This window comes from Tetrao urogallus (assembly GCF_951394365.1).
Source record: "Tetrao urogallus genome assembly, chromosome: 2".
In the NCBI taxonomy this organism is placed as follows: Eukaryota; Metazoa; Chordata; class Aves; order Galliformes; family Phasianidae; genus Tetrao; species Tetrao urogallus.
In genome coordinates this window covers 92,548,977-92,621,065 of record NC_136814.1, presented here as the reverse complement: position 1 = coordinate 92,621,065, position 72,089 = coordinate 92,548,977, and the positions used below count along the sequence as shown (strand labels likewise).

Below are 72,089 nucleotides of genomic sequence, written 5' to 3'. Positions count from 1 at the left end.
CAATAATAAAACTGTAACAACTTTATTTCATTAAATTGAAAGGGCTAACATTTATTCTGTTGAAAGGTTATTGAGGAAACGTTTTAAAGACAAAGGCCACAAGAATGCTAATTTTCAATCTGGTTAAAATTTGTCAAAATTTATGCACTGTCTTCGATTTGGAAACATACATAAGATTTTCTGCAGCTTTTTAAACATTTTAACTATATTAATTGTGTCTTCTTGCTCCTCTCTTGGCACACACATACTAAATAAGCAGGATCACAACTAATTCATATTTTTAATATGCCATTGCCGTAATTTCACAGAGACTGGCAAAGAACAATAAGCATCAGGTTTGGGTCCACTGTCCAGATACCAAATTTTTTTAACATATAATAAATTCTTATCCATAAAAATGCAGAAGTTTTACTTTTCAAAAACAAATGCATGTGTGTTGTATTTTAACAGAAGGATTTACAAACACACATTTGTGGACACATGGTGTAAAAAAGGATAAAAGGAGAAGAAAAAACTAAGAATGCTTTGCTTGAGAAGAATACTGCACTACTTACAGAAAATTACAGCAATCTTACTAGATAAAGCAAAAAGATGTGAGAACTACTCAACTAAACACTTTCCAAGGAAAGTATTATTAAAAGCAATGATGTAACACCCCAGCAATGCAAAATAGCTCTTCTGGAAGATTGATCTTATGTATATTGGTTCTCCAAACAAAGAAAAATATTGATATAAATGCACAGCTGTTTACCTTGTAATGAAGAGAAATGAGTATTGTATACTCAAAAAATGAACACATTTTTACATAAATATTTATTGTACCCTCTTATGCATGCTTAACATTCTTTTTTCATATTATACATATTACTTTTTTTTTTATACTATTTTTATATTGGTTTTGTTTTAATCTCCAAATTCTCTTAATCTCTCCAGTTCTTTTTCCATTTTTTTTTTTTTTGTATTTTTTTTTTCCTCTATCCCTTGCTTTCACAAGAGAACAACTCACTATGTCTTCCTTCTTCCTTATTTTCCTCCTCATTTTATGTTCCCATTGTTTCCTGGTATTTCTGCCATGTCTTTTCTAACTATACTATCAAATGCATATACTGCTGCACGGCCTTGAAGTTGTTTGGGCACAAATTACTGTAATAAAGATCATATTAAAGAAGAACCAGAGGTAAATTAGGTGCATGTAAAATAGCAAAACAACCTCAATTGATCTTACACAACGAGTAGTCAAGTGAAAAAATAAGCAGATGACTGCAAACAAATTCTTACAAGCAAAATAATAAAGTAGGAAACTGAAGTATAAAATATAATAAAGCTGGTGCTGTTACTAGATAGCAGACAACTACCTTTTAGGTGTTGCAGTATTTTTCACATTTAACTCACAATTAGTTTTCGACTCTTCAGTGCCAATGATGTTTCATGACCATTATCTGTCCTACAGATAAACAGATGAATTCACCTTTCTCTACTGTTAATCCGGCACCTTTCACAGCTTTCATTCAAAGCTCTGAATTACTTTAAAATACAAAAATAAAGATTTCACTGTCAGAACCATTTTGACCAAGCAGATGAAAGAAGTGAGAGATTTCAAACAAGGCAATAGGTCCTTGCCTTTCAGCAATCCCTGCCTCATTTTTCCTTAAATTGAGTGATACTACATATTTAATCAGATATATGTAAAAAGAAACATAAAAGCCCTCTTTTATTTTAATATATTCTGTATGTAAAAAGGTATAAAATACCATGGAAACCTGATTAGTACATTTACTTCTTCACATCCCTGTTTTTGAGGTATCTGCTGGGCTTTGTGCTCAAGTTCAAATCAAGTATAGTATCAATAAGATATTTAAAGCACAAAATATGTTTTCATATTGGAATACAATACTACAGAATTATAAAAAGTGACTTCTCTATTGCAACTATATAAAAGTATATATACATATAAAAGTCCCAGGAAAAAGGTAAATGTCACATTAAATTTGATAGAAGAATGAATTTAATAGATTAATTATTTAATTACTTAATGACTATGAGTTAAAAATAGATTAGATAAAAAATTGTCATATGTAACCTTTTTTTTTTATTTAAGCTGTGTGTATGTGAAATACACCTGTTATTGTTTTTAATGAGGAAACCTATATGCTTGGCACTCACTGATACTTGTCATTTTCCTGGGTTCACCTTTTCCTAATCCATGGCCGTAACTGCCTGTACTAAATGTGTGTACATCCATCTAAACTAACCTCTGGTTAAAGTAAGCGACCCTCTAACCCTTCAGGAAAAGCTGCACAGGAACACCCAGGTGTTCTCTTGTGCTCACTTCTGAATAGCAGTTCAGTGAACACCACCCTGCTCCTTCCCTACCAATACATTACCAGTGCTTTAAACCGAACAAAAAATTATGAGCTGATGGATGTGGATTGTTGTTTTGATCCCAGTATTTTGTCAGAGTACAAAGCACTAGTAGAATCATAAACCCCTCTGACAGAGACTCAATTACTGAAAGAAAACGCCTTAATTTTAATTTATTTTTTTTTTTAAATCATGGATTCATTAGATTAGTTTAAACTGTCTAGCTTATTTTCCTCACATTCTAGCAAAATAACTTCAAGGACTTCAAGGAAAAGCAGTAAGAAGTTCCACCTTATGGCTCTGGCCAACTCACAGTCACACTACACAGAGCAAATTTGCCTCGACTTCAACTGGTCATTTAGCATCTCTACTGGCATGTACTCATGATTTTGTATTTCATCTCCTTGAGTTTCACTTGCCATAAAGACACTTGAATGCCGAAATGTAACAAAAAGTTTTGTTTTGAAATTTCAAATAAAGGTTTCTATATTCACTTCATTTCTGCATGCTTGTCAAATCCTTTAATCAAACTTCATATTTTTTATTCTTAACTTCTACAAACTGAAGTAACATTTGAAAGTACCATATACCAAAGTAGTCTGCTTTAATGTCTTTACTTTGAATTATTTTCTGTGAATAGCTTCACCAATTGACAGAGCACTTTATTGCACCTTATCCCCAGAAAAGTTCAGAATTTAGATATTCTTATAAGATCAGGTGGGTAGCTGGATCCCCCTGCTTTGCATAGTACCATGTCTAAGATAATTATATAGAGGGAGATTTTTGAATTTTGTGTTAGGTTGACCTTGGCTGGCTGGCAGATCCCACCCATTACTTCTCTCACTCCCACTCATCAGAAATAAGATGAGATAATGAAATAAGAGAGAAATAAGATGGAAAGGCTTGTATGTTTAGTTAAAGGCACTTCATGCAAAAAAAGCTTTTTATTGCCAAGCACGACATCACATAGTGTGGAAGATTCCTCCAATTATTTTGAGTCAGCTATCACAGTCTTGACCTATGCCAGTGTCTTACACATCTCCAAGCCTACTGGCCTTTGGAAGGGAGCACTGTGGAGAAAACCTTGGGGCTACTCAGCAATAAACAAAATTTTGATGTGTTATTAACAGTGTTTTAGCAAAAAAAAAAAAAAAAAAAGCAAAGCATACATATGAGCTATTATAAAAAAAACTTAACTTCATCATAGCCAGATGTGCTACAGAGTCAGCCCAGATTCAATACTATTTGTGTCCTGTTCAAGTCCTACTTTGTCTGATAGATCTAAAGACCTCTGGTGTTAATCAGCTGAAAGGCTCCTGCTAAATTTACATCCCAGGTCTTCCATGTCTTGGCACTCAATGCTCTCAGCACAGTCTTAAACAGTTCATTATATCACTCAGTCTTTCTGGAGGCTCACAGGTGTGAGATGCAATATGTGATATTGAATACTACAAATACAAGTCTTAGAACTTATTTATATTGCCATAATTCATTGTTCCTATGTTATCTTTAGAAAATGCTGGATATTAAGTCTTTTCAGAACTGACTTTTCTTTTTCATCTCATATTTCCGCATTTTAAAGTTCCTAGAGGTCTACTGGAGTATTCTCTAGTATTTGGCTTTATTAGTGAAATAGAAACTGAAAATTCCAAGACAGAGACTAAACGTTTTTGATACTGATAATTATGCCAAAATAATTTGTTTCCAGTTGTGAGCCTTTGGGTAATCAACAACAAATTTCAGATTTATTCATCCATAATCTGTCTTACTTTAGCTTCTTAGCAAGTTCTTTTGATTTTGCAAGAGTGAGAAAGCAACTGTAGCTCTCCTGCATATATTCCTGTGTTTCTATTATACTTTAAAATTGGCAGCTGCAACAAAAAGTATGGATTTCATTAGTAGGCTATTTCAGCACTAGAACAGAAGGGATCTTTGTACAAAACTGCAATGCATTGTGTGACTATAGAAGTTCCTACCATTTGAATGTAAGCCCTTAAGTCTTCCATCACTCCTCTTACAATACAGGTAATATACTGATAAAGTTTTTTATATACCGGTCAGTTGGATGTAATCTACTTTACAAGGGCATCATGGACAGTATGTTCCCAAATTCTCATTGCTGTTTTGTTTTCCTCACCAGCAAGGATTACTCCCGTTGTGGATTCCCATTCCCACCTCTTGAATGACTGCAGCCCTTGCACACATTATATAAACAATCCAGAATCCTTACCTTTTCCTTCTACTGCTAAACTAGCTGTGATAAACTAGACTTTAACTGATTCCTTCCTAGGAATTCAGGAGTTGTATAAGGCCAGAATTTAGATTTAATGTCCCAAAGGATTACAAAAAGCCAAAACTTGTGACACAATTCCAGCGTTATTTCTAATATTATCACTAATGCATATGGGGTTGTCATATATAATAACATATCTGCTGCATTACTTGCAGAAAGCAAGATAAAAAAATGAAGAAAAAGCCAGCTGCACAATGTAAAACTGGTGGATATAAAAACCCTATTGAAGGTTATATATATAAACTAATTTTATTATGAAAATAAAAATGTATTTTCATAACTATGACCTTTCACACTAAGATTTAAAAGAATGAAATTTAAGTTCATGAAAGGCAAAAAAGGGGAACAGAGTAAAAAACCCATAAGATAAGAAGTTGAGCACAAGACTGGAGCTGCGTTCTCTAGATAGATGAAATGTATCTAGTTTATCTAGATCAGACTTTCTAATTTTCCTTTTTTTTTTTTTTTTAGAAGAGAAAGTAATAATCATTCAGTCTTCACTTCAAGATATGTTCACATATTCCCCTGTTACCAAATGCCTGGTCTTACAACACAAAGAGAATCTAGAAGATACAGCCATTGAGGTGGCCTCCATTACCTTTGCCAAATGTATCTGCTTTGGAAAACACAGAAAGACTCAGCTGTTCAGTAAATTGTTTTATTCATTTTCAATATCAGATGCTTCACTTAAAATACCAGATTCTTATTCTAATTTAAATAAAAGAGTTTTGCATCTATAAGGTCCGGCAGTTGTTAATGAAAACACACAGTAATGACTTAATGAGAATCACATAAGAATTACAAAGGATCATATAATTAATTAAATTGTGTTTTTCACAAGACTATTTCCCTACAAAGGCCTTTTCTACATGACCTCTCCTCCTGTCAAGTGGAATGAGTAGTGGAATGTAAGATACTATGTCTATATCTCTAGAGACAGAGGCATCAGAAAAAGCCAGAGATACTACATACTCAATCCTAGCACAAGTCACTTTCTATATTCACATATGAATTGGAACTATACACCACAAGCAAACACTTCTGCAAAATATGAAAAAACATCATATGCCAGCAGGTCATCTTTAGAAAGATGTGAAAAGTTCTAATATATGTATCTATCACATCAGAAATCCTGAAGGAATATCTGGGCAGGACTTTAAGCTCATGAACATCAACTCACTGTCAACATGGAATTAAGGATAATTTTAGAAGATAGCTCCAAAGGTCATCTAGTCTGATCACAAGATCAAAGAGCTAACAAAAATGCTCAGAATCCTCCCCAAATGAGTATTTATCATTGCCAAAGCTGAAAATTCCCTGCCCTTTCTGCAGAACCTACTCTAAGGCCTGGCTACTCTAATGGTAAAACATAAATGAATAAATAATATCTAAGCAGAATTTCCTACATTGAAAACTGTGTATGCTGCTGCTTCTCCTCTTACTGTGCCTCTGTTAAGAATCAGGAACCATTGTCTCATCCCTTAATTAAGCAGTTAAAAGTAACAGTGATATGACACCAAGGGTTTCTTCTTTTAAGGTTGAACAAAACCACTTCTCAGCCTCATTATGAGCGTATTGACCTACAGCTCTCAAAACACAACATGATAATATAAACTATTTAACTAGCTTTCAGAAATAGTAATTTGAGATAAATCAGAGTAAGGTGGAATACATGTGCTTACTCATTTCTAGAAACACTATTTGTTAGTCAACTGCTCTTGGCTTTAATCCAAGAACTAAAATACTATCAAGGAGATTTGTGAGAATCATGCTTCTTGTCAGTGTAAAAGATCACTGCTTATGACAAACATTCACCCTAAAAAATTAGACTAAGTATTGAACATTGCAGAGGGACACCTTTTTCTTCAAACAAAATTAATGTACTAAGACAGTAAATTAGGAGATTGATACAACATCACCTCTGAAGACCAAGTCTTTGGTTCCTTATCTTGCTAGTGTAATCCCTCACAAAATAATATGAATTGCAAATGAAATGCATTATTGCTTGCGCATTTTAATTCATATCAAAGAACATCTAAGGAAGTCCCTAAAGGTAATCTCAGAAGTTACAAAATCAATTGTAAACTTGAAATGTCATGATGGATGTATTCTTCAGCTTGGCAATATTGTTGTATGATAAATGTGAAAAATATATAATATTCTCACAAGCACTTTTGGATACAAGCAGATTAATGAAATTCTGGAGCAGAGCAAGAAGCAACACACTGTTCTTAAAATGAATTTGATCAAAGGGATCCCATTACGTGATCTCCTCAGCTACCAAACATATGAATACAGAAACATTTGGTATCACTGAAATTGTCCATCATTGAGACCCAAATAGTGTCTGAAATGTAAATTCATTCTGATTGTATTGTTCTTATTTTAATCAGTTGAAGTTATCACCTCACTAATTTTGTTACAGCTAAAACCATGCTTGCACTATTAATTATGGAATTTCCCTCTGAGGAAATAACCAGAGCCTTCATCAGCAAATGAAATACATACATACTGTTCACAAACTCAATGTCATAAACCAGTGACATAATCCTTTTAACTTCTAATACTGTAAGACAGCTTGAGCATTTTATAGAAAAACTGAACATTTAACTACTGAAGACTTCAAATCAGAATGTCATATGGTGACAAAACAGTATCTCAAACAACCGCCAAAATATAAACTATTATCAAGACAGTGAAAGTAAAATACAAAGGAAAAAAAGACCGAAGACATCTTCAATATTTCCCAATGAGCATTCAACTAATTACCATAATATGAGAACATTATAACAGAAAAAGGAATTAAATGTGATGTTTAACATGTGACCTAGATAATACTCCTCAAACATGGGTGCTTACTGATATATTTAGTAAAATCTGCAGCATACACTTGTGTTTCTCATGTTAACAACTAATGAATTTCAATTACAGAATATACAAACAGATAATATTGATTTTTCTGACATCTGTTTTGAACCTTTATTTTTTTCAAATAAAGAATAACACAATATCAAATGTTTTCCTAGAACTTCTATTAAAATAATATATATATAACTAAAAATACTAGAAATAGATTAGTTGCCTATGCATTGCTGAGAGAAAGTTCAATAACAGCAGGGCAACCACACCATCTTTTCCTGGATAAAATCTACATGAAATCTTTCATGCTCATTACATAATTTAAATGAGCAATCAGAAGTCATGCACTGTCAGTTCATTAGCCATTAAAAATAATAATTGAGGAACAGTGTGTGAAGTATGAAAGTAAAAATGAAGCTGCAAGACTAAGAAAAGCTTAAAGTAAAAGTGGCATTTTGCTCAGTGTAGCTTAAGCAGTTCTGCCACAAGGGTAAACATTGTTGATACTTTTTACTTCATACCTTGAGCAAAATCTCAACATGGAAATAGCAATGGTAAAGGCCTTTTGAAAATGTACTGATGCTATCAATCCAGTACATCAGATATACTTTGAGAAAGTAATCTGTTCATACTAGGCAACAATACAGTTTCCTCATCATAAGTGATAAGTTTTAAGACATTAAAATAATTGTTCACCACAAATTGGAAAAATGAATGTTCACAAATGGTAAAAAAAGAAGGAACATCATGTATATCAAAAGTTAAATGATAACCAAGGACAGGATCTGAAAGAGCTAAATGTTACAGTTGCATTACTGAAGCTGAAAAACACAAGACAGTGTTACAATGCTAGAGCAACACAAATTGCAGGATGACTAAGACAAGAATCACAGTCTGTACATCAGGCAGACTGCACAGCATACCACACTGTAACAGTCAGAAAGACCAATGCAATGGAATGGTGATACACGAGGTGTAACGACAAAGAGATTAGCATAATAAAATGGTGCTAGAAAGAAAAAGTACTCACCCCTCTCAAGAGCTAGGCTTACAGGGAAAACTCCACAAAGGGAGGGTTCTCCAAGCAAAGAACCTTCCCCAGTGCCAGTCAGTCCTTAAATAAGGTCTAAGAGAGGTGCAGCCAGGCTCCACCCCTTCTGGTCACACGGGTGAATTGCCTTCACCTGTGCTCCCAGGGCTGACCGGTTCTTTCCCCAGGTGCTCTATCAGTGGTTTAGGCCGTGACTCAACATCTCCCATACTTATATCCTGCAGTCCCAGTGAAATATACACTTCAAAGATCTTTTATGAATGTTAACCAACTTCTATAACCACTGGAAAGAGGTTCAGACCATATCCAGAATGGAATCTCACTTTAATATCCTTTTTGGTAGGCGACAATCTATGAAGCAACACTGAATATACGCATGTCTAGCATAAAGACTAACCTAGATACAAAGGAGCGTGAGTTTCAGAGCTGATAGACAAGCACTCACTCTAAGGAGAAACAAATAAAGGAACTGATACCATAAGGAGTTGGGATAGTTTTTAGAAAGATAAACTTGGACAAAGACTATGACCAGTTTACCCCAGTGAATTCTGAGAAGTGACTTCTATAAATTAGTACCAATGGATTGAAGATTTTCAAAGCTGTCCAGAGTACTTGAGGCCTGATCACAGTAATTACTTTCACTGATCAAATCCCTGTATATGGGAAAAGTATAACTTTTGCCATCTGGAGGTATCCAAAAACAGATGCTATGACCTTCATAAGTATTCTTAATATTATTTAATGAGCTCAAAACATAATCTTCATCTGTTATCAGAAACTCAGAATACATAAGTGCAGAGTGGGTGAATGACAGCATGAAAATAAATGTCTTCCCTTTGCAGCAATTATGAATGTATTTCCTTCCATAACAAGAGAAGTCTGGCTCTATGGCCCAGAGGGTTAAAATAAAAATCAGCTGTTGTCTCAATAGGCTACCTTCTCACTTGTTGCCTTCTCCCTTTTCACATTAAAATCTAATTAGAATTAGAGGACAAAAGGAAAGTGACTGTAACTGGAAGACTGAAATAAGAGCAGATTAACGTCCCTAGTGCTTTAGGGTGCTTAGCATAAACCTAGAGCGTTAGTTGGATAGTAAATCCAGGGAGTGAAATATTTCTTTCAAATCCTTAAAGGACGATCTTCCACAGTGCACTGCATTTCTCTGAAAATTCTAAGAGACAGAAGACAACTGGTTTGATTCAGCACTGTGCCATGGAACAGGTCACTTATATCTGCTTCATCCAGGCCTGTTTTAAGCAGCATTCTTGATTTAAGTAATCCATTTTTAATAGAAGTTTTCTAATTGATAGAACTGCATGCATAGTGCTATGCAGCCTGAAAGCCTGTTTGGCATCCTAAGCTGACAAAACAAAGAGAGACATAGACCTTTTTGAATATGTCCCAACTTTCATATTTCCTGACAGCAAGGTTTCAACTACTGGTATCTTTTTGAAATTGCTGCCACTGCAAGAAAGTTCAGGGACAGGTGTAAAAGTAAGAAAACAGACCCTGATGGATCTGGGAGTGGCTACCCGCTGTTAGGCTGAAGCTTTAGGAAGAAACATTCATTCTACAAAAGCTAGATAAGTGAGCAAATTTATCCAGCATGTGGAAGGCAAGCACATAACAGGAAAAATGCTATAGGAGACCAATGCATTTTTAAACAGAGTGCTAATTAATGTGCCCTAATTCCCAACTGCAGAAAGCAATAAAGTACCTGCTGAAATTGTCCAGCAAGAAAAGTTAAAAGAAAGAACACAGAATCACTGAATGGCTGAGATTAGAAGAGACTTCTGAAGGTCCTTTCATCCCACCTCTGCTTAAGTAGGGCCACCCAGAACTGCCTCCCCAGACAACATCCATGTGGCTTTTGGAGATCTCCAGGGAGAAGACTGTACCAACCCTGGGAAACCTGTGCCATTGCACAATGTTTCTTTATGTTCAGATGAAGCCTCCTGTGTCTCTGTGCCCACTGCTCCATGTTCTGTCACTGGGCACTACTGAAAAGAACTTGGCTCCATACTCTTTATATTTTCCCTTCATGTAAACATTTTCTACTACCTTGTACTTAATACCCTTGTAGTATTCATATTGTCATCAAAAGTTCAGTCTTATATCCCAGCTGTCACTCATAACAATCATGACATTAAGACCCTGATCCAACTTACAACAAAGCATGGAGAAATAAACTGATCTTTAACTGATATGACAAAAAAAGAAATTGCACAAAAGTCATCGCTGACAAATTTACAGCTTCAAAAAATACTGTTTTAAAATTGATTTTGCAACCTAGACTTGAATCACCCACTCCACACTGACAATGGTGCAATCCCAATCTAAAATGCTTTAGAAAGTATCTTCCATACATTTTTACAGCTCTGTACTTCTTCCAAAAATATTAACTTCTAATGGATCATCAGTGTACATCAAACAGTAATCTGAAGCTGCTTATATTTAACATAAGACATCTAGCACAATTTTTTTTTTACAATAATTAATTTAGTAGTATTTTATCCACTTAAGATTTAAGTGGCTCAGAATGGAACAGCTGTCTTCTCTTCTTTATTTTTTTAACTCCTAATAATATATTTTATTGTTGTTAATACATTTCATATTTGAATTACCCATTTAACTTGCAAGTGGCATAATGCACCATTTGATATAGGTAAGAAAACTGTGGCAAGCAAAAAGCTTTTGAGGAACGTCTACAATTGGTTTTTTTGTTTTTTTTTTTTTTTTTTCTAAGCAAAAATAATAAATAAATAACTAAAAGCCAGGAGGGAGTATGAGCACAGAATGTCAAGTTTCAGCCAAGCGCAAATATTTATGTCTGCATGCCACTTTTAAACATCTTGAAGTAATAAAGGTTGCATTCAGAAGAAGTTTGGAGCCATCTAGTGGAACTTGTTATAATAAGATAAAGTTTGGGGATCATGTAGTGGAAACATTATTTGTCTGAGAAAAATATATTTTTTATTATTATTATTTTTAGGTATTATTTTCTCAAATATATCATATAAGTCAATTCAATTTTTGTAGAACAATTATAAGAAGAAAAGTAATACCTATCCAAAGGTCTTGCTGTCATAGAAAAATACAAGACTGCAGAATGATCCTCTGAGGAACAGCTTAGAAACTTCATCTTTAGAAACATATAAATCCAGGCTACACAAGGAAAATATATTGGACAGCATTAGGCATGACAGACATGGGAATGAGTTGCACAACCCCAAGTATTTTCTTCATCTCTAAATTTTGTTTTTTTAATTTGCACGTGGAAGACCTAGTATTCAAGAATTATTCAATGAAAAAGGACGCAGTTCCTTTTCTTGAAGGTGAAATTCAGAACCTACATCAGAGGGACTCTTAAATTTACATGGTTCTTTATTTTCACTTTGGAATTGTGTGGTTGCTTCACTATCAGAAAACTAAGTATTTTAGCATTAGTCTGAAGATAATGTTTCCTACATCACATCTGCACTCTGAGAATTACCTTCACTTTATGTTTATTTCGGGGAGCAATGTAAAGATTTTAGGGATTTTTTTAATGATTTTTTCATTTTACTTGCATACACTTTCATAAGATTTACCATGATTATTTCAGAAATATCCACAATGCAATTCCAGATGATATCCTACAAAGCTTTGGGGTTAGCAATCTACTTACACACAAAGAGAATACACACCATCGTCAGTGCTGCCTTCAAACACAGATCTAATCCCACAGTTCCACTTGTCAGAATCCGAGGCTACTGATTTTCAATTAATTATGAGGACACAATTATTTTTCACGAATAACAGACAAGATTTTATGTGGAAATATGGGAAAAAGTCAAACAAGGACAGTTTTATTTAAGTCAGTCTGCAAGTATTTTGGTCTCTCTGGTTTTGCAACTTATTAGAATTACCTGCATGTACACACAGACACAATAACAAATCCTTGAATTCTTAGATGGTAAGTTGAAATGAAATTAAAACTTAGATAATTAGCATTATAAAGCTCTCGCAGTCCTTTCATTAGCAGTAGCTCATTCTCTCGTCATACCACTTGGAATGCTCATCATTTTAAATAACAGCTCCTCCATTACACAAATCTTAACATGCAGCATGCAGAAACAAACTTTTATCATAACTTCCGGTCCATATCCAACACTTCTTATTCTTGCACAGTTGAACTACTATGGTCTTGCTGTGTTGAAAGCATCACAACTCCAAAGAAGGTGACTGCTTGAATTTTGTTATACACACTTTTTGAGTAATTAAACTTGTTGATAAGAACTGCAGCCATAGCTACGCTCTGTCATGTGCCCATGGCAGTGACCTAGTCCACATGGAAGACAAATGCAATTATCTTTCTGATTTGCTATTCTGATAAATTTTATTGATAACAGGCCAGAAATCTATAGTGAAGCCAGCTTCATTAGCAGTTCAGATAATTATTTTCTCATATTCTCCATTAAGGACTCACCACTGTTTGAGAAATCTTTGTTTTGCAGTTCTAAGGTTTTTCTAAGTAACTTTGGGATTTTTTGTCATTTTACCATATTATGTAGATGTACATGTGACATACAATTTTTTTTCTGACAGTATGTAATGGGTATTTTTTTATGTTTCAGAACAAAACAATTGTAGTGGGCATGATGATGATGGGTTGACTGTTGTACTTGATGACCTTACACGCCTTTTCCATCTTTAATGATGCCTTAATGCTATGATTCTAATTATACATTGCAATCTATTGTCATTCTCATCTTATTTGTGTATCTTAAGTACCTTTTGGAAAAAAGGCCTATTGCTATGGCATAGAAATTTAATTTCAATCAATTTAAATTTAAACTTGTAGAATTTGCAAAGCATGTAAATCAAGACAGAATTTGACCATTCCAAATTGCACTTGCTCAGCCAGAGTTTTCAGCTTTTAAATGAACACAGACATTTATGAATTTGTATATTCTTTTAGAGTAGAAAATTTAAAACCAAAAGTAACTTGTCTGATTTATAACATGCTTACTTGATATTATGGGGCTTATTATAGATAAATTGCCATCTGGAAGGCACACGGATAGCACTATGATTTATTGGTTTAATCTGAGGAAAAAATAAATCATGCATCGTTAGTTGATGCAAGATGCTTAAAATATTTTATTCTCACAAGCATTCCATAAGTATAAACACTTGTCCTAGTTTCAAATACTATCTTTGTTCAGTGCAATATGTTACTTACCAGCATTTTGGGAAATCTGACATATTTGAGGAATCCCAAGATTTTCACTGTTTTATGACTTCTATCCTTCAGAACCTACGCTGTGTTCACTTACCGTTTGTCCAAAAAGCCATTCTGTTCTGAAGTGACTGACACAATTTAATCAATCAACCAGAGAAGATGCTGTCAAACGGCCTGACAAGCTCTCTCCCCTGAGAAAATAAGCTGCCACCACCGCATTTCCAACACGTGCTAAGCCAAGAGGTGAAAAATCTAGACTTGGACTTGAAACAGATTTCCCACACTGAAGTCTAAACCAGAATGAACTCCTAAATATTTATAGTTTGTAGGGCAGATACTGCCCTACAAGGAAAGGAGATCTCCTTTCCTCATTTATTGAAAAACGGACATCACTAGCAATACTTTGCTTTAGTTTATGCCCCATTATCATTCATGATGTAACAATGATTGTAAGGCTTTCTGTAGCTTCTACCTATTAATTCAACTGATACCAAAACTTACAAAATTAATAGAACTTAATCTGAACAAAGACCATCCTAATTTTCATTATCTTAATTAGTTTCACACCCATTCTGTCACAATCTAAAGAAGCTTTTTTTTCTTTTCTTGAGCTGTACACCATTGATTCCCTGGTCCCTTGGGCTGGTACTTTCATTCTTCCCTCTCCTTCATTTGATCTGGTAGTAACGTATGTTCAGTGATGTGGACACAGTGGGAGCAGAGATTTGCTGCTAGTGTTGATGATTGAGTTAGGAAGGAATAAATCCTCTTCCTAGCTAAAATCTGTCCTTAGATGCCAAGTGCAAGTGTGCAAGTGATGCAAGTGTGAAGAATTAGTAAAACAGAAGTCTTTAATGAAGGGATTATACTAAAAAATGAAGAAGGCAAGGAATTACTTAGACATAAAAATCTTGTATTGCTCTTCTGCTTTTCATGTTGTATTCAGGCTTAAGTAAATATACTCACACCAATGAGAAAAAAAATTCCAAGGGCCTGAGGCCACAAAGCACAGAATGTCTTGTATCCATACACAAACAAACAGGATAGTCTATATTTCCCATAGGAAATGCTAACTCCAAGAGAAAACTTTGTTTGAGGAGTGCCAGCCAATATTTGCAATAAACAAACAAACCAATAAGTAAATAAATAAATAAAATATTAAAAATAAAGGAGAACTGCTCTTACAAACTAGAAATTCTTTTCTATCGCATGCCAGTGCTCAGGACCATGCCCTGACCCTGCTCATACCAGTAGGAAGGTAGCCATTACAATTAAAGGTGGAATATACATTAACTCCTGTTGATAATTCTACAGCTGTATTGTTTTTATCCTAGTTCTTTAATTTCAATTTTTCTAGCTTTAAAGAATACCATGGAGTAGAATAAAGCTCTTAAACTGATCAAATCCTGTAGGATAGTCTATCACAGTGTCCTGATCCCACTAGAATCCACATAGAAACTTAGAAGATTAACATTAGTGAACACGACACAGACATTACCTATACTCCAGACACAAAACCATGTAGCATCATTTGTCTACTCCATAATATTAAGTTTACACAGTCTTCAACACCAGGTTTGTGCTTATTTGGGATGGTTTCTGTTCCATTCTAAATTCCTCTGTGCAAAATTCCACAAAATAGTTTGTTGAGAAAAAGAGTGGGAGATAAAGTTCCAAACCTCTTCCAAAAGACTGCTATGCATCTTCCCATGACTAGTCTGTAATTGCACCACTTATCTTGTGATAGACATATTTGTCCACAGTCACTGTGTTTAAACTCTGGTTTATAAATAATTGTTACAACTTCTCATCTGATACTTTGTTTGTACTTATAGGTAAGTATTTACAGAGGTATGCTTGTGACTGGATGCACTTCACAGCTCCAGTACAGATTGCTATAATTGGTCAACTACAATCCAAATTTTGGAATCATACTGGCTTTATAAACTGTTTGATATGTGGGGGTACCTGGATACATAGGGATAGAAGTGGTACCATAACATATATGCAGCTGATGAACTGATTGGTTTCTGCAGTCTACATTTATAGTGAAATTTGACCAAAATTTTTGCAGTCTTCAAGCAACTGCTCACTTCACACCAATTAAGTGAATTTCAGTCAAGTGGAGATATGCCAACTACCTTATCTTGTTCATGCAAATAAAGAATTCCTTAATTTCACAGGGAAGTGATTTTTTTTCATCAATAGGACTTAACTACAGGTTCACAGAATCAGAGAAACATAGAATCACAAGATCATGTAATCCAACCGTCTTCTCATTACCATTGCCACCACAAGCACTAAACCATATCACGCAGCTCCTCATCCAGACGCCTCTTGAACACTGCCAGGGATGGCGACTCTGCCTCCCTGGGCAGCCATTCCAGCGCCTGACCACTCTCTGAGAGAAAAAGTTCTTTCTTATGTCTAATCTGAACCTCCTCTGATACAATTTGTGGCCATTTCCCCGTGTCCTGCTCGTTGCCTGGGAGAAGAGGCCAGATCGCTCTTCACCACAGCCTCCCTTCAGGAAGTTGTAGAGTTCCATGAGGTCTCCCCTGAGCCTCCTCTTCTCCAAACTGAACAATCCCAGCTCCCTCAGCCGCTCCTCATAAGCCCTGTGCTCCAGACCCCTCATCAGTTTTGTTGCCCTTCTCTGGACACGCTCCAGGACCTCAATGTCTTTCCTGTAGTGAGAGCCCAAAACTGAACACAATACTCGAGGTGCAGCCTCACCAATGCTGAGTAGAGGGGGATGATCACCTCCCTGCTCCTGCTGGCCACACTATTTCTAATGCAGGCCAGGATGCCGTTGGCCCTCCTGGCCACCTGAGCACACTGTTGGCTCATGTTCAGCCGAGCATCAACCAACACCCCCAGGTCCTTCTCTTCTTCACACTCATCCCCAAGCCTGTAACGCTGATCTGGCTATTAAAGGCAGATGTAAACAAGGTTAAAACTTTGCAACTCTCAATCCACTAGAAACACCAAAATCTACCACAGCACTGCCTAAAACTGTGCCAACAGAAATAAGAGAAGTGCAAGGTTGAGTTGGTGAATGAGGAGACAGAAAAAGAGAAAAAAGAAAGCAACAGCACCAAAGGAAAAATAGATCAAAGAGGGTAATTGCTTCCTCTGCAATCAAGGTAATTTTGATTGCTAACAAGTAGGGCAGCTTCATAACTGCAAAGTAAGTTTATGGTTAAGGATTCCTTGCAGAAGAGGCAGTTGTCTCCAGCCCAGAAACCAGAGATATCAGCCCAAGGCTGAGGTTTATTTGTTCAAGCCCTCGCCAATGAATCTGTGTAGCTATGGGCAATACTGATCTCTGAAGAGTCCTTTGGAACTGTTAAGAAACTATGTGCATTAACTTCTATTAAAAATAAAACATATGCATCTAAGTTTCCCTCAAAATACAGGGAATAACAGTTTTCAACTATCTTCCTTCAGTCATTTTGACATAAGCATACAAAACTCCTTCCTAGGTATTCCTGTCCATTCTTAGACAAAAAGATCAGCTGCTCTCTAAGTATTATATAAACTGTATCAGCAAAAAGTGAGTTGCTTACAAATGTTGATAAAAAATACAGGAATTAATATATGTGGTTTACAACTCATTTGGTCCATAAACATTCAGCAAGTGTTGATGAATATCAATGGCTGCCATATTTTCTGTGAGGAGAAATTCAGTTCCACACCTTTGCTTCATACACACTTCCATGTCAGACGCCATTGCGTCAGAGTGCTCTTCTGCTGCCATCTGTCACACAGCAGCTACATGTAATGCAATATTGATGGGAAGGTTGAACCTCTACTGCCACACCACCATCATCTGCCTGACATCATTAGCCAGCATAATAAAATAGGAGGCATTACTTTTGAGGCAGACCTCTTATATTTCACTGTTTTCAGTAACACAGTTATGCCATTATTTCTGAAGTCACTAAACTTTCTCACGTATTTAAAAAAAAAAAAAAAAAAGCCCATAGGAGTTATACATCATGTCATTAATTCTTCTGCCAAATATCACTGAAAAAATCAAACCAGCTAACAGGACCATATTATTCTACGTTAATTTTTAAACATGCAAAATGGTCAGTTCTTCAGTGATAGTGATGTACTTTTTTTAAACTGCTAAAAATTTAACTACTTTGTTCTTGAATCTTCATAAGCATAATGCTATTTAAAAAACAAATCTATAAAACACGCTATTGTATATTACGTTGCATTTTACTGCAAAAAAATCTGAGTAACATTTTTGGAAGAGATGCTGGTTTGCAACAGCATGAACAACATTAAAAATATTGCATTTCAGAGTAATTACACATCTGAATGTTCAGAACAGTAAATTATATAATAATATTTCATACAAAGTCTTGACTGAGGAAAACAAAAGCAAATGATAGCTAATTCTTCTAAAGTTTAGGGTTTTTTTTGTTTTTCTCATTGGTGACAAATCCATTCCTCTTCTCCAAGCACTAGAAGTTCATTGGCAGATTTGCCAGACAAGAGGAAGATTTCACAGGGAGATGTGAAAAAGAAAAAAAGGTGTTGAAGGAAGACCATAGTGATGTATGACACTGACATGGCAAGGATTTTACTCAAGCAATCAGCAATCAGAAATGAGAAGGGATGCAGTCAGATAGGAAGGTTTGCCCTACTCTAATTCCCAGTTTTCGTCTGAGAGAGTTATCGCACTCATTCTTGTTGGAGCAGCTCAGAAATCCTGTAAGAAAATTAGTAAGTCCCACCAGTTTTCTCCAAGCTACTCTGAAAGGTTTTAGCTCACATCAGTGGATGCTCCTGCTGACCTCAGTGAGAGTTTTACATATCTAAATATTATAGGAATTCTTTACTTAACTAATGTATTGAAGCCTATCAGTTAAGTAGTTAAAGTTTTCAATTGTTTCTTAAGGCCATTGAAAGAAGGAGGTGTCCAAAGAAGGCTTTGTAACATTATTTACCCCGTGATGAAAGAAATAGTAATTGAGGCAGAAAACATCTCACTGAAATTTTTTCAACGGTGTAGCTGTGCCTGAATTCTGATTACAGATCAGTACATTTCAGAATCTGTTATTATAACAGCAGTGGAATTAAACCAGTAATTAAAAAGTCATAAAGTTGTGTAATAGTAATCAAATCTGTGTAACTTCTTTCTCCATTGGAAAAACAGTGACAGGCCAGACAAGCCAGAAGTCTCAGAAGTTATCCAAGCATTTCCACTAGGCTGTTCCCTGTAAATGTTATTTAACAGTAAATAAGAGAATCACAGAATCATGGAATTACTAGGTTTGGAAAAGACCTCCAAGATCATCTAGTCCAACCATCCACCTACCATCAATTATTACCAACTACACTGTGTCTCCAAGTACCACACATACCCATTTCTTGAATATCTCCAGAAACAGTGACTCCACCACATCCCTGGGCAACCAGAGCCCATCTACTCTTTTGGATAATAATTTTTTCCTTATGTCCAACCTGAACCTCCTCTGGAACAACTTAATGCCATTCAACTCTAGACCTACCAAAAAGCCAATGAAAAACAAGGCTCTCTATTTTCAGACCTATTTTACATCGTGTATTCTGAAGTCTGTGTATCTCACCATTTCCATTGCTATGTGAAAAACAAAATCACGATCAGAAAGATTTTTTTTTAATTTTTTTTTTTTAGGTTTGGAGATTATCAGAAATTTATCAGCAGCAGTCAGAGAATAACGGACTTAACAGGATCAAAGCATTCAACAGGGACATGCCAGTTATTGCATAGTGTAACCTTTGAGAAAAAAATTATTCGTTTTTGGTCACTCCACCTGCCACTCGTCTCCTGAGTGCCTGGCTGCCAAAGCCCTTTATCTAGCCAGCTCCTGTGTTGCTTAATCTCTTGAGCTATTAGTTCCATTTTTTGTAGTTCTTTTTTTTTTTTTTTTTTTTTTTAAATCTGTCTAGCTGGCAGAATTCTTAGCCACCATCCAAGCTCATAAAGTGTCTGGTAAGGTTTACCACTTCCCTGGGCAGCTGGCAATCAAGAAGTAGGACAGTGAAGGTAAACTCTACAGCCAGCTGGCATTGGCATGCCACAGACATAAAGCATGCTGACTAAACACAGTTCTTCCAAGCTGACTGAGGTACATGTGTAGCAGCATTCTGGACTTTCCCAGTAGCTTCCTGTGTTGGCTTCTGGGCAAGACTGTTTCCCAGAAGCCACATTGCTAGGAAGATGGTTAAACTTTCCCTTTTTTACTCCTAGAAATTTTGCCTCATTAATTTTTGTGCTTCTGAAGTTTTGACCCAGTGTGAGATTTGTTTTTCTAAATATAAAACATTAATTGCAAAGGCTTTTCATTCCCATAACCAACTGAAGATAGTCTTTGTTCTTGAGAATTGTCTTGTTGCATTGTTTCTCTCGTTTTTGCCCCACAATTCTCAAGAGAAGGAAAAAACACTGTAAGACATATTTAGCTTTTTCCCTGACTGTCCAAGAATAAGAATTCACTGAAACATCACTACAAAAAAACACAAGGCACAATATATAGGAGCAAGAATGCAAATAATTTTTAAGTAATCAGTATTAAAGTTTGCTCCCCAAAGTCTGTTTTGTTTGCCGTTTTTTGAGAAGTGATCAGTGAAATAGCAGAGGTTAAATGCTCATAAGCTTTTGCACCATCTACATTTTTTAATCCATACCTCTCACACTGGATGTCATTTCTATATCTTACTGGTCCACCTTCCAGAGCTGTTCATTCTTCCTTTATTTACTTAATGGATTAATATTCTTTGGATTTTGTTTCTAATCCTTCCATGTTATAGGACAATTAGATATTCCAAGCTTGCACAGGAGCCCTATAGTTACACATAATCTTCAAGGGAGGGAGACAGCTCGTCCTAATTCTTCTTACAGAGAATACATGAAGTTCAACCCATCTCACTTGAGAGCTGAAATCCAAGAATAGCAATCACAAGAGGTAAAGAAGATGACTACAAAATCTAATATTTACCATACAATTGCCAACTTGTATGCAATAACAACATGAAATCAGACACATGAACTATCTATTTTCTTATATACATCATGATTACTTTTCTTCTTCACTGGTTCTGTTAGGATATTTTTTTAACATACAAACACTTCTGTCCTGAGCAAGCTGATCATCAGCCTACTTGTTCCTGTTAGAGATTTTCTGATAAACAGTGTAAACAATGTCTATTAAGATAAAGAAAAAATGTAATAACCTTTTTTTTGTGAACACGTATATGATTCAAACAAACAAACAAACAAAACAAAACAAAACAAAACAAAAAAAAAAAACACCCACACATTGGAATCCATTTACAAACAAACAGAAGAGAAATAGATGTGTCTTGCATTCTTGATCTATAGAAGTCAGTTGTTCCTGAAGAGAAGCTCCATGATATTTACAGACACGTTAATGTCTACCAGTGCATGTACAAAGGCACGTGTGAAGTTATCCCCACTCTGAGAAGGGGCTTGGATGAATTCCAAAGGTCAGTCCAGTCTATAACTTACTGCCAAGAACTTTCAGTACATAGCATGTCTGCCATCACAAAATCAGCCCCTACCTGATAGCTTGTGTAACAGGGCTGTGCCAGAAACAGGGGAGTGAAATGGCCTTTAATCTACCGACTCACGAGAAGGCTGGCAAGAACATTAGCAGTTGGCTTTTCCTCTCATTTCTCTGATGGAAATTGCTATCATTATCTCAGCAGGAAGCAAGCTGCTTGCATGTCCACACTTCAGTCACCCCATTTCAATGTATTAACTCCATCCACTGTGAAGAGAGAATTGTGTTAATATGCAAGATGTGATCAGGAGTGGGTAAAGTGCAGCATGCAGTCTCATTTTGCCTCCTCTGTTAAGTGGTTGCAACTTGTGTCAGAGAAACTGGGCAGACAGGAGCAGGAACATTTGAAATTGCTGCAGCTACATCTCACAGAGTGTTTTTTTGAAAATAGATAGGAATGATAGTTTCTAGCCTGCAGTCCCAATGCCACATGCTTGTTTTCCCATGTCATCAGCTTCTGTAATTCCTACTTCTAATACTTTCTGTTATTCCACATGACATTTACTAGAAGCTCAGTTCCAAAATATGTATCTGTCTATAACAGTAGCCACCTGGCCTTTCTTTGGCAGATAACAGCTAGTTTGAGTTCTCTCCTGATTCATGAATGGCTCAGTAATTCACCTTAACAATAGTCATTTATTTACAGCTGTAAAGAATACAGTCTCCCCTGTTTCATGCAAGGGGATGTAAGGATGAGGTTTCACAACACAAAGCAATTCAGAGGGTAATATTTCCTTTTTTTCATTAATATCTCCTACTTATATTTCATAGTTCAATTTACTCCAAAAACACCCCCAAAAATAGATTATTCTACTGATCTATAGAAATTTACAGTGAACCATTGAGAGGAAAGGAAATGTCGTTGACAAGCAAAAAGTAGCTCCCTTTTGATGAGGTCTGCTATAGTCAGTGCCCACCCTCAGATGACTGGAACCTTACTTCCAAGTTTTCAAAAGATGCAATATATGTACTTTAATGACTTCTATTAGCAGAATTTCAACCTAAACATCTACTGAATCTCCTGAAACCACTACTCATACAGAAGATATTTAATTAGAGCAGAGGAATTGTGTTAGGTTTTATTTTGATCTTTATTGCAGGGGTAGAGTTCATAAATTTGATTTCTTTGGGGCTAGTTTGTGTCACATGTAAAATTAGATTATTACTCAGTGAGCAGAAATGTTGAGAACCTCAGTTTTCAGAGTCTGTAAAACTCTTTTTGATCTTTTTGATCTAGTAACAGAAGCTTACTTATCCTCCTCTATTTTCACATGTTAAGTCAGACAAATATTCGTTTTTTATTCTTTGAGAAAAGATATATCATGGGGAGTTCTCCTAGAAAATGGGGGGAAATTGACTGTCAAATGCCTCTGACAGCTATGTATCAGATGGGAAACTGGTTATGGAGGTGTCCATACTTCTTCTGGATTGAACAACAGAAAAAAAGAAACAGGGAGTGCATGTCCCTTGCAGTGCAAGGATGACTGTGGGACTCCAGTGAGGGGACATGGAATACATTGCAATGGAGGGAGAAAAGGAAGAGAGGAATCTTGAGCCAGAGATGGGGGAAGGTAAAGAAGGAAGGTTGGGGTGCACCAATAGCTACAGGAGTGAGAAAGAGGATCTGACCTTCAAAGATGTCATGATAGCACTGTACAAATCAATGCTTTGTTTATATGCTGAATATTATATGCTATTCTGGTCCAAGCTTTAGAAAAGACCAAAGTTACTCCATATGAGCAACAACTGAATGAACTGGGAAGAAAGAGAAGTTACAGTGGATACTATAGATGGCTGTGGATTTGTGAGGACTGCAAGCAGTACAGGAAGGGCCAACTCTTGCTCAGAGAGGTTGTGGATGCTCCCACTCTGGAGGCATTCAAGTCCAAGCTGGAAGGTGCTTTGAACAACCCTACCTAGAGCAGGGGGTTGGAACTAGGTCTTAAATGTCCCTTCCAACCCAAATCATTCTACAGTCTTCTTCATGGCCTCCTGCTCTCTTCCCATAAAAGTACCAGCAGCTATTAGAAGAAGCTAGCTGGAGTCACACACAGTACAAACAACTGACACCAATATTATGAAACATTGTAAAATGTATAAGGTTTCTTAAAATTACTGTATAAAGTAAATATTTAAGTTATGGCAATTAATTTTAGTGGAAATACTCTCATATTTCTGTGAAATGTAACACATTCGCAAAAATATTACTCTAGAGACAATTATCTAAGAGATCAGTGTTGGGAAAAGATTATAGAGAAATCAAAGCAAATGTGTACATGTGAACAGCTAGCAACAACTGGACCTAATATTTATCCTAAAACATTAACAATTTTCTTCCCTTATTTTGGAATGATATTTTATCATTGTGGCTGTAATTCGTTTTGCATTGTAAATACATATGGTTATTTATATCTTAATATTACAGTAGTTAGCCTGACAGGCTCACAGAAGAATTTCATTTGGGACACATTTTCCTGGCCTTTTGGTGTTGCACCATGGCAGGAGCACTGGATGGCACTAGTGCTTGCATTACCAGCCTCTGGAGATTCCTTCTGTTACTATGTGATTTGCCCTTGGTGCTGAGCCAGTCCAAAGGTGTAAGAGCTACAAACAAGAGCTGCAAGGCGTTTGGATAGGAAATCAATACATTCCTTGCAGCTACTGGAAGTCACGTGGCATAATTGCACATCCTGGGCAGACATGGGTACAGCAGACCAAGGAGAATGCTCAAAACCCTTTTTGCACAGTTTTCTGTCACACTCATTATTAAACACTCAGTGTCTATGTCAAAGAGTCATAGAGTCATTAAGGTTGAAAAAGACTGCTAAGATCATCTAATCCAATCATTAGCCTGTGCCTAGACCACATCACTCAGTGCCCTTATCTTGAACATCTCTAGGGACGATGACTCAATCACCTCCCTGGGCACCCTGTTCCAATGTCTCACAACTCTCTTGGAGAAGAAATTTTTCCTGCTTTCCAGCCTGAACCTCCTCTGGCACAACTTGAGGCCATTACCTTTCATCCTGTTGCTGTTACCTGGAAAAAGAGGCCAACCCCCCTCATCATAACCTCATCTCAGATAGTTGTAGAGAGCTGTAAGGTCTCCCTTGAGACTCTTCTTCTCCAGACTAAACAATCCCAGTTCCCTCAGATGTTTCTCACCAGATCTGTGCTCCAGGCTCTTCACAGCTTTGTTGCCCTTCTCTGGACATACTCCAGGTCTTCAATGTCTTTGCCAAAGTGAAAGGCACAAATCTAAAGACAGTACTTGAGGTGAGGTCTCACCAGAGCTAGTACAGGGGGACAATCACTTCCCTGACCTTGCTGGCTGCACTATTTCTGATACAAGCCAGGAAACTGTTGGCCTTCTTGGCCCCCTGGGTACTTCTTGGCCCCCTGGATACACTGCTTGCTCATGTTCAGCCAGCTGCCAGCTAACTCTCTTTGATTTTTTCCTCCATACACTCTCTCAGGAAAAGCAGTCATAGCATGGCAGCACAGAAAAGCAAACCTGGAAGGAACCAGGAGAAGCTACCTTGCCCAGTGGCATTCAAGTGGCAATGTGTGACCATCGCGGCAATCTCATACAGGGCTTTCATGTTTCCAGCCACCACTACTGGAATTGGCAATTACATGGCAAGCAGAAGATAGCAGCAACATAGACTGGCTTTTGGAGGACAGGACAAGAGCAGCTCCTGGGAGACAGGCAGTGTAGCAGCAGTAGTCAGACATGGGAGGAAGGAGGCAAAGAGCCAAAGGGTGGTTTAGCTTTAGTTCTGTCAGGAATCACTAGTGCTGTCAGGAATCACTAGTCCATCCCTCTGCACATGGGAGGAAAACACAGTTTACCTTGTTTTTAAAGCAAGCCCAACAGAAGTTTGTGAAACTGATGTGGAACTGATGTTCCAGTGAACATGGAAGTACTTCTAAAGAAAAAAAATATCACTGCTTTAATAGGAAGCCAGATTTAGAGCTCAGCTGTCTCTTCTGTTAAATTTTTCTGGTATCCAACCTTGCTGGCTTCACATTTAGCCTGGTTTTTTTTTCATCCCATAGCACTACTGGGCACTGCAAATGATCTGTTTTCATCTTTTATGAAGAACTTGCATTGATCACTTCCTTACTTAACTCTTGTCAATGAAATTTAGCTCTTAGTCACAGAATCATAGAATTCTTTACAGATCATGGTTTCCAAATGTTGCACATTTTTGTTGCTTCTCTTTTGGATTCCCAACACTTCGTCCACATCCTCTGCTCAGAAGTGAACCTAGTGTTCCATCTCCACAAGGGAAAATAACTCCCTTCCATGTATTTATATAGGAGTATATTCCAGTATATCCCACATATCTCAATTAAATGTCTTGAAAAACCATCAAATCTTCAAGTCTTTTGCAGTTTGCGAATGAGCCTAAACATAAAATCTCCCAAACTTTTCCACCTTTCATATGTATTTGGCCATTTCCTCACTTCTTCTTATGTACTATACTTTTACCTTTCTGTTATTCTATTCCATTTGTTGATATCAGGCATTTTTCTACTGAGTAAATCATAGAATCAAATATGGTTGAAAAGACCTCTAAGATCATCTAGTCCAACTGTCCACTTACCACCAATGTTGCTCACTATACCGTGTACTACATCTACACATTTCTTGAACACTTCCATGGACATCACCTCCTTGGGCAGCCTGTTCCAGTCCCTGACCACTCTTTTGGAGAAGAAGATTTTCCTAGTAAAATTTTAAAAAATAATGTTTTTTTTTTCCATTATATCATTCAAAACATCAGTGAAGATACTGAGTAGGATGGTGCCTAGGACAAATACCACAGAGCTCTGACTTGATATGCCCTCTCACAGTAACCCAAAAGCACTGATAATATCTCTCAGACAGGAGTTTTACAAGCAGTGCACCCATGTTCTTAATCAAAGCTACTGCCTATCTGGCTCATGAGCACATTGCCTTGGATTTCATCAAGAAACAATGCATAATTTCAAAAAAAAATTGTCAAAAAATAGAAAGGTTGTTCTTGTTCTTGACAAGTCCACAGTGACTGTCTACATCATGTTATTATTCACTTGATGGCTTAACTTAATTGTTTAACCGTTCTTTGGTACCTTGGTTAAGCTGTACAATATGTCACTTTTTTCCCCTGTTTTTTAAATACAGGTGCAATGTGAAAGTTTCTCTATACCCCTGTGACATCTTGATTTTCCATAAGCACCTGAACATAATCACTAATAGTTCAGCAATTGCTTCATCAACTTTCTTTCGTATTCTGCATCAAATTTCACTTGACCCTGCTGACTAGAACTTTTCTAATTCAGCTTAATATTCTTTAACCTGCTATTTCTCTACTCTGGCCTGTAATTCTCTTCCCTTGTTAAAATTAATTGCAGCAGAGATCTGATTGCAATTAACCTTGAGACAGTAAATCTTTCGGCCTTTCCTATTTCATCACAACAGACAAAAGCTTTTTCCATCAAATTAAAAAGAAATACGTTGCCTATAGACTACCAGTGCTTCAGTAGAACATTTTCATGATGCATCACCAGCCATTTGTTCTCTGGGTAGTACGGATTCAGTTGTTCTTTCTGATGATGCTGATGTGCAGGTCTGACCCCTTTTTCTGTTGATTAGAACTGGCTGCTGAGCCAGGACCATGCTGTGCCTCCATGTCCCTCCACAACGGCATTTCTTCCTGGCAGACACACAAAAGGGCAGAGATATCACACATACCGCGGCATGTGCTTCTTCAGACAGCCTAAATTCTCTTAGTAAGGCCACCAAACTCAGATTTTCTTTTTTTTTTTTTTTAAAAAAAAAAAAGTTTGTTTTGCATTAAAATGTTGTTTGTGTTATGAAAATATGTTTGTGCTCCACAGGTACCTTCCGCTTTCATGAAAGAAGTTGCATGGAAGGTTCTCCTTGGGTCTTCCTGTCCAAAACAAACAGCATTACTCTTGCAAGACTTTCTGCCATGAACACCTCACAGCTCTTCCAAAGACCTTTTCGGTAGTATTCTTCCTTTCTCTGGTCCTAAGAGCTTCAGGATTACTCTCAGATTTTCACATCTCTCCAGTGCTCCTCTGAGTTCCTTGTCTTGTTCTGTCCATGCAAAAGGAATATTTTCATTTTTGCCTCCTAGCTCACATCTAGATGAGGGGTTGAGGACCTGCTTGTAAAAACCCAGCACATCACCAGTTTTTAATACATTCAATGTGGTGTGTTCCCATCTGTGTGTCTGGAGCACACCCACAGTGCTTCTCTGCCAAGCTTTTGCTACTGCAACTAGTCAAGCAAGACACTCTGTGCATGGGAGTCTCTGAAATTGTCTCTGCCGTGGCTATTTGCAGCTTATTTTTTCTGCTGCTCATCATATCTCCTAAGCTGCTGCTTATTGCTTTGCATTACAGGCAGGAAAAGGACCAGTGAATTCCTACATATCCTTAGTGGCAGGGAAGAAGCAAGGGAACTGTTATTCTCTCAGGCAAGAAAGAGCAGTAAGAAGAAATTTCACTCGTCTCTAACATCGTGATCATAACTGCTAGCCTGGAAAGAGAAAAAATGGAGAGCTATTTTCTGCAGGCAGAGCACTGATTTTCTCCTGGGTGTGACTCATGAGTCAGTACAACATTGGGTTGCATGACAGAAGGCATCTGGATCTGCCATGTGACAAAAAACCACCTGTGTCAAGTCATGCTCTTCTAGCAGAGGTCACACCTCCTTGGCAGCCTCAGATAGCCTTTCTTCATAACCTCACTCAACAAACACAGCTGGTCAGCAAGGGGAATGTCTGAGTGGCAGCTCCATATAATGGGAAGTGTGGGGTGGAAGCTCTTGAGATTTGGTGGGTGGGATTCATATGATCAGGCAGATGTCTGTATTTTAGCTTGTCACCTTGGTCTCACCTTAGGGCAACGGAAAGAAATAAGCAGGCAGAACAAGGAATGTTCCCATCTGAATTTAGACATCTAAAATAGGACAGATGAATCATACCCTGAATGCACTTATTTCTCCCCACAGACTATAAAGGGAGCTGGTGTGACTAGCTCCAGTGCGATATCTATAGTGCCGGTGTTTAAAATTAGAGGAAGAAAATCCACCCACAAAACCCAAGCCAAAGGTTCTGGCAAACCAGAAGGAGCTCAGGGACCTCAGGGATCTGAACACTGCCGTGTAAAAGTCTCTGTTTAGATGCTGGCCTATGTACATGAAATGTAAACTTTCAGAGCCAGAAGAGACCTCATGTCAAAGCAAAGTGATAATTAATAGAGGGACACACTGATGCTTGTGAGGTCATGCAGGCTCTTCCTGCAGTTAAGACTGCATATAGACTGCCTCCAAGATCATAGAATCATAGAGTTATTAAGGTTGGAAAAGACCACTAAAGTCACTTGGTCTAGCCATTAGCTCATCCCCACCATGCCCACCAAAATATGTCCCTCAGTGCTGCATCTACTCTTGAAGACAGACATTTCTTCAGTAGGAATGGAAGGGAAATCATAGAATAATAGATATCCCAAATTGGAGGGGATCCACAAGAATCAATGAGTCCAACTCCAAGCTCCACACAAGACCACACAAAACTCAAGCCCTATTTCTGAGAGCACAGTCCAAATGCTTCTTGTACTCCAGCAGACTTGGAGCCACTTGTTATCCATTTACATCTTTATGCAAAATATTTAGAAACTTCCTATTGCTGAGACCTACTTATATATTTGGTTGAAAGTGGCTAAAGGATTCAAAAGTTGTTAGAAGGAAAAGCAGCATGTGATCACATTAGCCTTGTTCTTTGAAAACTAGTCTAAAGCTGATTAGGTGCTTCTCTGACAGAAGAAGCACCAAGGCTTGTCTGTCTTTATCATTCCAATCATACTAAAGAATGAAGCAATACTAAAGAACAAAACTGGATTTGTGGCTCTTTAAATATGTAACATCTTTTCTTCACTAGATGGCACCCATCTACTCCTATGAATCAACATTGTGCATGGCAAAAAGAGCCACAAAAGTTTCCTTTTCACGGAATATGAAATGATAGAGGATTTACTCTTTATTTTGAATGTTTTTACTGTTTCTTTGTCTTCTGTGTCAAACTCTTGCTGTACTCTCAAGGGTAAGGTTTTACAATGTGCATCCACTTCAACTGTTAAGTTCAATATTTGTGTCACAGTTGACCATAGTCGAGAAATTTCTGTGAGATATGTATGCCTTACATGAGATCAGACTTTCAATGACAGTGATCAAAATAAGAGGGTCGTTGTTGGTGGTGCAGAGTCCGGTTGGAGGCCTGTAACTAGCGGTGTTCCTCAGGGGTCTGTGCTGGGTCCGGTCTTGTTCAACATCTTCATCAATGACCTTGATGAGGGGATAATGGCCACCCTCAGCAAGTTTGCTGATGATACGAAGTTGGGAGGATTGGCTGACACGCCTGAAGGCTGTGTTGCCATTCAGCAAGACCTGGATAGGCTGGAGAGCTGGGCAGAAAAAAAACGGATGAGGTTTAACAAAAGCAAGTGTAGGGTCTTGCATCTGGGGAAGAATAATTGCATGCACCGGTACAGGTTGGGGGATGACCTGCTGGAGGGGAGCTCTGCGGAGAGGGACATGGGTGTCCTGGTGGATGACAAGTTGGCCATGAGCCAGCAGTGTGCCCTTGTGGCCAAAAAGGCCAATGGCTTACTGGGGTGCATTAAAAAGAGCGTGTCCAGCAGGTCAAGGGAGGTGATCCTCCCCCTCTACTCTGCCCTGGTGAGGCCTCATCTGGAGTACTGCGTCCAGTTCTGGGCTCCCCAGTACAAAAAAGACAAGGATCTCTTGGAAAGAGTCCAGCGGAGGGCCACGAAGATGGTGAAGGGCCTGGAGCATCTCTCCTATGAGGAAAGGCTGAGTGAACTGGGTCTGTTCAGCCTTGGGAAGAGAAGACTGAGAGGGGACCTGATCCAGGTCTATAAATATCTAAGGTGTGGGGGGCAGAATGGCGAGGCTGGACTCTTTTCAGTGGTGAGTGGAGACAGGACAAGGGGAAACGGCTGGAAACTGCAGCATAGGAAGTTCCGCACAAACATGCGCAAGAACTTCTTTACAGTGAGGTGACGGAGCACTGGAACAGGCTGCCCAGGGAGGTGGTGGAGTCTCCTTCTCTGGAGATGTTCAAGACCTGCCTGGATGCCTACCTGTGTGACCTGGTGTAGGGAACCTGCTTTGGCAGGGGGGTTGGACTCGATGATCTCTGGAGGTCCCTTGCAACCCCTACAATTCTGTGATTCTGTGATTCTGTGTAATTTATACAGCTCAAAATACTTCCCTTTCTTTCTGAAATAAGCGTATGTCTAGAATTTATGAGGATGCTGTGCCGAACCTTCGGCAGGTATAAATCAATTTGGCTTCACTGAGGTTGATTGATGTCAGGTGAAGATCTGCTCCTGCATTTAGATGCTGACCTGCAGAGCACAGCTTGACTTGTTTTCTTTTTCTTAACTCCAAGGCGTGATCATTGAACTCCTTTGGGCACAATTTTCACTTCTTAGTCAAAAATGCACCTCGGCATTTAGACTGGACTTAAAACCAGTGCACATCTGATAAAAATCAAAATAATAATTTCACAAAGAACAAATCCAACCAAAAACTTTAAAGCTGGGAAATCAGTTGTTCAATACCATGTTAGTGGTTGCATTCAGTGTCACAGAAACTGATGCAAGCAGAAGCAAGCTACAGTTCAGCTCAATCATTTCGTATTTATTTGCCTTTTACGGCCACTAGATGATAGTATGGTAACACACGGACATCTCAGCAGCATGACAGGTCTTCATTTTCTGAATTCCTGATTGTATTCATACTTTTATATGTAAAGAATATACAGAAAGCATCAATACTACACAGATAGCCTTTCAATAGCAGTGGTTAATTTAATCCCCATTGACTTTATACGTTAATATACCCAAAGAGTAGTAGATATTATTAGCTATAGACTCAAACTGGGCTTTATTTAGGAACAGACATGATGCTGAATTTTTTATCTCCCTCTGTTTTTGTAGATACTCATCCAGAGCTATGTTGAGACACTGATAGAAAAGGGCAGGATAATTATATTTCCCTCCCAGGAAGCACAAGAATGGCTGGAGGTAACATTTACATTCTTGTCGTGGGCAGCTTGCTCACTGCTGGTTCTGCACATCTGTTTTCTGCTTCTCCCACCTTTTCCATTTCTCCCCCCCTCAAGAGGATTCCGCTCCTCCTCCAGCTGAGAAGCTCCAGGCTAGGAGACATGCAGCCAGAACAACACCTTGAGCACACAGATATCTTCCTCTCCACAGAACCTTTCTCTCTCTTAGTTCACATGCTTTGTTGTCTTCTAATGCAAAAAAAAAAAAAAAAAAAAGAAAACAAACTGTTCATCTTTCACTGTAATAGTCAAAACCCTCCAAAGGTGCATTTTTTTCCCTAAGTAAATCTTAAGACTCCACAATAACAAGGTCTGTTCTCCTTTCAGTAATCTAGTATGCATCTTCCCAGCCCAGAATATGCACCCCAGGGATTGGCCAAGTGGCTGGCTCCAGACCTGCATATTAACTTTCAGGTCACATTTCCAGATGCCACAGTAGACAAAGGAAAAATCTCCCGGTCTGTAACCTGTGGCAGACAGGTGCCATGAGTGACATGAGTCTATTGGCACCACAAGACAAATGAAAATAGAAAGGCAGAACCCACGGTGAAAACAGACTGACTCTTGGGATGTACTCATGCAAATGTTTATATAGAGAGGTAAGTGAGCAAAATATCTGAAAACAAAAGCTAAGGGGAAGCTGCCCAAAAAGTGTGAGGAGTAGAGTAGTATCAAATCATCAGGCTGTAGGCTAATGTGTCTACTCAAAGATTTAACTCAGTCAGCAATAGCACAAGCCGCTGGCTTTTTCATAAAAATTGGATCTGGGTATAGATGTAGGGAAAACCTGGAATTTCCATTTTGCTGCATATTTGGTTACTTTTACATCATTTTGTTTTAATTCAAGATGAAGGTAAATTTGTAAGATTTTCATATTTAAAATACTTCTATGAGTTCTACATTAATTTAATGAATGGACATCTGTAATATAGCACATAAGCTGCTAGTTACATGTGTAACACTGAAATAAGCCATTTTCATTATTACTAAGAACATCTACTTCATGCTGATTGAACAGACTATTGCTTTGTAGAGTGTTTACCGTGCCACATCAGTTCCAGGAGAAACTGATTCAAGCATCAAACTCAATATTTGGACTAACGAGAACTTTGAAAGATAACTTGTTCCAATTGGAAACTAAGACATAAAGAATAAAGTAAAATACTTCGGCCATTACACTGAGTATTTTAACTGACATGGTGTAAAACACTTTAACAATGGTATAAAAGTCAAATCCCTTTACAGGTCAAAGTGAAGCTTCAGAAATCAGAATTGGAATTCCTAAAGAAAATGTCTTTTAAAATGTCTGCTTTGAAATTTCTTTGTCCATGCTGAAATTTCATCTTATTTTACACTAAAAACATATTTAATCTCACTTTTCATTTTTTTTTAAATTGCTTAATAATAATGAAAATATAAACATCTGCTACTTTATAATTCATATTGAGCTGGCATATCCAGAGCTTCTGTAAAATGACGCAGCCCATTTTCCTTGTAGCAATAAGGATGGTCTATATCTCATGTATAAATAAATATGTATAAATTTTGCAGTTCTTCTCTGTGACTGAAGACAGTGTAAAATCCACAGCCAGGCAGGGGTTCTGTGGCTAACCTGCAACCTGTCATGAAACAGTGTTTTCAGAGAGTCATATAAGCTGTCAGCATGCAGTGAGGGCTAGCTGGTCCACGGGGGATGACAGATTGGGAGCTGAGCGTGCTAAGGAAGATAATGAATGGTCTCAAGTTGTACTAGGGGAGGTTCCACTCACAGGGTGAGGAACTGGCTGGATAGTCACAGAGTTGCAATAAACAGCTCAGTGTCAAGTGGAGACCAGTGACGAGTGGTGTTCCTCAGGCTTCAGTGCTGGGACCAAATGCAAAGGTCCTGAGCAAGCACAAATAAAAACCGGGCAGAGAGTGGCTTGAGAGCAGCCTTGAGGAGAAGGATCTGGGAGGTGTTGGTTGATGAAAGACTCAACGCGAGCCATCAAAGTGCACTTGCAGCCCAGATGGCTCACTGTATCCTGTCTTGCATCTTGAGAAGCATGACCAGCAGGTCAAGGGAGGTGATTCTGTCACTCTACTCTGCTCTCATGAGACTCCACATTCAGTTTTGAGGCCCACAAGGCAAGAAGGTCATGGAGCTGTAGGAGTGGGTCCAGATGAGGGCCACAAAGATTATCAGAGGGCTGGAGCACTTCCAATACATAGACAGGCTGAGAGAGCTGGGAGAGGAGTATGATTTGAGAAGACCTTATAGTGGCCTTCCAGTATCTGAAGGAGCCCTCGTAGAAAACTGGGATGGGGCTTTTTACAAGGGTAGTGACTAGATGAGGGGAAATGGCTTTAAACTGGAAGTGGGTAGACTTACATTAGATATTAAGAAGAAATTCTTTACTGTGCCTGTGGTGAGACACTGGAACAGGCTGCCCAGAAAGGCTGTGGATGTCCCCTCCCTGGAAGCATTCAAGGCCAGGCTGGATGGAGCTGTGAGCAACCTGGTGTAGAGGGAGGTGTCCCTGCCTATAGCAGAGGGTTTGAAACCAGCTTGTCTTAAAGATCCTTTTCCAACCCAAACCATTCAATGATTCTATGATCAGGGTGAGGCATTATCTGGTGATCTGCTGGGAAGATGACAGTGACAAGGCAGCTTGATCCCAGCCAGATATATGGTTCACCAAGTTGGCTCTTAGAAGAGGAATGCACGCCTGGCTCTGACATCAGAGAACAACAATACAACCTTAGCATTTAACAATGTGGGCAATAGGTGAGGAATGTATTTTATGTGAAAAAGTCATTCAAGACCCTGAATGGGTGACTATATATATATTTTAAAAAGCTTTTATTGTTTCTTTCAAAGGCAAACTTTTAGAGTAAGAGTAAGAAATGTAAGAGCAGTTTGGGAAACCTGTCAGTGCATGTTTGCCATACAGACAAATTCAAAAAGCTTCTGCAGAGCCACGCAGAATGAGTAACGATCTAACAAAGCAGATTTTAATGCAAATGGAAAAGGCTCCAAACTAAACTAATTTGCCATGTGATTTTTTCTGATAACAGTAGCTCCAAATTCTACTGAGAGCACCATGCACTTCAGCAGGATTTGCGTAGGCTGAGAGCTGCACTAATCGTTGATTTCTGCCTCCAGCAACAGCCTGTATATGTGGGTCAGCAACTGGAAGGTGAAAGAGATGATCAAGGGCTCCATCACTTCCAAGTTCTCTTTCTTTCTTGCCCAGTTCCACACAGGGGTAAATATCAGATGTGTCATCTTTGATTCTTGCAGGATAGCTAGAGATCTTTCTTACAGCCTTGCTCCCCTCATCTGGTTTCACCCAGTGAAACCAGAACCATGGCAGCCAAGAGAATAAAAGAATATACAAGGCTCTAACAATTCATTTCCTTTCCATCTCATGTTTCAAGATTTGCAAAAACCTATCCTGGTGAACATGAAAACTGGGTGAAATAAATGTTATTTACCTTTCCTTTATTTTTCATATTTTAATTGAAATTTGGAGTGTTCTACACATCAAGTCAATCATAACAAATTTGGTGTGGCTTCCAGAAGTAAAACAGAAGTATTTGGCATCTGAAAAATCTTCCCACCTCCTCAAAAGGTCTTTTTTGATGTTTCTGAGGAAAGCAAATGTTACAGCAGAGACTTGCAAAACCTGAGAGAAAAACAACTAGCATCTTCAGTAAGCGCATAATGAGGGAACTCCAGATATCTGTAACTCAGGCTTAGTCTTCTTAATATAGATGCAATTATTTGACAGAAGTATGCTTGAGATTTGAAGGATTCCTCAGGATTTCTATAGTGGGCAGGATATAACCATGATATTCAAAAGTCAACTGTAAATTCTGTAAAGAGTCTTGAGTATTGGTGAAACATATTCACATTACTAGATTTCAATACACAGTCTGAAGAAAGCCTAACGTATAGGAGTCATGCCTAGCTTCATAAGAAAGAAGGTGAAGCAGTCAAAGAACCATTTGTTTCTTAGAATGGTTGCTCTGGAGCTGAGATACTCAAATACCATAGGAATCTGGTATACCATAGGAACACTAGTATCAAACATGTATAATGGATTCAAATTCACAGAGTAAATATATCAAACAAAATAGTTTATTAGGTATTTAATAATAGTATCACACCAAATATTGTTAGACTGTGGATATGAACAGAATTGTCTGACTGCTGGTTATGTATCACGGCACTTTAGCGTTGATTTCAGTTGGTCTTGTCTTGCTGTAGAACCACAAGCCAGATCCAATTTGGATACTTTGTAGACCAATCTCCCATAATTATCAGATAAATATACTGATTGCTATGTTATACAAAAGAACATTTCTCCTTAAAAAATAGCATAAAACATTGTGTAGGGTATTCCTGGAAAAAAAAAAAAAAACGGTCTGAGATTTTGTAGTCTTTCTATGCCTAACAGTGAGAATAAGATGTCATGCAACTGGCTCCTAGGAAGATCCAAAGTAATTCATTTCCTTTGTGAAATTATGTTGCTGACTTCTTAAAATATACATCACATTTTCCATCATATGCAATTGAGTACATAAATTATTTGTGCAAAATCACATTATTGCTATATACATAAACAGGAGAATTTTGGACAATTTTGCTGCTTTTCAGGAGGTCACTCTCTCAATCTGAGTCACTATATAGGCTTTTTTCCTGCCAAAACAATTAGCTAAACCACTTCTATGAGATTCGTTGTCCACTAATGTAATTTGCCTTAAACAGTGAAGGGTCAGTATTTTGTTTGTTTTGTGTAACATGATGTACCAGGATCATCTTTAACAAATGAGAAACACTTTAAAAAAAATAATTGTTTGAGGCCTTAAACAGTTCATTCACTGAATCATTTTCAACTAAAGATAGCAGAAAACCAAAATCTTTTACCTTTACCCAACCAAAGCACTCATCTGGCATGGATCCCTCTTTCTGTACTGAATTACATGAAGTTAATCCTCCGCCAGCACTAAAACTGTTTACTGAAGGGCCTTCTCATGATATATCTGTGAATATTTTAATAAAGAAACTGTACAAAATTGGCAGGACTCTTAATTTATTGACAAGGCTTGGCTACTTAAAAAAAAAAAAAAAAAAAGAGTTGTAACACCTTTACATCCCAAAAAAATAGTAATATTTGTGCTAATTAACTGGAGTATGCAAATTATTTGTTTTCTTGCTGGAGTATCCCTGTAGTGCTACAAGCAATTAACATCTATAACTATTAAATTTGCTAAGGTAAAAGAATATTAAGAATCTATTTCTTCAGAAATGATCACTCTGAAAACTAGAGGCCAAATTCACACCATCACACATGTTAAATGCTTTGAGGGCAGAATTTAGCCCCAAACTACAGTTTTCTCTAAATACATACGCTCTTCTACAGAAAAAAAACAATCTATATCTTACTCATCAGTGCTCTTCCCTTCTGAAGGGTAAATACCGATATTTGAAATACCTAAATTGTATTTACAGCTGTACAACACTGATGTCACATATGTGTAAAATATTACTTGTACTCTATAAACATGGGCTAACTTATACAACCTGCTTAAAAACTTTTCTTAAAATAAAGAGCCAGCAAGCTTACACGTTTTCTTTATCGAATTCACACACAAAATACATGGTAATATGACATGCAACGTCATTCCACCCTCCAGATGCCACCATCTCCACACAGTCCTCCTCATCGTAGGCATTGTTGGGCTCCCCACTGCGCCACTTGTTGAAGGTCTGCATGGGTGACCGGTCAGAATAGACAAAATTTCCCTCTTTCTCTAGGTCGTTAATCCCAATGAAAACTCTGGTGAGCCCAGCTTGGTTGATGTACGAGGCAATCAGATTGTTGGCATTCTCATCCTTGGGCATGCTCAGCGTCCCTCCTCTTCCATGGCAGTAGAGCTGGGCTTCCTTGTATCTTTTTTCTTCCTTCACCAGCAGATAAATCTTATTATCTGTCTCACGCACACCAGCAACAGCTGCGGGGGAGGGCAGTGCTGAAAAGTGAGCACTCGCATTTCTATAAACCAACTTACTGTACACCCCAAAATAACTTCACAAATCCAATGCATGGCGATACTCTCTACGAGCAATTCACCATTAAAATGTAGCAATGAGAAAGGAAAATATATAAAGTTAGCCTACCATTTTTTATGAATTTTAGTTCTGTCGTCAGCTGGGCCACTTGGATATCCATTTCACCAATAGCCTTCCTTAGCTGGCTACACTCACAGGGGATGCCTATGAAATGAAACAGACATGCTGAAGTCAAAAAGGTGTCTAAATTCAGTAATTATCTAAATAACTTCATGAAAAGGCCCAGCTGGGCAGCCCTAGGGGACGTCTGCTTCACAAGTAATGGTCCGAAACCTGTAGCCTTTGCTAATATGTGCCATCATGATTCTCACAGTTGTCTGAATCTAATCATGACATCTCCTTCCTCTGAAGCTTCAGTTCTGTGTAACTAGGGCTAATCTGAACACAGAGAGATATCCCATGTCAAAAAAACAAAACAAAACAAAATAAAACACTAAAAACATCATATTTGGGTGAAATTATCATCTTCGGTCTTTTCCAAAAAGCACTTTATCCAGAGCAAAAATCTACAGTTTCTTGTTCACCTGTTCCTCATAAGGAATCTAAAACAGTAGATCAAAAAGGCTAACGTTCTAACCATGTATTGCACATAATTAGCTGTAAAATGTAATTCTGTACTTTTCAAATACAGAAGTTACTGTACCTCTTCCAGTCAAAGAGCAGAAAGACATCTATTATGCCAAATTGATATTGATTTGACAAAGATAATCTGAACAAGAATACTAAAAGGATAATTGTTACTTCTATGAGTTCAGATCTCAAAAAGAGAATAAATTACAGTTTCCAGTTCTATATGCAATTATTCAAATCTGCATTTAACTGTGCAATTACTCCATGTAGATACCTAAATCTAAGTGCCATGTAGTTGAACTATAAGACTGCCCTTCAAGACAATACCTGGCTCAAGAATTGAGTGACAAATTATGTTCTCATAAGAAAACTAACTGAGGCACCTTTAGTGCACTCTGCTAGGAAGGAACAAAAATGGGCAAAATCAGGAGCCACTTTTCTAAGGCTTACATTTATTTTTTTTTGCCAGACTTCCACCTTTTCTTCTGGAGGACCTTTATTCCTGCTAAGCTCCTGCAATGATACCCAGTGGAGGGGCATGATCTTCTGACCTGCTCCTTTGTGTTGGCTGGAATCCTGAGCAGACTATACAGAGATTTCCCCTTCCATCAGTGGTGGATGATACTGAGAGTTGCACTTCATTCCCACTGTATTCACCAAACCTCTGAGTAGCTCTGAGACACTGTTTGAAAAAATACACTACATGTCCAGCATCTTCGATATTATTATTATTTTTTTTTTTAAGTAATTTGAAAATATCACTGTGAGGAGTAGCTATCTAAATATTTATTTATCATGATTTTTCTCAGTATTTTAAAAGACACATTTTTTGTGATGATGCCTGCATGTTCTTAAATCCTTCACATCGTAGACAAAGTATGCCATAGGTTACCTGGGTCACCATTAGGACCTGGTGGTCCTATGTCACCATTATCTCCCTTTTCACCTAAAATATGAAAAAGAATATAAATTTAAGGAGGCTTTTTCACTAATAGTTAAACACTTTTTTTTTTTTTTTTCTCCCTCTAGTAACAGGCAAGTGTGAAAAGTAGAAAAATGCCCAAGGAAGAATAAAAATGTTTCTGTCCCAGTCAATCCACAAAAAAGGCAAACCAAACCTATGAATGAAAAGAATATGTACTGATATCACTTTCTTTTTTGTGAACTTCACAGAAGCAATAAATTCAGATCTTGTAGACGAAAAGGGCCATATACACTATATTGCAATCTAAATCTAGATTCATAATCCAGATGCTTAGGTAAACATGGTTGGTCCAAATGACCAACCCTGTGGCGTATGCGAGATCAGAATTCAAGTACTGTGGCTCCTAGAAGGATACCAAAATACAGTGTCTTCCTATCTACTCCTCTTAACTGTCCACACTTATCTGTTAGGATGTAAAGCTCTTAATTTAACCATAAACCAGGATGCTCAAATCTTAATGCTTCTATAGAACAAAAAGTAACTGCTCAACAGATCTCAGCCAATAAGTAGTATCTCATACTGCAGTCAGCCAACTATGATGAAGTCTAAGAGTAGCTAACCAAACACAGATGATAACATTTTTTCATCTAAAACACAAATGGAGAGGCAATTGCACGGAGCATACCTTTTGAACCAATAGGACCAATTTTTCCATGCCGTCCCATGCTGCCTTTCTGTCCTTTGTCTCCCATTTCTCCTACATGTACCAAAAGACAAAACACATTAACAGTGTATTCTGATTAATTCAGATTCCAGCATATTTGCAATACTAGATTTTTCAGTGAAGAAATATACGCTATAAACCCAACATTCATTGAACTTCAGAAGTTCAATTCACTCCAGGTGACTTTAAAGCAGTAAGCAGGTGCAAATGAAAACAGATCTTGGCTGAGATCCACTGGAAAAACATTTTACAAACTTCTATCAGATGATCATGCCAAAATAATGTTGACAGTAAGGGAGGATCCCATCAAAAACATACGGATCAATGTATTATGGAGTTGAAAAGACCTAAGGGGTCCAAGCACAACAAATACTTGTGAAGTAACTCCACTGCAGCTGAGTTACAGTAAGGCTGAATTTGGGCTTTGTTGCTTAATTTTTCCGTAGCAGTCGCATCTTCATTCTTTCTTACATTCGAAGACTATATTAAAGAAAAATTAAAATGAATGGAAGTCATATTTGAGCACATGCACATGCTTGTACAAATGTGAAGTCTGATACAAAACAGAAATGTTAGATGTTACTAATTTTAAACATGCTTCAGTAGAATACTTCAAACAGCACTTGTAGCAAAAAAAGCTATTCAAAAATCATTTTTCTTAGCTGTGTTTTTGCAAATTAAAACCAATCACCCCCCTCTCAAGGTGAATTGAAATTGTCAGCAAATCTGCTTGAACCAGCCACAGCCACCTATCTGTATATATCCCTGACGTATAGCCAGAAATCAAATGTAAGACAGCCTGATTCACTTACTACGCCTGACTTCAGCCTCTTTTCTATGAATTGTACCTTCCTTTGCAATATGAAGCAAATATTAGAATGGCTTCAGGAGAATTTGCAGTGGAACAGACAGTTTCTTTCCCATCACTGTCTTTACAGACCAAGCAGAAGCATTGCTACTAATAAAGTGTGTGCCATAGTCCAAGTATTGATGTAATAGAGCTGAGCTCCTCCAGAGCTCAAATGATAAAACAGATGAAACCTGCCTGTTACATCATGCAGCTTTTCTGTATGGCATTTCTCAAACATTATGAAAAATAATTATGTTAATGACGTAAATCTGAGAGAACTTAGCCTATAATAGCAAAGCCTCATTCTATCATTTTTTTCTTGCTTTATGTAGACTTTCTGAGACCTACAGAATGAGAACTGGCAGTCTGTTACAGTGACTATTTAGCAAATTTGTCAGTTTGCCTAATTCTGCTGCTACTATAGCCTTAAGGAGACTCAGGAAACAATACTATATATCCATGTATGTTGGTGATACTCTTTCCTGAGTGAATCAATGCTCTGCCATTCAGATTTAAGCCTCTTTGTATCATAACGTCAAGAAAAAACATGGCTTGGAGGCTGCAGAGCTGTACAACTACATCATATGAGGTAGATTCCCTACTGTACCACACAACATTAACAGAGAGAAGAGATGGAGGGACTACGAAGAGAAGACAAATGCCTCCTGAAGATCCCATGTGAAGAAACACAAGACTGAGACTGCTTTAGGAAATATGGAGGCAGTTGTTTCAGTTAAGACTGTTTTTCTGGTGTTTTTTTTTTTTCCTTTTGCTCAAAGCAATGCCTGTTATGCACTACCCTGCTATAAAAGACCAAGGAGAAAATCAGATGTATTCAGAGGAAAATCTACCACAAGGATCCATTAACTGAAACTCTATAAACTGTCATTGCTCAGCCTCAGTTCTGGAACTACAACTGAAGATCTGTTGTCAGGATGTGGGATTCAATGCACCAGGACAGACAACTGCTTAATTTCTATACTTTTAAAACTGGATAATTTTATGACTGACTTCATCATTACCTTTAACTTAATGACATGTTTCAGAATATAAATTGATTACCACCGGAGATGTCTTCCTCATTACTACAAAAATTCTTAAGCAGCCATCAGCCGAAGGCATATGACTCAGAAAGAGGTCAAATGAGAAAGGTCAAAAGGACGTGGTGGAAAAAATGAACAGGAACCAGCAGTGTGCTCCTGCAGTTCAGAAGGCCAATGGTATCCTGGGCTCCATCAGACGAGGGGTGGCCAGCAGGGACAGGGAGTGTCCCTCTTTATTCTGCCCTCATGAGGCCCCATCTGGAGTATTGTGTCCAGGCATGGGGCCCCCAGTACAGAAAAGGTGTAGAGTTGTTGGAGAGGGTCTAAAGGAGGGCCACTAAGATGATCAGAGGACTGGAGCACCACTCCTATGAAGACAGGCTGAGGGAGCTGAGCTTGTTCAGCCTGGAGAAGAGAAGGCTGCAATGAGGTCTCCTTGCAGCCTTCCAATATTTAAAATGGGATTATAAATGGAGGGGAATCACCTTTTTACAGGGGTAGACAGTGACAGGACAAAGAGGAATGGTTTTAAGCTGAAGGGGGGAAGGTTTAGCTCGGATGTCAGGGGGAAGTTCTTTAGTATGAGAGTGGTAAGGTGCTGGAATAGGCTGCCCGGAGGAGTCTGTAGATGCCCCAGCCCTGGAGATGTTCAAGATCAGGTTGGATTGGGCCCTAGGAAACCTGGTCTAGCACCAGATCCAGAGGTTGGTGCCCCAGCCTGTGGCAAGCAGGTTGGAACTGGACGATCCTTGAGGTCTCTTACAACCCAAGCCATTCTATGGCTTGTTGGTCTAATTCACCTGGCAAGTCCTACAATCAGTTTTCCTTTGTTTCCAAAAAGGATGAGATTCAGCCTCTACTCAAATTTTTATCTTCAAGACCGCAAAATTGTTCTCTTATTCATTATATTCTTACTGAAAGAATGGAAATAACCCACTCAGCTGCTGATTTACTTTCTGGATATTGCTTCAGTCTCAGAATAGATTCATGGTTTGCTTCAAAGACATATTTCCAAGGAATTGTGCAGATTAGAAAAATACTGACTGCAACTAGTGGATATTTATCCAATAGAGATAGCATAGCCAGAAAGTATTTCCTTGAAAAACCTCAAAAATATTCCAAACTTCCAAATTGGGATTACAGTAGTAATGTCAGACGCTATATTTGAAATGAAATAAACATATGTCTATAACACATAAATGAAATATAATATATAAAAGGACATCACATTCTTTCTCATAAATACTGCCCAGAAGATGAACAACTTACAGAGTAATTGCCAATAAGAACTACAAGATCTGCTCAGAAGTAAAAAGTGCGCTACCTCAAACAACAAAGACATACATTAAGTCCCTTGTGCTCATTAAAGAGGTGTTTGGATTAGCTTTTCTCTTACAGTGAGTAACCCCAGCTTCTACTCCAGGGGCTTGCTTATTCTGCTTCTTCTGCAGAATAAATCAGATAGCTTCAAGAGAGACCCATCTGCCTTGAGGGTTTCAAAAGTTTTAAAACCTTTTAAAAAGTCCTTTTCAGTGGCCCTATGATTGCCAAAAATGCAGCCTAAAGAGTCTTAATGAAATCAGGAAGTGAGAGCTGGAAAGAAATGAGGACAATGAAAGAAATTAAGTCTCCATAGACCAAAAGTAGGAAGCTTCACTGAGAGTTAGAATGGAGAATACGAAGCAAGTCATCTGTCATCTCTCAGATGAAGGTGATATACATTGGAACCAATTATAGAAGACATAAAGGATTTTAGGGGGAACTGAAGAGAAAGGAATTCTAATTGATCTTCTTGTTGGCCTTGTCAGTTTCACAAACAAGAGAAGAAATAATAACCAGAGATGAATGGTGGGCCGCACAACCGGTAAAAAGATGAGGGCTTTGGCTCAGTGCAACACTATAAAAGGGGTGTTCATACAGTATGGCCAGTTTCTTCAGACAGAACTAATTGGAACAGAAAATAGGGCATAAAACTACTTTTAAAAAAGAAGGTGCCAGAAAGAGAAATCTAGTAGAAACTCAAATTCACCATTTCACAGCTAAATTGAATTGAGTCGTGTCAAAGAGAAAAAGAGAATAGTAGTTTACTTCCCAAACATGAGGGACAAATTCTTTATAATTTGACATAGTGGACATCACAAAGATCTACTTTCATCATAAGAGTCCCAAGCCAGACCAAAACTCTGTCAGCTCCAGTGCCATCTTTGACAGCAGTCAGCAGAAGATACTTACAAAAAGAATACAGAATAAAAAGAATAAATAAAATATAGAATAAAAAAAAGAATAAAAGATACAGAGGTACAGTGTCTTCCACAGTACATCTTAGTCTTGCAGCCAGTATTCCCAGTGCAAATATTTAGCCTGACTTAAATGAGAATAAAAAGTATTTTTAAAAGATATAATGATGTTATGGCATAGTAGTTATTCAAGTATCTTCCCTTTTTAGAACTACTGGCAACCAGAAATCCAAAAATTCTGAATACCTACGTGGCATTTCACGTGTTTGGGACAAACTCGTCTCACCCAGCATTAGCCACCTGAAAGTTAGGTTTTTAAGCTATTTATCTAAGTTTCTCTTGTGATTAATGGAGAAAAACATCTCTTAGCAGTGATCCACCCCACTCATGTGAGACAGGTAGTTTAGCAACAAAATGCATCTTTAAAAGCTCTGAGAACAAATGGAGGTGGGGGAAGAGGAAACTGTTAACAGCTACCTATACTGACAAGAAATTAGAAAGACTAGAAAATTTGTAACAGAAGCTAAAGGTAGTACCAAAAATAATAATAAATAAAATAAGTATAGGAAAGCAGTGAAAAAGTCTTAATCATTTTGAAGTTCTGCTGCTAAGGATTTCAGGGTAGTGTTTGAGTTTTAAGCAACAGTTCTATTGTTTGGCGACTCGTAAATATACATTAAACAGTGTATCCCTAAGGTCCCTATTCTATATATTTACTTACACTGAAGCCTATGTTGAAGCCTATTTTGTCCACTCCGTTTAGTACAGGTTTTCTCAAAATCCTACTGATTTCAGTTGGATTTGGAAGATAGTTTTGAATTAGATACCCACTTTGTGAATCCGCAGCTGCCAATGTCAGGACTTTTATGTGGAATTTTGCCTGCAGTGCTCCTTAGCGAGCAATAAATTCATGTAAAAGTTGACTCCAGAATGTAAGGGATTGATTGATTACATATTAATGAGCAATCAGTAATATTAAAATATAAATTAAGACGTTATTACCTCTCCTTAGAACTTGATTATACAAATGACTGAGCACTCTGGATCCAATCCAGTTAAATTAATGACTCCCCTCTCATACTTAGAGGCTATGTCTGTACTAGTAAACTAAATGCCTGGGACTGCTCCCCAGCACTGGGAACCAGCTGGCCGAGAATGGTGCACTCCATAATCCTAAATCATCTTTCTCTTCAAAATAAGGTAATCAGTTGCAAGCTGTTCATTGTGTTAGTTCCCAGAACATGTCTGAGAATTGTCTGGGAAAACATTAGCTGACAAGCTGAAAAAGAGCCTGGAGCATCTTCCATACGAGGAAGGGCTGAGTAACCTGGGTCTGTTCAGCCTGAGGAAAAAAAACAACTGAAGGGGGATCTGATAAATGTTTATAAATATCTAAAAGGAGGTGGGAGGTAAATGGATGAGGCCGGGCTCTTGGTGGCATGTGGCAATAGGACATGGAGCAATGGCCTCAAACCTGAACATAGGAAGTTCCATACCAACATGTGGAAGAACTTTTTTTTACAGTAAAGGTGATGGAGCACTGGAACAGGATGCTCAGAGAGGTGGTGGAGTCTCCTGCTATGGAGATATTCAGGACCTGTCTGGATGCCTACCTGTGTGAACTATTGCGGGGAATCTGCTTTAGAAAGGGGGCTGGACTCAATGATCTCTTGAGGTCCTTTCCAACCTCTGCAATTCTGTGAAGTCACACCAGAGGCTGTGTTAACACTGCAGAGGTAGAGACTGTTGGGTCCCATCCCAAGAATATCATACGACTGTGCTTAACATTTTACTTGATCCAGTGGTCTACACTTTTCATAAGGACAACACAGTTTTATATTCTGCTGACACGCTATGCATCATAATTGACCTATACAATTAATTAAAAGCAACGGCAAAAGTAAGTGAATTTAACCTTAATCAGTGCCCAAAGACATTGGGATATCTGATGTCACCCTGAAACATCAGGACACGCAGAAACAGATTTATTTCAAGAAAGCATCAGAAAGTTTTAATGTTTATGAGGGTCTGAATTACTAAAATATGACAATATTATGAAGAAAGAATACGATGGAAACATTTGCAGCACTTTCTAATTCTGAAGTGTTCGTTGCAGGTCAAATGTACCATAAAAAAAACCCTTTCTTATGTATTTTATTTATTCACTGACTATTGTACTTCTAAATTCAAGAAACTAAGCGAGTTTCCTTACAATGAACTTGCCTAAGAAACAAAACTGAGAAAGGAAAGTGAAAAAAAAAATGCTGTGATTCTGATATTGTAAATTAACACCAAAACAGAAGAATTATAATCTTTCCCTCGTGTAAGCCAGCACTTATTCAAATAGTAGTGACATACAATGAAATGTAGCAGTTTCTATCCATAGAAGGAGATGAATATTAGCCCAATAACACATCAATTATCAAGCTTCAATAAAAATATGCTTAAAAACTACAGGGGGCCATATGCATTAACATCAAGACTGAAGTTTAACAGCATACTGAACAGAAACAGAGCTTCTGTGATCATCCAAGTGTGCTCACAGAATGGGACAAATGGAATGTGAGACAATAGTATTATTCATCTTTCATTATTGACTAAGCTATGTGTTAAGTATCTGGATCATGAGACTAAGCTTTATACCAACTGCGAGTTTAAAATAGTTAGCCAAGACTATCAAGGGCATTAGTGTTATATGCCCAAGAGGACAAAAATAGTGCTAAAAGGCAAAGCCAATAGCAGATCACAAACGGATATTTGATAATCTGCTCAGGAACAGATGCTGAAGTGGTTATTTCTGATAAAACTATGGTGAAATTTCTTACTATACTAAAATGAAGCATTTACTAAATATTACAAGTCTATACACATGTCAAGTCAAATTCGGATAAGCAAGAGAAAAGCAGAAAAAATGTGGCTACAGAAACAGTAAGGATTATTGTACTGAAAGCGCTCCCTGGAAAAATGTGATATAGAATGCATTAATATTCAATTTTGTTTCATCTCTTTTCTGTTTTATGTACATTTCTCTTGCAGTGAATGTTCACTTCAATGTTTCTTCATCCATTCACATCAATATTTTGAACATACTGACATACGAAAACTGGAAATTTCTAATTATTTATCTAATTATTCTAATTATTAGAATTGAGCTTTCCTTAGAATGATTTTCTAAGTAAATGCAATATTGCATATAAAATTATATAAATGAAATGTTACATTGTGGAATTGATTCAACAAAATGCAAAGCTGAAATAAATATTTAAGACCGTACAATGGGAGAGATTCTCCAAGTCCCCATGAAAAAGGTGATATGACCACTTGCCCATCTGAAATACCAGTGAAAAACGGTTATAACCTGGGAAACAAACAGGAGAAACTGGGAGTCTACTTAATGACATCAGCCACTCAGATATGATGGGACAGCAAGCACAATGGAAGCACACAGGTTAGGCTGGGCACACAGAGAGGCTAATAAAAAACAATATGGAAGTATTCCTTAGGTATTCAGGGATGAAGTGAGATAGGAAAAAGTTCAGCTGGAGTTGATCTTGGCTGGGTATATGAAAATAGCTTGAAACACAGTACAGGTAAAGCAGCAGTAAAAATCAGACTGAGGACAGCACAGGCACTCTGATTGGAAGGAAACAATGATAAAACAGATGGACAATGCTGAGATACTTGGTACCTTCTTTGCTTTTGTTTTTACTGGCAAAGTGTTCTACTGGATCTCACATCTGGTGATAGAAAGTGGGGAGGAGATGCTACCCATGTTAGCCGACAATTAAGTATACTTAAGTTGGACACACGTCCATAGCACTGGTGAGAAGGCATCCAAGGGTGCTAAAAAATTCAGCTGAGCTGCTGCAAGGCTGACAAAATCTAATCAGTAGCTGATTATGAGTGCCACTCTTCAGGAAGTTGGTCCTGGGACCAACAGTGTTTAAAATCTTCATCAGCGACAAGAAGGAGTGGAAGGCAGCCTCTGTGAGTCTGCTGGCAATCCCAGGAGTGGTTAGTGTGCTGGAGAGTAGCGAGGCCAGTCAGATGACCTTGACAAGCTGCAAGAATTTGTTGACAGGAAATTCAGTCAGACCCTGAAACGCTCCACACCTGGGATGCATAGGCACACTGTGGCCAATGGCTGCCTAGAAAATTGCTGTGCAGAAAAGGACCCAGAGATTTTTGCACCTTCAAACAAGAGAGAGAAAAAAAACTGGAGTCCAGCTGAAGAAAATCCTTTTATTTAGCCTAAAGAAGACAGAGGTAAGGGCGGAAACCTAATTTCATTCTTCCAGTACAGGAAGTTTGCAGAGAAGATGCACCTGTCTCTTCTGAGAGATACATAGCAAAAGGACGAGAGACAATGATCACACACTGCAAGCAAGAAAATTTTGATTGACCTTAAGGAACACATATTTCACAACAAGACTGGAGAGCAAGCCAATCAAAAAGATTGTGGAATCTCCATCCTTCGAGATTTTCAGAAGTCAGCCAGACAAAAACCTTGAGCAGTCTCATCTAAATTTGAAGCCTGCCCTGCTTTAAGCAGAAGATTGGACTAGAGACCTCTATATGACCTTTTAACCAAAGTTATTCTGTAGTACTTTTACTTCTCTTCATGCTGCATTACCCTGCAGGAGTTAAAATTTTAGTTTCCAAAATTTTTTATGACAGTTGTCTTTGAAGGCTACATCTCCATAAGTAAAGTACACAGACTTAACACACACACACACACACACCCCTCAGGGAGTTGTAAGTTTCTCAATGAATTTTAGGGGATGAGCTCTACCCATGGTTCTTGGTCTCAAGGGAGACTGCGGAAATAAGATTTCCGTATCTGCCCAAAAGTACTTTGTAACAGAATACACATCACTGAAAGGAAGAATGAATTACCACTGTGATGGATTTGAAAAGAGGCTTGCAAATTCAGTTTGGTAAGAACTCCGACATTCTAATGATAGGAATGTCAAATGTTTCATTTTAGTATTTAAATAAAAGGTTTTGACTATTCCTAATGTGTTTTTTTTTTTTTAGTATACGCATCTCCTGGAGAACACTTGAAGGTCAACTTTCCCTTTTTCAGGAGAACAAATGTGAAAAGACAGAATTTCTTGTAGGACAGAAATGCTCTTTCTCCTAGCTCTATAACTTAATATTGTTGAACTCCATTCCTCTCAAGAGCTCAAAATATTTTTTGAACTACAACATGAACAGTTTTAATACCATCTTCCCATAAATATCACTGAACTATGGTCTAAGAAATGTGAAATCAATGATGGCCATCCCTGCCTATTATGGCTTAATGCCTTCCCACAATGGTTTTAATTAAGGTGCTGAGAATATTCATATGTACAAACAGAAGGAAACCAGGAAAGCAAACCTCATGATTTCTTCCCTCTGCCTTAATTTGAGGATTGCATTTACAGTGGTTATTATGATACTTAAAAAAAAAAAAAAAAAAAAAAAAAAAAATTTCCAAAACTTTTTGCACCTGAAAGCAAAATTCAGTTTACAAATAAGCTTATAAGGTACATGGAAACATCTAAGAATGGTTTAATCATCCAGTGGAGGATGCCCATCATCATTGCCTTGCAAGAAAAGGCAGCATTTGGTAAGGAATTACTTTCAAAATATCTTCTTTAACAATGTTACCTTTTTCTCCTGGAGGGCCAACTCTACCTGGACGACCTGGAGCACCTTTCTCCCCCTTTTCTCCGGCCTCCCCTATTAACATAAAAAGAAATAAAAAGAAGAACCATATTAAAAAAAAAAAAAAAGAACTATTTTCTATTGGCGTTAGTGACAAGAGCGTCATTTTCTGTGCTGAAAATACAAACCTACTAAAGAGAGAAAAAATAAAAACAAGTGAAACATATCTTGAGAGCTCTGAAGCACAGAGAATAGACTTTCCTGCAATGAACGTAGACACCGACAAAACCAAAGTCAATAAGTTTCTGAACCCTCAAGGCTCCAGTCAACACTACAATGACAACACTACAATTTAGTTAAGAAAAAGCCTCAGAATCAGGCCTCAACTCAACACATAACCTCCTGTTTCCACATTCACCAAGAGCATCTTCAGTACACAACAAACATTGCCTCTTTATAGCAAAGAATACCAGAGGACACGTTTAAGTCCCAAGTGAAAATGGCATAGCCATAACTTAAAATTACCAAAAAAAAAAGTTTATATCAAGTACTGAGTGAGAACAAATCTATAGGATAGCACTGCTACATCCATCATTTACTGGATCATTTCCAAGCGTGGAAAACTGTCTATTTAATCTGCATTCTCACTTACACATATATATCACGCCTTCTGATTGTCACGGTTTGAATCACCACAAAGTAATCACTAACTATATTCACAAGACTCGCGTCACATTATATGCATTGAGCATATTTAAACATAAAAATATGTATGGAGCAATTGGACAGATCAATACAATGGGAAAGGCATTGCAACAAAAGCGTGACGATGGAAGGATCAGCATGATAAAAAGGTGCTATAAAGGAAGAAGATTGCTCACATGTATCAGAAGACTCTAGGTTCACAGGGGAAAGCTTCACCAAGGAAGGATCTCCAACCAGAGAACCCTCCCCAGCTAGCTGTCAGCCCTTAAATGGGGTCTAAGAGAGCTGCAGCCAGGCTCCACTCCTTCCAGTCACACAGCTGAATTGCCTTCACCTGTGTCCCAGGGCTGACTGGGTCCTTGTCCCAGGTGATCCATCAGTGGTTCAGGCCATGATTCAACAGTTCCCACACAGTGTGCCTACCTGGTGTCTTTCATTGGAGTCGCATAAATTGTTTTGTCCCCTACTATTGTTGTTTTCCACTTATATAAATTTAAAAAACTCTTAGGCAAATAGAAATTTAAAGAATGATTGCTGCGGTTTAACCTGGCAGGTTGCTCATCACCACACAGTTATTCGCTCACTCACTCCTTCCCAGTGGAAAAGGGGAGAGAACGGGGAAAAAAAACGAAGAACTTATGTGTTGAGATAAATCTACTTACTAAGATAGAGAAAAGGATAATATTATGACTATTTATATACATGTTTATACAAACGTATACAATAAGTGATACACAAGCAATTGCTCATCATCGCACAACTGATCCTCAGCTACCCACCCAAGCAGCAGAAGAGAAAAAGATGAACTCCCATTCCTTTCAAAACTCCTTCTATGTGATGTCACACGGGATATGTGTATGGGATATCCCACTGGCCAGTTGAAAACAGCTAAGCTAATTCTGTTCCCTACCAGCAACATGGACCCCTTGCTGAGCATAGCCTTTGCTCTGTACAACATCGCAAAGCAGCAACTATAACCATCAGTGTGTTATCAACACTTTTTTTCTCCTAAAACCAGAACATAGAATCACACCAGGCACCCTGAAGGAAACAGTTCTGTCCCAGCTGAAATTAAGACAACAATTTAAATAACTATCTTTATTAAATAGAGTATGTAAAAGAACAGAAACTTCTACAGCTTCCACAGAAAAGAAAACATTAAGATCAAAAATCTGGAGCTAGCACAACAGCTCTGTAGCACAGGAGAGGAGAGTGAGCATCAGCTGCCCTTGAGGAAGCCAAAGCAAGCACCATAACAAGAAGGTCAGTGGTTATCTTGTTCCCCTCAAGCTCTGTGACATAGCTGGAAGGTACATTTTAGAGAAGGACTATAAAAATGACACATAAAAACAAGCTGAAATTGCACATTTCTGATTCGCAGCCTCCGGCACTCACTCCTTATTGTACACATAGGTGGCTCAGCCCTCCATCTGTTTCCTTCTTCAGGCTGCCAGCAAGCTCCAGACCAACTCTCCTGTCTTCAGACATGCAAAAATAGGCCACTCTCTGACCTTAATGAGGACAAACTCCACATAATCCCCAGCGAATAATACTGTTAGTAGGAAACAGGCTATTATTTGGCACATTTGGGAACACCACTTCTTTATTACCAAGTAACCAATAGGTTCTGTATGATTGTCTTTCCCTCCTCAGGGCTGGTTATGAGTTCTTTGCTTCCCAAAGATAAATCCTGACAATGACTTTTCCCTGCTCTCTGGAGGCTCAGAGCAGGCTATTACAGCCTATTGCTTTACACGTTCTTCAGAGTGAAAGCTGCACATTAGGGATCAATAAAATAGATCACTCTTGCTTCAGGCCATTACATTTGCCTGCATTTATTCCTATAATAAGATGACACCGCATTCCTTAGTGAGAGTGTTTAAGAAACTTTGCCTGTGAAGAGATTACCCCATTACAGGTCCTGCTACAGACTACTTAGCAAGTTTTTGTTATTTTGTTTTAAGCAGCAAGACCTTTGCTATCAGGAACTGAGCAGTGGTCAGTTTAGCTTTGCAGTGCTACGCCCTTGTTTTTGCTGTATGTGCACTGACCATTGTGCAGGTGTCACAGCCAAAACAAAACAAAAAAAAAAAAAAAAGGTTTTTCACTAAGTAATTTTAGAAAAGAAATTATGTATCAGCAATTAACATCAACTTCTCACTTTTGAATACTGACTTATGTAAGTAAATAAACAAATAATTAAAATTCGAGAAAGATACATAGTCTTTCCAGTCCCCTTTCTGGTTTCTGGACAGTCACTGTCCCTTCAGTGCAAGAGGCTGGGGTCATGCAATTGTACTTCCCACTCAGTAGCTGCATTGTGGCTTCCTTCTCCAGCTGCAGCCATTCCTCCTGCTCAGCATCCTCCTTGCCCCTGCCTCCTGTGCCCCAGCCCCGCTATACATACACACAGCGCATCTCCCAGTGCTTTGCAGTGACAGGACAAGATGCCCAGCAGTGCTCCATGGTATTGTGATGCCCCACAATCCCAGAAGAAATCAAGCCCTAGTGCTGAACTGAGGGGCAGCAGGACCTAGCAAGCAGATGCAAGTCTGATACTGCGCCGTACTGTTATCACTGAGAGTGATCTCTCAGTGAGATCTCTCACAGTTCATACAGTAAATCTTACTATTGCTGTCATTATGCTCTTGTGAATTCATTGGGACAGGGTTTGTCTCTGATTCTGTTTGCATTCTTCCTACTTCAAGTGACACAATCTACTGTAATAAAAATAGCACACCAAATATTAACTACATGAGCTGTTAAGCATTCCTTGGCTGATGCTAACTGCCTTCCATTACTTCTGTGTGAGTAGTATCATCAAGAAAGGGTGTAAAAAAGAATATTGTTTTTATTTATGTAGCATTAACTTTTTGTGAATTGTATGTCAGTGAGTAAGATAATTATTACAGAATGGCTTAGGTTGGAAGGGATCTTAAGGACCATCTAGTCCCAATCCCCCTGTTGTGGGCTAGTTGCCACCCACCAGATCAGGCTGCTCAGGGCCCCATCCAGCCTGGCCTTGAATGCCTTCGGGGATGAGGCATCCACAGCTTCTCTAGGCAGCCTGTGCTAGGGCCACACCATTCTTTGAGTGAAAAATTTCTTTCTAACATATAAACTAAATTTCCACTCTTTTATTTTAAAACCATTCTCCCTTGTCCTATCACTATCAGAGAGCACAAAAATTTGATCCCCCTCCTGTTTATAAGTTCTGTTCAGGAAGGCCAAATGAGGTCTCCTCAGAGTCTTCTCTTTTCCAAACTAAACAAGCCCAGCAGTCCCAACATGGATCCATGGGGGATGCCACTTGTTGACCAACCTCCATCTGAACAGAGAACCCTTGACAGAAACCCTCTGGCTATGACCGCTGTCCAACCAACACTTTATCCACCAAACAGTCCAGCCTTCAAACTCATATTTCTTCAATTCTTCAATTTAGAGATAATTCCTGCTTTAGATTATGGAAAGGAGACAAAAGAAGATGACCAAAAAAAAAAAAAAAAAAGGGTTTAAAGGATTTTTCCATGTAATGTTTTTTCTTTACAATGTAGTAAGCAATACATTAGGACACTGCTATCCATTTCTTCTTCACACAAAATGCACTTTCCCATTATTAATACTATTGGTTTTCTAAAACACAGATCATTCTGTTGTCTGGATTCTCAGAGCCATAGTACTTTTCCCTCCTTCATTTCATCTTTCTCCTTTATACAGCTGAAGTTTTAGGGGGCAAAAAAATATATCAGTCCCAGACCTAAGCTGCTGACCTTAATCTCATTTGTGCCTTTTTTCTATTCTGGGTTTCTTCACTGGCTTTCTTCATTTTCCATTTCCACCTCCATTCTCATCTCATTCCCCTTCCGACATCCTTTGTTCTGTAGGGTCCTAATTGGCTTTGTGTTATTTTATTATGTCTTTTTTTTTCTCCAGTTTCCAGCCTCTCTGCTCATTCTCATTCTCTGTGCCCTTCTTCTCTCCTTCCCTTTATCTCTTCCCGTTCTTCTAAAATTTCTTCATTTCACTCCCCTACTTCGGATGCTTTTTCCTGGTGTCTTTCTCCCTCAGGCGCCAGTTGGGCTCCATTCTCTGCATCACCTCCACCTTCTCTTTTTACTTTTCACACAATCCATGGTCTCCATAAATTCTCCCACAGGTTCCCAGTACCTCCTTTTTCCCAAGTCCCATCTAGCTCATGCCTAGCAGTGGAGCAGGGTTCTGTTGCTCCATCTCTGCAGATCTTGCTCAGCCAAGAAGGAGCAGGGGGAAATCTAACAGCTGCAGTGAGAAAACCCCATTGTGGGGGAGCTGAAATTTGGGCACACAGCCACACCAGCGCTCAGTTGAAAGTAAAGCTTGGCCACTGAAATGGGTTGGAGTTGTGCCAGCAGGGTACAGCAGTATTTCAATACCAATGCTCAGTGCCAGGCCCCCTGACAGTGTAGCTGGGGCACTGATAGCTTTTTAGAGACTTCACATCAACTGGGGCTGCATCAAGCCATTTTGTGCTTCACTAAATTTGTACATCAATCTCTCTCACTTCTGCAATGCCTTCAATGCATGAAGCAGAGTGAAATCATTGGCACGTGATGGTTTTCAGCCTTCTTCGCTGTTTCCTTTTGGCAAAGGGCCAAGATTATTATTGTACTGCTTAAATGTTCTAAAAAAAAAAAAAAAGCCTAAGCTGCATATAACAGCAATAATGGCCCTTTCATAAAAATCATAGTTAAAGGTGTTAATTTTGACGGATTACACAAGTAGGGAAACTAAGGCAAAGTAGTCACAAAACTTGTCAAAGCCGCACAACTTCTCTGACCTGAAAAGCCATTTCAAAGCTCTGGTTCCCATTGGTATGGTCACCATTTGAATGATCTGTATAAGTCTGGACAACGTATATTTACCTTGGTTGTATTGTTCTTTGTATTACATAAAGATTTTATTATTTTATGCTTACTCCACAGCAAATGTCTCAGTGAAACAAATTTATTCAAGGCTTAGTCATACCTCAGAAGACTTAGATGTAACAGACCAGTGCTGTTCTTCTCAACTGGAACATTACACTCCAGTAGAAATACCACAGCCTCCATGATGGACAACTCTCTTATTGACTTACCTAGTAACGGGGCTGGGATTTCACACCATGGTGGATGTTGTTGCTTTAAAATGCTAGTTCCTCCCAAATGTTGATTTCCTACCTAAGGTACTTCAGTACATGTTTAATTGCAGAAGGATCAACAGTTTATACCATCTTCGTTGCACAATAGTTTGGGGGAATATTTTTGAAAAATGCTGCTTCACTTGACAGAAAATGTAAAAGTGCTAAAACCTAAGTTTAATTTTTGACTTCCTCTAAAAGGTAATCAAGCATTTAAAACCAATGGAAATTTAGCCCAAAGGAAGGCAAGTATAAGAGCATAACATACAAAATACTTCCTATTAGGACACTGCAAAATGGCAATGAAAATCTCTCAAGGTATAACACAGGGCCTGACTTTACGGTCTCTTTGTGTCAGTCATGAGTATAAACAGAGAGAAAAAAAACTAGGCCATGTATATCAGAAAAGCAAGCATTAATGATCAGGAGTAAGTTTGGGAAACTTTGGCATGCATTCTTTATGCCATGTTAATTTTAACAGACTAATTATTCTTAAGGACATTGAAACTTCATGTGTAAGGAGGCTACAGACTGGACAAATAGAAAACATACTTTTTTTGTCTTGTTTAGAAACCACCAGTGGTGCAAATGAGCCTGTTAGAAAGAAAGGATTAGCATTTGAATGATGAAGTAGACTTCCACATTACCTTTGAGGCCTGGGACAAGAATCTGAACAGAGCAGGACTCCTCTGCAATATGTTGAGGATATCCAGACCTTAGCAGTGACAGGAAGGCAAGGCTAATTAGAGTCACCAAGAAAACCAGATCTGTCTTCATAATGAGCACTTACAGGTCACTGACTCCTAAACAAAAGAATGAATAAACAATTATAAGAATTCCACAGACTTTCAACAGTTTTTGAACGTATGCAACATCTTTCTATGAACACAATATATTTTTGCATGCTATAACCCACACAGCACGAGAAGGATGTGTCAGGTTGCATGTAACACAGGCATATGTGAAATATGTAGCGTCACATTCAGCAGTTTGTTCTGGTGCTACAGTGGGTAAGATAAAGCTCAGGATGAATTTAGTCAAGAAAGAAATTAAGTAAAATCAATGACAGGCAACTCTGCGTTCACTATTTCTCACTGTAGGCAGGGAAAGGTCAAAGGAGAAAAATCTAGTACATGGGCTTGCACTGAAAAATGTCAGCACTTAGCTGCTGCTTAGGAGTGCATAGTGCTCTTAAGAGGCAATTCAGTAGGTGATGAGACCAACCTGCAGGCCTGAAATTTCACATCCCATCTGTCCGAGCACTGAAATTGTGCCCAGTAAATTGTCTGACACAATAGCCTTCACATAACTCAGTGAGAGTGGGATGGAGATGTATTTCACTATATCATGCAGTGAAGTTACATCAGAGCCTTCCATAAATCCTGAGAAGATTCACATCTGAAACATACCCTCACCTAAGCTTACATGTCAAATGGCTTTCCTGGCTGTGAAGAAATCTTTTGAAAACAAAGCATGGAAATGGAATTTGTGTGAAAAGACCATCAAAAGTTGATATTTAGGAGGTCTATAGAAATACTCTTAGACAAAAGTGTTATTTATGTACTTCTGGCATGTTTTTCCAGTCCTTCTTTCACCAAGGCTTTCTACTACACAAACAAGCTGAAAGTCCTATCAGGGTTTCAAGAGAAAGCATTCATATATCACTTTTTATAGCCCTGACACAGCTGCGTGAGTTTTACATCTAGAACAGGAAGACTGGCCTATATTACCCTCTGAGCCATGGGTCTCAGTGCCATATCTCCACAATTCTTCTACACCCCCAGGGAGACAATGACTTCACCACCTCCCAGAGCAGCCTGTTCCAATACATTACCACTCTTTCTGAGAAGAAAGAAAAAATTCCTTATTTCCAATATTTCAGCCTAAACTGGCCAGAAAAGAGATACCAACCCTTCCCTCATCTGAACAGTCACAGATATAGTTACAGTTAGCAATGAAGTACTGCTTCCCTAGCATTAAACTCACATTCACAATAAGATTGTCACACAGCAGAACCTTATTTTCCTCGTAATGAAAAGCTTAAAATACTATACAGGATTAACTAATGCTATATTTTTATTTAAAAAAAAAAAAAAAAAAAGAAAAGAAAAAAAAAAAAGATGTTAATGTTGACATTTTCACATGGATCAAGAGATTCAGGAGAATGTGTTGTTGTCGTCCCCCCCCCCCCAAAAAAAAAAAAAATCCACTAAGCTGTAATGTAACAGTTTTATTTTTAAAATCTCAATTTTATATTAGCTATAATCTAGCAGACTGCAATACAAGCAATCTTTCTAGAGAGACATGCTGTAACCTCACAACATTCTGCTCAGAATGCCAAGTACCAATGTCATCTACAGAAGTCTCCTCTCATAACTTCAGGTGCTGATTCTGGAGGGACAATACTCACACACACAGATGTTTACAGTATGTTTTTCCTTTCAAGAGCTTTCACCATACAGAATTTTGCTTATGCTGCCATAACAAGGATGACTGCAGCTCATACATGCATGTCTGGATCAGCATTAAAATACCTAGCTCAGGTATTGCTGGAAGCACACAAAGCCACTGAAGTACAAATCTCAGCAGGGGCTGCTCAAATACAACAGGCACAGTACCAGCAGGTCTTTGACTGATAAAATCAGGAGGAAAACATTTGCTGTGCTGTTGTTCTCAGCTGTCTCAGACTGTCACCTGCTTTGCCCATGCACACAGCCACTCCTGGCTGTCAGAAGCCAGATCAGACCTGGCTTATAGCACATCAGAGCACTATGATAGCAACCTTCCCCCAGCTGCCTAAATTGTTTCACATACATAAAGCTGGAATCCAACCACATTTCCCTAGAGGAAATTTTTAGCCACGGGGTAGAAGGCACTACATCCTGATGAACTTGGCATCCCAGAGGAGCTCTTACTATCCACAGTGGATGGCCTTGCTTTTTATGACAAGTCCATGGTCTAAGTCACAACAGACAGCAAGTGAAATAGGGAGCAATAAAACATAGTGAGGTGAGGCAAGGCAATTCAGTTGGAAAGAATCTTCAGAGATTACTGATTTCAATTGCCTGACCACACCAGGACTAATTAAAAGTTAAAGCGTATTACGGAGGGCATTGTCCAAACACCTCTTCAACACTGACAGGCATGGGGCAGAAGGATATGGCAGAGGCTTGTGCCTGGAAATCTCCTTCCAGCACCTAAACATAGGTGTTTTAACTATCAGCAACAGCATCAGTGAGAGGTGATGAACCATCGTGGGTGGTAACTGCAGAAAGAGAAAAAATGGATCCTGCCTGAACCCACACCCCCCTCCTAAAGCAATTTCCCTACAATAGGTCACACAGGTAGGCATCCATATGGGTCTTGAATATCCCCATAGAAGAAGACTTTTACAACCTCTCTGGCCAACCTGTTTCAATGCTGCATCACTGCAAAGAAGTTCTTCCACACGTTAGTATGGAACTTCCTATGTTTAAGTCTTAGGTCATTGCTCCTTGTCCTATCACAACACATCACCAAGAAGAGCCTGGCCTCATCCAACTGACTCCCACCTCCCCTTAGATATTTATCAACATTTATCAGATCCCCTCTTAGTCTTCTTTTCCTGAAGCTGAACTGACCCAGGTTACTCAGCCTTTCTCATATGGGAGATGCTCCAGGCCCTTTATTTATTGTGGCCCTCCGCTAGACTCCTTCTAGGAGTCTTTTGAAATGGGGAGCCCAGAACTGGACAAAGTATTCTAAACATGGCCTCACCACGGCAGAATAAAAGGGGAGGACTGCCTCCCTCCAACTGCTGGCCATGATCTTTTTCATGCACCCCCAATGCGTCCAGAAGATCAGAGAAAGTGCTTCAGATACTCAGTGCAAAGCCTGCAGATCCAGGCAGTTTCAGCATCAGCATACAGCATCCTAGTGATAAAGACTCTCAGTGATGAATTGAAAAGCCCGAGACAGAAGGAATTGAAATGAGGAAGGTGCTGCAGTCTCTGTATTAGTGAATATAAAGGCAGCACTACCTCTGCCAGTTTCATTTTATGGGGCTTTTGACATATCTAGACTGCAACTGGAAGATCAAAGTCTGGGGATATGTTAAATATTCATCTACCTTTACAAACTCACACGCAGCTCAGGCATAGGACAGGCTCTGTCAGGGCTGCTTGTTGGCTCTACTCTTGACAGCTCTCCTGGCACAGAAATTGGGCTGTCACACCACGACCTTAGGGGAATCACAGCGGAGAGCAGAACTCCTCGGTTTCAGGCAGGTCACAATACCCAGGCCTCTTGTGAATGCTTGGGAAATCACCTCAGTCTGAGAAGAGCCAGAGCAGAGGAAATCTCTGAAGAGGCTGCAGATAAATGAATCACAGAAACCAGACCAGAAACACTGTGGATATCACTTTCAGATCACTATCACTTGCAGAAGTGCTTCTGTGCTCTCTATGAAACAAACCTACGATGGCCAGTACACCACAGCAGGTTGAAAGCTTTGAAATAAATGAAAGGAGAAGGAAGAGAAAAATTTGCATGGTTTTCCCTTAAAAAAAAAGAAAAGAAAAACATCTCTAAGCATAATAATTTCAAAACAACTGATGAGCTCTGTTGGCTCTAGGGAGTCTGCCTGGGCAGCTGAGAGATGAGGTTTGTGAACCCAGATTTCAAGTGACAACCCCCAGTGAAGTCACTGGGAAGTCCAGGGGCAGAACACGCCCCAGGCTGGCTGGGAACAGCTTGGGACAGCCAGGCCAGCTGGCACCAGGCACTCTTGAACTACCCTACTGCGGGTGGAAAGCATGGAGCTCACTTCCAGCCAGCTAATAGTTCAAATACAGGGCCCCTGCAAGTGCTAGCAGCTGCTCTACAAGGGCCGAAGGCTTAGTGGTTCTTTTGGACCTAAAAGCAACAAGATGGGTGACAGATCTGCAGAGGCATCCCACAGCTGGAAGCAGTACAGCACATTTGGGGATGATTTCTCCAAGCAGGTTTGAGTCAGCACTACAGACACATCAGTACCTTCACACACTTTTCACTTCCCTGACTCCTCAAGTCCTCATTACTTGCATCCCAGTCCTGGAAAGTGTTATCTGGCAGCTTGTGTATCCTCAAATGCCCAAACAGGCTCCAAGCCACATCCCAATGGATGCAATTTGTACCCACAGTGATGTCATTGAAATGCCAGGCTGCAACACAGACCTCACACTGTTTCAAACACTTTGAAGAGATAAAAGCCAGAATACAGTTAGAAGGATGGTACCAGGAGCCAGCACAGCCTAGGGATAAGTTTCTGGGATAATCAGTGCCCAGAGGCTATGGATAATTCCCTGGAAGGGAAGTATTTCATATTGGAGATGAAACCTGTGCCACTGACCTTCCCTTTCCCCATTACAGCACTGCTGATAATCCTAACCTACAGACGCCTTGTGTTGCTCTATTTTTTACCTTCTCTAAGAGTTCTCTCATTTGTCTTCCTAGCTCTCCCATGCATTACCTTGGGTAATCAAGAGTTCTCAACTTAGGCAAAATATAAAATCAGAATCAATGATAAGGCTGTTGAAACATTAGGTGATCATTTTAGCATTTCATTTTAAAGCATTGCAATGTTGCAGAAATGTTGATTTAAAGGTTAAAGCAACAAGCTTGAAAGAGAAAAAAAGAATACCCAAATGTTAATGCTGTTGGAATTCTAAAAACAGGGATTGTAACTGCTGTGGTTACAAAGTCTCTGTGAAATCTATGGCTCGTGGAGAGGCATAAAGCAGCAACATAATGCATTTCAGGTCCTGATGATGCTGAAGAACAGTGAGGTTTGCCGCAGAGGACAAAAGAGCGAGTCTGAGCTGATGAGAAGCTAACGTTAACTAAAAGCCTAGCTGATGGGAAGTCATTGGTTACTCCCCAAAGTGCATTTAATTCTGGCTCAATAGAGCAATTTCCTCAGCCCATGTTTGTGAGGTATGAGGGACTATTAGCTCTGGCTGTACCATGTAGGTGCCCTTGTCGCAGGTAGGAATAGTTGCTTCGCTTTTCATTGAGAATAATGTTTTTAAAAATTGTGAGACAAATTTCTTCCTGATGCAGTTCTGCAGAAGTGAGTTTAAGTCAGAATTAACGTACCATCATCTGTGCTGAACATGTAAAATCGGGGCTTCAGCAACGGTGTGAGAAAGACTGAGTATAGAAAGAGGCAAGTACTCCATCATAATGTACAGCCAGAGGGAGATGGGACCCTCATGATTGCTTGCATGAGTTCCAGATGTCTCAAAATGTCTCCATGTGGTGTTTTTAGATGGCAGAGCAACATTCAGGGAGAATCTTAGCTTTGTATTTGTCAAAAAAAAAAAAAAAAAAAGAGAAGAGAAATAAAAGCCTCTGTTAAGTGACAATCTCTCTGCATAGCCTTGTTTGCAGCTGTAATTTGCAGAAATAGTTTGTGATTTTTGGTGCCATATTTAAAAAACGTCAGAAACACTGAAAATTTGATCTAACAGCCCCCAAACCCAAAATATGAAGTTCACATGAGGAAAAACTTATTTGACAGTTACAGAGCACTGGAACAGACTACTCAGGTGGTGGAGTCTTCTTCCCTGGAGATATTCAAGACACATCTGGACATTTTCCTGTGCAACCTGCTATAGCGAATCTTCTTTAGCACGGGGCTGGACCCAATGATCTTCAGAGGTCCCTTTCAACACCTTTGATTCTGCAATTCTCTGAAATACAGTTGTCAGTACTTTTAAAACTTATATCTAAACTGTCTCAACTCGGTCTTGATGCTATGCCCCACACATTTCTGTAAAACACCAGAGTCACCAAGAATCAGTGAATATCTGGAGAACGCTGTGGGAAACATTTCTGTACATAAATGAATACATATTGTTGACATATGCATTTTTCATCTTATTTCTGAAGCTTTAGGGCACTACTTTTTAACTCTCCGCATCCACATAAGGTTAGGACTGGCTGAACAAGTTGGCATATTTGTGCAGTATCTGAGCATTTAGTGCCTATTCAATCAACTTATGCTTTCCAACGCGTTCTTGGCCTCCAGACACCTAAAGATTTTCCAGGAGGGCCTGACAGTTGTCTTCTTGAGGGCACTGAAGAGATGCGCAAGGCAAACTTAATCTGGGGAGCATGGTCCCAGTTCCCCAGATAAACTCTGAGGTGCAGAGATCAGGCAGATAAACACCTCCATCATCCCAACACATCCACACTAGTGAGTGCTTTCTCCACAACAGAAATACCACTCACGTATTGATCCAAAAATGAGAAATACCAGTTCTGGAACAGTGTTAAGTGAAAAAGATGGGAGCCCACAATTCCTCAGGAGAGGAACTGCCCCCAGGAGATGGATGCTATATATGAAAGTAGCATAAACTCAGGCACAACAGATTAAAAGATGAGAAGCAAGGGAAGAAGCATGGTGAAGAAGCCAAATCAAAACTAGCAGTATTTTATGGGGGGGGGGGGAGAGAACAAGAAAAAGAAAAATGAGTGCTTTCTCTTACTTATCAAAATTGACTTCTGTTAACTCAGGATAAAACAGAAGGCACCAACCTAGAGCACACATGAACATGAGAAAGGCTTCCTTTCAGTTGCTCCAGCATCCTACCCCTCACTCCTCATTGAGAAGAAAGAACACAGCAGGGGAAAAAAGCTTTTGCCTCCATTTTCTCATGTATTTGATATTGCATCAGCTGAATTTAGATGAGGTTCTAGGAACAAAAGAAAGCTACTTGACTGCTGCTCAATCTTTCTGAACGCAGCATGTATAGCACCTCAGAAAAGTGAGCGAGGAGATAGAACTCAGCTGGCATTAAGGGATGCCTATTTATCAGGATCATTTTGCTACCAGACCTCAACCTAGCAGAAGTTACAGGCAGGCCCTTGGGTGGGATTCAGTCATTCTGGCTGAGTTTTGAGTCTGAGAAAAATCATCCTGAGCTCCCTGTATAATCAAGTCGGGGAAAAGCACCTTTCTGTGACAATTAATTGATATTGGATAATTGGCTCTCTAGAGGCATGCATTCATCTCCCAGCATTGTAGGTACGTGAAGCTGGGTGAGGGAAGCCCCCACATCACTACTGGCTAAGTCTATCTATATGAGGGCTAACAGCAGCCTGACTCCCCTGCTGCAGGTACACATCACCCTCTCCTTCTTCATGCTGTCACCAATCGCAATCTAATCCCATACTGAGCTAGCATGGGTAGCTAAGCCAGCAGAAAACCATTCATCTTTTTGCAGTGTTATTTTTCAGTTGATTTAGTTGCTTGGCTCCTGGAGAGGAAAAAATGGCCATCCATTCCTGCAAAAAAATGCTGCCAGCCCTCTGCAGGAGCCAAGATAGCCTTCAGTGTGTTATAAAACTGTCCCCTCACATGCCAGAGGCATACAGAAAATAAAAAGACACATAAGTGAAAGAAATAATGGGACTAAATTCACAAAAATGTGAGGGAAAAAAAAGAGTGGGTGCATAATTAAAGACTGGGACTTAAGATATGGCAAAATATCAGGCTGCAGTGGAAAATAATATCCAGCAAAAGATACGGAGCATTTGAGATACAGCAAGATGAGACATTTTGCAGTAGCATTCTAGCCAGAGTCATGGAAATGATCCAAGAATATTATCCTCAAATGACAAGGACATGCTTCTTGGAATGATATCCTCAATGTAACAAATCACCATAGTACAAAATCTTGCATTTGAACTGGGGCAGCAGCATCAATGCAATTTCAACAAAATATTGTTTTTATTCTCAAACTGAGAACCTGCAGGAATCAAATAACATTTGACATGTGAACCTATGCTGATACTTTCATTATCAGCTGGGATTTCATAATCCCAGATGCCTGGCAAAGGTGGGAAATAAATTATACTGGTGATACAAGGACTAAAAACACCTTCAGTAAAATGGCCAAGTCTCTACATTGGAGAAAAAGCATCGTGGGGAAAAAGCAAGCCTCACAGGGAATACAGCCAAATGTCTTCACTGGATAAGTAAGCAGAAAAGGATAAACTTACTAACAATAGTGTTGTTGAATAGATTTTCACTCTTAAGACTTCTGAAACACTTTTCTAAGTGCAGATGCAGGAAAGAAAACAAAGGAAAGGAAACCCTACAAAAACAGCTCCCCAGATTAAGAAAAATAAGTGATTTGTATATAGAAATAATTGTAGAAGCAAAAAATATGGGGAAAAAAATGTGCAAATCTGATGTGTCCTCGTAAAAGCATATGCTAAATAATGCTGTCCCTGCAGATGACTACACATTAACGAAGTCCTCAGAAGATAGAAGTATTCTTACACTAGGATGCTACAGTAGATTTTGGCCAATCAGTCTACATCTTTGCCAACAGATATGATCCTGCTTAGAAGACATGTCAAATGGAAGCCAGCTGAAAGAAGATATTCAGTGGTAAACAATTCCCAGTGCAGCGATTATACCACAGCAATTGCACTTTGAGTCCTCTGTCACACACAAAGATTTAAAGAATGAAAATACAAGTGATTGCATTCAGGCCAGAGGTGTTTTGACAATTTGGTCTCATTCTGAAAAAGAAATGTGAATTCAGAAAGATATAGATAGAATGCGTATAAAAAAATTGCAAACAAAGCCGTTTAAACTGAAGGTGTTACTTTCCTTACCCACATGCCAGGATGCTTCTTCTGCCAAGAGATTCCTTAGAATGACAACTCCCTTTGGGAATTTTTTATTAAATTCCTTTCATCTAACCAACCACCCCGAGAGATTCCTCTCTATTAATAAGTATGTTTCCAGGGAGGAATATAACAACTCATTTTAAGTAAGTGATAACTACTGGCATTTCTACCTGCTTTTGAGCTCAGCAAATTCTCTAACAATAGCCATAGATGCATCTCACACAGCCAGAATATGACCAGAGGCCATTCGTGCACACATTAAAAAAGTGCACATCAGCTATGATCACTTGGACCTGCAGATACCTCTTTTGTGTATGTGTTCAGCATTTATAGAACGTTTACAACAGCAGAAGCTAATGCCAGAGCTCTGATTAAGCAGCTACCAGCAAAAGAAAAGACTTCAGAGGAGGTATTAAAGGCAGTGCTAACCTTGTCCTGGCTGAAATCCCAACATCTGCCAGATGACACAAGCAACAGAAGGATGAAAAACAAGAACAACAAAAAATGACTTGCCACAAAATTATTCAGTGCTGCCAAAGGATCAACTCTGAACATATTATATCCATGTATCCAGTGCTGCAATGGTGACATTTAGCATCATCATCCCTAAAATCAAGGAACAACTTGATGCAAGTAAACTCAGTCTAGATGGACAAACGCGTTTAAAGAGGGTTGCTTAGAAGACAGAGTAAAGAAAATTATTACCAGACTCGATAAGAAAGCTTCTGACCCTAGAATCAAGTGCCAACAGATTCACTTGACAGGCCAGCATGGACATGTGCCTTTAGAGCTGAGATAGTAACATTCATACTCACTGCATCATGATGACCCTTGCACAAGCTTGACACATGACATCCAGAAACTATACTGGGGATTTGCAAAGAATGGAATGCCTGACTGTTCTGTTTTCAGGTGAAAGGTTTTCAAATGAAACAGTAAAACCTCCCTAACATTTATAGTACACTGTTGAGTGTTGTCTAAGATCCCATTGCACTCATCGCACTGCAGAAGTAGCAGTGGACACTGTCTGCTTGAAATCACGCATGAAAATCAATTTCATTCAGAGAACTTCAGGAACATAACTCATTTATTTATCTTTCCAAAGCTTGTGAAGATAATATGGTTATCTCCACATTTGTCTCTCACATTTTAAATGTAAATAGTCCAATCTGAATAATTCTGGAGACACATACTCATGACTCAAAGATATTTGGAAGCTGGTGAAAATCAGCACATTCTACCTAAGAACGTCACAAAGACTTACTTAAATCAGGTTCCTCTCCACTGTATATCAATAAAAAAAGATATCTGGGAATACTCTGTGAAGATATCTGCCTCGTCCTTTTTAAGATTGCCCTTGATAATAAAAACAGCAATAATTTTAAATGTGCCATCTCACTTTCTCTCAATTGGTTTTGAATTGAGTTCATTGCACAACTCCACAGAAATGTTGCAAATGCATCTGTGGATACTGCTGAGAGCACAGATGCACAGCTCTTCTCTTGTTCAACATCTCTCTTGCTCCCAGTATGTTTCCATAACACTTTTTGCCCAAAATTCCACTAACCAGTCAGCTATCAGGGAATCCACTTTCTTGTTAATATCCTTCTGATGACAGACCTCAGTGAGAGACATTCTTCTTCTATGCAATCAGACTTTTTTTTGCTTCCTATGCTAGGCCTTTATTACATTCTTGTCCCATGATTTATTTTGACTAGTCCTAACTACCATGCCATCCAATATTGCCAGTTATTTCATACATACATTATTTAACATATTTATTTTAGGTGTATATAATGAAGACCCTTGTTTTGAATCCCAAGCAAGAGGTGATATCATATAATCCTCCTCTGATGACAAAGTCTTACATATATTAAAATGTCCTTAGAAATGAATGATTTATGAACTCTTGTCTTGTAAAAGAAAGCATCATGTAGAGAGACAAGTACTATTTCAGACATGCTTTGTTGATCAGCCTTTGCCATTTGGATGCTACCAAAATGTTCCCAGCATTCACATCAGATGGAGATGAAATCAACTTGTGAATTGAGGTCTCTTAGACCTCTAAGGGGTCTGCCAAGGACACTTATATGCACAACTTTTATGAGCAAGTTTCAGCATCTGCTAAATACCCCAGTCCCATCACAGGAGAATTTGAAGGAATCCACAACTAAGCCTGAAAAATCACTGAAAAAAATCAACCTGAAAATCTGAGAGAGCTATCTGGATGATTTCTTATTATCTGTGCTCATTCCACAATTACTGTATCATACTAACAACACCGAGTCACAGAATCGTAATCATCTTCCTTGGAAAAGCCTTCAAAATCACCAAGTTCAACCATCAGTCCAACTTACCCAAGTCCTGTCCCTCAGCTACATCCCTTAGTGCCGCATCTACACAACTCACATGTCTCCAAGGATGGGGACTCCACCACTGCCTTGGACAGCCCCTCGCAGTGCTTGATCACACTTTTTATGGAAAAAGCTCTTTCTAAGGTCCAACTTAAAGCTCTCCTGAAGCAACCTGACACTTGCTCACGTCCATCCTTAAAAGCAGGCAAAGAAAGAGGGGCACCTGGAAGCTAAACACAACCATGGACACAACTTCATTCCTAATGGTCCCCACCCAAAAACAGGCAGAGTTGAAGCAGATGTTCTTTCTACTCTTCATCTGTTTTTCCCCTTCTTTACCCCAAAATTCCCAGATGAGACCTGATCAAGTCAACACTGGCAATGCTGCTAATGAAGCAAATCCTCTCTAACCTTCTCCAAACAAGAGACTGGGCCAGCAACGAAGAACTCAAGCAGCTGCAGGCCCACAGACATATAATGCTCCTAAAGGCAAATCACCAAGACCACGAATTGCTAGAAATGGCATCTAGATGGAAGAGACAAGACCAATAATTTCTAACGCATAAGGTTCCCATTGTTTTCCTTTTTTTTTTTTTTTTTAAACAGTTTACCTACCTTACAAAATCCAGTCATACCCTGTAATTGCAGCGTTCAGCTCCAAGTACGTAAAGTGCAATATTTTTAGTGCAAAAATTGGCAAAGTCTTGGAAACACTTATAAATGTTCTCTCCCTTGTATGGGTTTTTGCATGGCTAAAAACAACAGAAGATTTTTAAGCCTTTTACTGACACATCTAACCCTCTTAAAGGGTCACACTTGCAAGGTCCACAGCAAATAGGGTGCTATGAAGCTCACACACAGCTACAATCAAGCATTCAAATTTTAAGCTAGCCATTACCTACTAGTATATGGGGCGGCTTCTCCTGCTTTTAATTCCCTATGAGCCCAGCCTGTGTCCCTTCCACAACAGTGCATCTGACAAAATACAGCACAGTGCTCCTTGCACCAAGGCACATCACAGCAGCAAGTCCTTGTGCACGGGGCCTAAGGAAGTGTGGTTCAACCATAAAGGCCAGCCAGTAGTGAAAAGCAATGCAAAGCACTACAGCTCCCAGGAGACACTGTGAGTATATTTTTGGCTAAACTCTTCTGGTTTTCAGCCAAAATACTTTGACAAAAGGACTAAACTACTCTGTAAAATTGACACTCCTCTTCAAAAAACTGCTTCATCAAAAGCCTTTCCACTTCAAAATGATTCTAGCTCAAGTTTTGGGCAGCCCTTAAGCTGACTAAATGGAGCTTTTGAAATAGTGTAAAATCACTCAAAAGTAATCAGAAAAACAGCTCTCAAAATGACGTACAATCTGTAAACTACACTGTGCAATTCCCTGCTGGCTGCAGGGCTACGCCATATTTAAAATGCCATTTTAACTATGACTTTCAGTTACATATTCTGTCTCCTTATGCCAATTTGCACATGACTCAAAAGCATGAATATGGCCCTCTGTTTACTAAACTACTGCTTACTCTCACGGTCAAGCTTGTTTAGACCAAAATTTTATACCTTTGCGCATTCTAATTTTCATTTAGGATTCTTTTACACTACTGCCACCAACTTGATCTGGTTTTAACTGTATTAACTCTTGATTACAGTGGTGTAGTCCTTACTGAATCCACTGTCATCTGCTTCATTTCAGCAATGTCAGCCTTCATTCCCTGCCTCGCAGATGTATTAAAAATTTACTTTTTAAAGTGGAAAATAACCAGCTGCTGGGAAGTACAGCTACAAGGAAGGAGAAAAGCACTATTTCCAAAAGTTAAACTGAGATATCGATTATCTGTTATAGAAAATGATAACAGCCCCTTAATAAACTGCAATAAGTTTCAGTCACATGAAAAATTAAAATATACTGCTTCGTCCTTTGTTACTCAAAGAAAGGAATTAACTCTTGCAATGGCATTTTTACATTTTCAATAGAAACACTGATTAGGAATTCTGTGCTCTAACCCACATGGGTGCTTCTGAACAGAAAGGTCCAACATTAACAGCTTGCTCTGTTCTAGCAGATATTTCCCTTACCTTCCCCTGCTGTGTAGCCATTGCCAGTCATGTTTTGCTGCTTACAAGACAGCCAGCCAACAAACATCCTTTTTTTCCTTTATGTTCTTCTAAAGAATGAAAGTATAAAAGTCACTTACCTTACGGTTGCTGAGAAAACTGCAGAACACTCTGTGCCTGCAGGGACACTGCACAGATGAACCTCATTGCTGCTGTTTACAGAAGTCTGACAGTTTTTAATTTGAAAGAGGTTGTCTTTTGCTTTTCGACAGTTCAACAAATCAGACAACACAGTTGCAAGTGTTATCTGTAAACAGCTTCCTGTTTGAAATAGATCAGCTGTCCTGCAGGACAATAATTAGGAAAGAAGTGTGGGAAAGCTGAAGAGGTCCATGATGTAAGCTTTTTATTTTGGGAATGTACTTTTTTGGGAATGCACTCTTACTCTCCCCTCCTCCTCTCTAGCAGAGAACCCCTTTTTAACCATTTAGATCTATTCAGCTCTAAGTTATGCATGCACACTGCGCTTTTACAGTACTTTCCCTCCTTTGCTTAATTCCTAACAACTGATAGTAAAAACACACAGTGTGCAGCACTGAATATGATCATGTTATGTGGATAATTAACATATTTTCCTTACTGACATTCTCCCTATTTTTGCAATTGGATGTAGCATCCTTGACTTGTTGAGTAAAAAACATGAAACTTCCAGAGCCCACTCAACACTCCACAACATTAACATTGTTACCTACATTGTTTTTTTTAAGAATACCTTTTGATATCACTTGGTATTAGTGCAAAAAGGAGGAAAAAAAACCAGAAATCCTTCATTATAGCTTCTAAACATTTGTACAACTTTTTCCTCTTAATCAGCTGAACCATCTCATACATTCCCCAAAACAGAAATCATAACATCAGAAAGATTTTGAAATGTGGAACCGGAGAAAGCTGTGATAGCATTATGTGTGTGTGTTTGTTGGCCTTCTGATTTGTTCTCAAAGAGTTACAGGTCATCTCCATTGTAGATTTTGCTACAGGTGGTTGTGGTGCACTTTGCAACCCCAGTTGATATACTTCTCCCCCTCTCCCATAGAAGACCCCTCACAGCACTCCTCTCCTAGCCCTGAGTATGCAGCTTCCTTCCCACCAGGGCTCCCATTTCAAGCTCCACCACCTCACAGCCGAGCAACTTTGTTGATGAGGGAAGAGTTCTACCGGCAGAGCAATCCCTTGCTCTTCTGGAGAAGAAAATTTGTTCAACCAGCAAATCCCCACCTCCATGAAGCCTGTAGATTAACAGGCAGCAAGGGTACAAACAAGACAGCAGTGCTGCAGCTGTCACTGCTGTCACAGCAGTGCAGAGGTAGCAGTGCTGCCCATTCAGGAACTGCCATAATAAGGGCAGAGCCTTTCCTACACCACTCTGTTGTCAGCTGGGGCTGGAACCTGGCTAACTTTCCTTCATCACTATCAGCTTCTGGATTTTAACAACACCAGTCACAAGGTGTTAAGAGCTGATGCTCACTTCCAGATGACATCAATAAAAATGAGAAAATCATGGAACGAACATAACTGCATAAGCACTGCACAACTCTAACTTGAAAGCAGTTTCATGTGTACAAGCACTGTTAGTTGAGTAGGATCAGAAGGCAATAACCAGGACTGGGCCCTTGCAGCACTCTGTTGGCAGCAGCTTGCTGAGAGAAACGTTTGATGTAAAGAATGCAGCCAAGTGACTGCAGTCCAAGCCTTTGAAGATCATATTACGATGGCAAAGCAACAGCCATTTACATACATATCTACTCTCCCTATATAAACAGGCAAATAACTGAGGCCAGAAACAGAGTTCAAGGGAGAAAGTGCCATTTCAGGGAAGGTTAGAAAAGGTAGAATTAAACACTAAGCAAAGAGAACTGAAGAACAAATGTAAATGCCCAGAGTTCAAAAGCGAAGGCCAAACACTGCAGATGTAATGGAAGCGTATTTGTTAAAAAAAATGAGAAAATAAGTATATTGTTTTAACTAGGAAAATAAAAGAGGTGTGTTCCTCTTACTGCTGGACAGTAGCATCCCTCAGCCACAGAAATGTGACTGGAGGCTGCACAGCCATGCTAGGACCTCACCTGAGCTGGACTGCTATGGGCAGATTAGGGTGCTGCTTCCCAGGCTATGGCAGAGCAGCTTAAGTGTTCACCTTCCATCTTCTCCATCTAGCTCTGTCCCTTTCCATAGCTTAGCCAAACCAACAACGGCTATTAGGCCTCATTAAGTCTCAGTAGCTGTTGGCAACTGAGCAAACATAAATAGGCCAGCCTGCAAACTATGGCAGTTCAAGAGCTCGTTCACAAGTTTTTCAGCCACCCTTGCTGGTGGAGGGACAACCCTGAGGCTTGTGTATATAAGAAATGCATGCAACCTAGATCAGCTATTTCAGCTCAGTCCACAATAGACATTCACTCAGCTTTCAAAATCAGGTTATACACCATGCTGACACAGA

General features: G+C 38.9%; 1 protein-coding gene across 1 annotated transcript; it reads right to left on the bottom strand.

The window, feature by feature from the left end:
• Positions 1 to 37,145: 37,145 nt before the first annotated feature.
• COLEC11 (collectin subfamily member 11) lies at positions 37,146 to 56,293 on the bottom strand (the record flags this gene model as incomplete). The annotated part of the gene is made up of 6 exons (XM_079550219.1): positions 37,146 to 37,537; positions 37,704 to 37,799; positions 39,118 to 39,171; positions 39,836 to 39,907; positions 49,660 to 49,731; positions 56,164 to 56,293. The coding sequence occupies 6 exons, from the start codon at positions 56,291 to 56,293 to the stop codon at positions 37,146 to 37,148; spliced, it is 816 nt and encodes a 271-aa protein (XP_079406345.1).
• Between the last annotated feature and the right edge of the window lie 15,796 nt (positions 56,294 to 72,089).